This window comes from Oryctolagus cuniculus, chromosome 12 (genome assembly GCF_051225735.1).
Source record: "Oryctolagus cuniculus isolate XC-2025 breed Fujian yellow rabbit chromosome 12, ASM5122573v1, whole genome shotgun sequence".
NCBI lineage: Eukaryota > Metazoa > Chordata > Mammalia > Lagomorpha > Leporidae > Oryctolagus > Oryctolagus cuniculus.
Window position 1 is genome coordinate 117,159,848 of NC_142878.1, and position 71,265 is coordinate 117,231,112.

The 71,265-nt window shown below is 47.1% G+C and overlaps 1 protein-coding gene, 1 long non-coding RNA gene and 1 pseudogene across 2 annotated transcripts; 1 reads left to right on the plus strand and 2 right to left on the minus strand.

The window, feature by feature from the left end:
* Positions 1-698: 698 nt before the first annotated feature.
* LOC149123263 (uncharacterized) lies at positions 699-3,348 on the minus strand. The gene is made up of 3 exons (XR_016218605.1): positions 3,196-3,348; positions 2,836-2,881; positions 699-1,501 (listed from the first exon to the last, which is right to left on the minus strand). It is a non-coding gene; the product is annotated as an uncharacterized LOC149123263 (long non-coding RNA).
* A 153-nt stretch (positions 3,349-3,501) lies between these two features.
* Positions 3,502-16,086, plus strand: LOC127489700 (golgin subfamily A member 2-like). Its single transcript, XM_089311039.1, has 14 exons — positions 3,502-3,649; positions 4,968-5,090; positions 9,462-9,569; positions 9,846-9,889; positions 10,010-10,073; positions 10,642-10,698; positions 10,861-10,941; positions 11,790-11,828; positions 11,935-11,993; positions 12,301-12,559; positions 12,984-13,050; positions 13,404-13,732; positions 13,981-14,094; positions 14,599-16,086. The coding sequence occupies exons 1-14, from the start codon at positions 3,563-3,565 to the stop codon at positions 14,854-14,856; spliced, it is 1,689 nt and encodes a 562-aa protein (XP_089167165.1). The 5' UTR covers positions 3,502-3,562; the 3' UTR covers positions 14,857-16,086.
* Positions 16,087-38,132: 22,046 nt separating this feature from the next.
* LOC127485344 (UPF0561 protein C2orf68-like) lies at positions 38,133-38,924 on the minus strand (annotated as a pseudogene).
* Between the last annotated feature and the right edge of the window lie 32,341 nt (positions 38,925-71,265).

Here is a 71,265-nt window from a genome sequence, read left to right on the forward strand (position 1 = left end):
AAGAACTCCAACACACCATTGCATTTGAGAGTTTATGGTATGGTCACTTACATGCTCCATAGAGTACAATTGACAAATTTCTCAATTTCTATTCATGGAAAACTTGAAGCAAGTTTACTCATCAGTAAAATGTGTGAACCACTGAGAGTAGTTCTGAGTTAAAAAACTGGGGAGACATTTATCTTTGAGTCCTTTCCCCCTAAAGATAAGAATAGACCCTAGTATGTGTACAGTTTATGTGTGTGTGTGTGTCTTTTTGTGTTTTTACTATTTATAAGTATTTCCCATATTTCACACATTTGCAATATGGCAATATTTCTACAATATCAAGGGTTACATTTATTTTAAAAATATTTTGTCAGTCTACATTGTAAAAGAAAAGTGAACTCTAAATCAATTTTTTGACTTTCTCCTGTTGTTTTTCCCGATGAACTGTCCGGTAATTTTGAATTTACAAGAAAGTAATACATGCATAAGCACTTTGCTTAAGCAGAAATATCATAGAAAATAAGTGTGTGCTACATTTGAGTTTCCTTTTCAGAAAAATTTCTTCCTTAAAACAATCTCATGAAAAATCCCTTGCCAAAGTGTCACTATTTATATGGGCCCTGAAAAAAAATCACATATGACTCCTCTGCTTTCTTTTTCCATCCTTTATCTCTATTTTTATTTTTCAATAATATGATTGTGTAGGTAATGAAAAATTTATCTTCATGCCTAAGTATCTATGTAAAACTTACCTACACAAGTCTTGTGTTTGCCCATAACCTCTATCCATAAACTCCTACAATATAAAGCATATCCTAATGTGAATTCATATTCAAAATCCAATATTCTAACTTGCTGTGTTATACATGCTTGTTCTGGGGCTGGCACAGTAGTGTAGCAGGTAAAGCCACTGTCTGCAGTGCCAGCATTCCATATGGGCACCGGTTTGAGTCCCAGCTGCTCCACTTTTGATCCAGCTCTTTGTTATGGCTTGGTGTGGTGGAATGAGAGGGCCATGCCAAGGTGGCCACTGGCAAGGGAGCATCAGTTACTCAGGAATGGCTTTGAAACCCACCTGGCAACAGGCTGTGATTGAATGGCTTTGGAAACTGCCTGGCAACAGGCTGTGACTGGATGGCTTTGGAAGCTGCTGGCAGGCTGTGATTGGATGGCTTTGGAAACTGCCTGGCAGGCTGTGATTGGATGGGGCATAGACTGCCCCTTGACCATATTGGCTTGTCTTGGCTATATAAGAGGTAGTTTCAACTGAAATAAACAAGTCTGCCGGCTGCTCACCTCAAGCCTGCTTTCACTGGACTCCCGGGGTCTGTGTAGTGACTCCGCGCCTCTTGCCCCCACCACGCTGTTCCTCTCAGAAATGAATCCACTGCAACATTGTTGAGAAATCAACAGCAACAGGCACCCACATCTGCCAGTGGTTCGGATCCTGTCCAGAGAACCCCCAGGCTCAGCCACGGAGGCCCTGGGCAGCTGCACTGAGTCCCGAGGCTGCCTGGGAAGGGAGAGGAGAGAGCCAGCTGGCCCAAGGACAGAAACAGGAAAGAGGGAATCTGGAGCTGCAGTAGGGAGAGGGAGGGGCCTGGCCCTGAGATCCCAGGGGTGCCCTCCAGTGTGGGTCTGGTGCAGTGGGGCAGATGTGGTCCTGAGGCAGGCAGAGTGGCAGGTACCTACCTTGGCTGACGCTCCTCAGGGACCACTGAGAGGGATTCTGAAAGACAGCTCGGGAGCCTCCCGGAGTTTTGTCTGCCCAGGAAGACTGAGGAAGGCCCACCTGTGGGCTGTGGTTGGAGTGGGGGAGGGCTGGGGGTAGCTGTGACTGCCACTGTGTGGGGGGGCACATAGACATCCTCCCCACATTGGGTGGGCTCAGAAATCCTCACGGGATGGAGGGCGTTGGCACCCACACAGAATCGGGGGTGCTGGCACACTCACGGATTGGAGGCCGCTGGCAACTTCACGGGTCAGGGGGCACGGGCACCCTCACAGGTCGGGGGGCACGGACATTCTCACAGTGTTGGGGGCCCAGGCACACTCACAGGGTCGGGGTGCTGGCATCTTCTCTGGTCGGTGGGCGCTGGCACTCTCACGGGTCGAGGGGCCCAGGCAACCTCAAGAGGTCGGGGGTGCAGCCACCCTCATGGGGTTGGGAGGCGCTGGCACCCTCACGGGGTTGGGAGGCGCTGGCACCCTCACGGGTTGATGTCTACTGCAGCCCCCCGCACGGGGTCGGGGTCCGCAACCATGCTCACGGCTCGGTGGCCTGGACATCCTCACTGGTCGGGGGGCTCAGGCACACTCATGGGGTTGGGGGGCGCAGACTTCCTCACAGGTCGGGGGGCGCAGGCCCCCTCACGGTCCGGGAGGCACAGAAATCCTCACAGGGTCTGGGGGCTCCGGCACATGCACGGAGTCAGGGGGCGCAGGCACCCTCACTGGTTGGGGGCGCAGACATCCGCGCGGATCTGGGAACGCAGGCACACGCAAGAGACCTGGGGGCACAGACTTCCTCACGGATCGGGGGGGTGCAGCCACCATGACGGGGTCGGGAGGTGCTGGCATCCTCACGGGGTCTGGGTCCGTAGCCATGCTCACGGTTCGGGAGCGCAAACATCCTCACGGATAGGGGGGCGCAGGCACACTCATGGGGTTGGGCGGTGCAGGCACACACACGGGTCGGGGGGCACAGACAACCTCACGGGATGGGGTCTGCAACCATCCACACGGGTCGGGGGGCGCAGGCACACGGATGGGTCGGGGGCACAGACTTCCTCACGGGTCGGGGGGCGCAGGCACACGCACAGGGTCGGGGGGGCGCGGGCTACTCACCGTGACCGGAAGGCCCCGCGGCAGCTGCGGCCGGGTCTGCTCAGCCCTGGAGGGAAGCGTGGGAGAGGCTGAGGCCCCGGAGCTGCTCTGAGGGGAAAGGGAGCCCGTGGGGGCGCGGGAGGAGGAGCCGCCGGGAACTGGGCGCGCCCGACTGGATCCAGCTGGGCGGGGACAGACGCGCTTTCGGGATCAGTGTGGGGCCCCTCGAGGAAGGGCTGGGTGTGAGAGGGGCAGTGTATGGAGGACGTGAAAGGGACCCCCGAGGGGATTTCTGAAACGAGAACGTCTGGGGCACATCTGGGAGGAGTCAGAAAGGGCTCGTGAACTGATGCAGTGTCCCCTGCTCTGCGCTCCGCCCACCTCCTGAGCCCTGGGTTCCGAAGGCCCCGGTTCGGGGGCGCCTGTGGAGAAAGGGGGTCCAGGGCGCGGGCCGGAGAGCGGCCTCTGGGGTCCGCAGACTAACTAGAGAAAGCTGCGCGCGCACCCAAGGGAAATCGCCCCGCCCCCAGAGTGGGCGGTGACAGCTGCACGCGCAGCTCCCATTTTGACGCCTCGGACCACGCCCTTCTTTGTTTCATCTTTCTCACTGACCAATGGGCTTGAAGTGTGGCGACCACGCCCACCCAGCCCCGCCTAGTTCTGCCCTGAACGGGCGTCTCCTGGCTCAGTCACACATCTGCGCGGTAGCTGCTGGGAGCAATTCGCATTGGTTGCCGGGATCGTGGTGATGTGGCCCCCCCTCCCCCCGACCCCTCCCCGCCCCGCGGTGTCGGAGGAAACTCGACAGAGCAAACTGGCTGCGGCCAAGAAAAAGGTAAAACATCGGGTCGCGCCCCCCGGCCCAGCCCACTGCCCGTCTGATTGTCGGTCCGTGGCGGGGTCTGTGCGGCTCCTCAGACACTCGGGTCGAGCCCGAGCGCCCCTTGGCTTCCCCCACCCAAGTCCTCTCAGCCAGCACCACCCCCTCAGCACCCAGCCCCCGCCCTGGCTTGTCGCCCCTGGGTGACTTTGGGCCATTGGCTCCTGGGGCTCCTCGGCCCAGCCTCAGACCTCACCTCTGGCCTCCCGAAGCCGGACCTCCTTGGGGTCTGTGGGCTCAGTCTCCAAGGACTCGGGTCCCTACCCTGTGCCCCACCTCCCCCTGCGCAGAGCGTGGGTAGGGCAGAGTGGGATGTAGTGAGGTCAAATCCCCCTGGGGACTGGCATTACCTCCAGCTCGGGCTTTGATCTCCCGCCCCAGTCCCCTAAGTCCTCACCCCCTTTCGGCTTCCGCCTGCAAGGGGACTGGGGACTTGGGGACCCCCTTCCTCAGCTCGGACACTGACAGTGAGATGTGTCCCGTTCCCGGGGAGCTGGAAGTGTGGGCAGTGTTTCTGGGTGACCGCGGGAAAACTGGTTTGGTTTTCCCCCAGGTTTCTACTCTCCAGAGACTTTGGGGGGTGTGCGAGTTCTCAGGCTCCCATTCAATTTCCCTGACCCTGGGAGCAGAGTGCCCCACACTCAGGCTCTCTGGAGTGACAGCTGTGTGACCGTCTGTGAAACAGACCTTGGGAGACTAAACTTTATAGCCTGAACCCTCCCCAGGGGAGTTTTTGAAGCTGGGTGAGGGCACTGCCACAGAGGAGCGAGGGAGCAGCTTGGTGAGGCCATCCTGTGGCTTGGGACGGAACCTGTCAAGACATCATAATGGGCCCTTGGCTGGAATAATGCCTGGGTTCTACTCTTTCTCCTCGGTGTCCAGGGTTCCTCGGGGTGCCCCTCGAAGTTCTGTGAGGTTCTGATATGGAAGAAAGGACCCAATGTCTTGTTTCCAAACCACACAAAGTACAATTCCTGACCCCATAATGTTTAACCTTCTACCTCTACCTCTGGTTTTGCTCCCAGCAGCTGCTGATTCTTGGCAGAACCCCAGAAGTGAGAGTTGGAAGCTGATTTTAAATTCCATCATTCCCTTTTATTGAAGCCATGTTGTCAGTTCTTCAGACGTTAACTGATCATTCCAGCCCCTTGAAGGGTTGTCAGTGGCATGAAGTCAGTGGTGGACATGAGAGCTCTTGTGAACACTGTGAAGTAGGATGTGACCGCAGGGGCTTAGGGCATTCCAGAGAATCAACTGCTTTTCCTTTCCACAGTTAAGAGAGTATCAGCGGAAGAACAGGCCTGGTGGTCCTGCAGGAGGAAAAAAGAAGAAAAACCTTAAAAACGGCAGTAGCCCTGAGACAACCACTTCTCGGGGTTGTCACTCAACTGAGGATGTGAGTCTTGGCTGGACAGGCTGCTGGGGGCTCGGGGGCTAAGGGGCAATGGGGGGTGGGGGGTTGGGGATCCAGAGGACAGTGGAAGATGGTGGAAGGGAGTGTTAGCTACTGGTCAAGGATTCTGGGTTTGAATGCTCCCTTTCCCTCTGCTAGGGATATGATGTAAGGCAAACTGTTCAAGCTTTCTGGGCCTCTCTCTCCACATCTGTGAAACAGATAGGGCTGATGTTTTACTCACAAAGTTTGAGAGTTTTTGCTGTTCTCATATTAATCCAGAATACAGGGTCTTGTAACATTCATAGTCGCTGGTATTTGCGACTTCCTCATCCCTGGCCTCAGGAAAAGCCAGGTCAGCGAGAGCAGCCTGGCCATCAGGCTGTCCCCTTAGGAAGCCCCAGGCACTGGGATTCGGCCTTGGCTCTGGGTGACCTCAGAAAAGTCACAGCCTCCCCTGAGCTTCAGTTTCAGGCTGTCAGATATTATTGGATTGGAACAGTGTCTTCTAATTGTTGAGCTGTAGCCTCCCTTGTTCAAGAGAACCCTTCTGCAGAAGTCTGGTTTTAACATGGAGAGTGGGGGTCGTGTCTGGGGGAGGGTCTGAGAGCCGTGCTGGTCAGTGACTGCGCTTCATGTGACTCTGGGGCCTGGGGACTTTTCCCTCTGTCTGGTGAGGCAGCAATGGCCAGTCTGAGAGGATGGCCTGGGGGGCCACGGTGTGGATCTCTGCTCTTCCTCAGCCTCCGTTTCCTGACTCCACCTCTTCCTTCCCCGACATCCTCGCCTCTCTCTAAGCCACGTCTCTGTGTCTTCCCCTGCCCTTGTTTTCCCCTTTTCACCGCCTCTAGATGCAGGCCATACTGAAGGTGCTGGTGTCTGACCTTAACCGTTCCGATGGGGTAGCGCTGCCCCATAGGACAAGTGGAAGGGGAGGCAGTGCCGAGACCCCCTCTCTGGCTTGCTGCCTCGCAGGTGTGCATGTCCCTGAGGCTTGTCTCGTTTGGGGGAGCCTCTGCCCCTGGCTTGTTTTATGTTGCTGCCATTAACCCTCGGCCTGCTTATGTCTGCTTCCTCCCCTGCTTGGTTAATTGCATTTTTTCCCTTCCCTCGTGTCTTTTATCATCTTGGAGAGGGTAAGGCACACCTCAAAGATTCGGTAATTTGGGAATAACTTTCAGAGCAGGTCTGTGGGGTTTTGGGCTTTGAATGCCCGGTGCGGTCAGACCAGGAGATATTTGAAAAAATACAAACTCTGTTACATTTTGCCCTCTGGGCAAGTAGACCAGATGGAAGTGAGTGATTTTTCAACTTGATGAATTCCATTTTGGTTTGAGAGTGAGAAGGTAGAATTAAGAGAAAATGAATTGGCTTTATAATCGCAAGGATGGAGGTCAGCTTTTCAGAGGAACTAACCAGCAAGGATGTGAGGCTACCCAGACAGACCAGTGCTAGGACACTCTGCCTGCCCCTCATCTCTTTGACAAATCAGATGGGACGCTCAACCGTATTCACTGGGCCCGTGGACGGCAAAGGCATTGGCTGCACAGTGGTGGAAGTAGAAGAACAAGACAGGAGACACCGTGGGGGTGACAGAGTCCTCTGAGAGGGGCAGGGGAAAGGCGGCAATAGGCCAGCTGCGTGGCTAGGTGAGGGAGGTGGGTTCCGAATGGACTTGCAGCTTGAGGAGGTGGCATTTGAGGCCAGTGTGAAGATTAAAAGTGGGTAATATTCATCCACGTGGTGAGTGGGGGAGGCAGAGGGAGCAAAGAGGTCATAGGCAGCATTGTGAGGTCATAGAACACCTTTCAGGGCTGCAGGGAGCCTGGGTTGGGGGAGGGGCAGGGCACAGGCACATGGGGCTAGGTAGGCCATAACCTGCAGATGATGTTGGCACTTCCTGTCTAACTGCCCCAGGGCCTTCAGCCAAGCCAGTGTAGCAGGGCTGATCCAGAGATGGGCCTGGGGAAAGGGACAGGTGGCTGGTCAACCATCATGGCTGCTCCCACCCAGTTAGGTCTGGCCAGGGGCCGTGACTCACTCTATGGCCTCAGAGGAGACACCAAGTGGCATAGTCTGGGCAGGGCCCAGGCACGGAGAAGTCCTGACAGCTGTGTATATGACTTCTAGGAGCTCAGTGTACTTGAGCCATCACCGTGTCTCCCTAGGTTGGCATGAGCAGGAAGCTGGAGTTAGAGCTGGAGCTAGGCATCAGGCTCGGGCACTCTGAAGTGAGGTGTAGCCTTCTCATCTGGTATCCCGACACCTAGGCTAAGCTCCCACCTTAAGACTTAGAATTGTGAATTGGTTGTTCACAAAATAATCACGATACATAGATTCAATTTTTATTTACTTATTTATGTATTTGAAAAGCAGAGTTACAGAGGAGAGAGAGAGAGAGAGAGAGAGAGAGAGAGAGAGAGAGAGAGAAGTGTTCCATCTGCTGTCCACTCTCCAAAGGGCTGCGCCGGCCGGAGCTAGGCTGATCGGAAGCCAGGAGCCTGGAGCTTCATCCAGGTCTCCCACATGGGTTCAGGGGCCCAAGGACCTGGGCCGCCATCTGCTCCCTTCACAGTCTATAGCAGAGAGCTGGATCAGAAGAGGAGCAGCCGAGACTTGAACTGGTGCCCATATGGGATGCTGGCACTGCAGGCGGTGGCTTTACCTGCTAAACTACAGCACTGGCCACGGTACCTATATTTAAAATTGCTCAGAGGAGCTGGTGTTGTGGCACAGTGGGTTGAGCTACTTCCTATGATACTGGCATCCATATGAGTGCTTGAGTCCCAGCTGCTCCATTTCTGATCCACTTCCCCGCTAATGTGCCTGAGAAATCAGCACAAGGTAGCCCAAGTGCTTGGGCCCCTGCACCCATGTGGGAGATCTGATTGGTGTTTCTGACTCTTGGGCTTTGGCTTGGCCTGGCCCAGTCTGGCCCATGGTGCCCGTTTGAGGAGTGAACCAGTGGATGGAAGATTCTCTCTGAGTTCCCTTTCTCTCTGTCACTCTGCCTTTCCAATAAATAAAATAAACCTAACAAGTCAAGGAAACTGCTCAGAGAAGTGCTCTCCTCACTCCCCTGTTGTTTCTGTGTCTAAAATAGAGCTCAGTGGGAACTAAGATGCTAAGAGGGACCTGGGTCCATGGCTGGGAGTGCAGCCTCTCTAAAGTCTCATGCCTGGCCCGCTGCTCTTACCTGATAGATGCAGTCACAGACGTTGTCAAGGCAACAGTGGGTTCTGAGGACAACAATCGCTGTGGGCGGTGGGTTCCAGGCCATGGTCACGGTAAAACTGCAGACTCAGCACGCCTCATCCTCATCTGTAGGCTTTGCAGCCTGGACTCTAAGGAGGCAGCCGATTGGGGTTTTCAGAGGCCAGGGCTGAAGGGTCCAGAGAGCAGCCAGCAACTGCCTGCCTCCACTCAGCTCCTCTGGCTACTGTCACTTGTTCAGCCATCTTGGCTGTGTGAGGCCATCTGGCCTGCTGACATGAGGTGGTCTCTAGAGCCAGATGCTTGGACCGAGAGTTAGGCCTGAGCCTGGGAAGAAGCTGGATGGGGCTGGCCGAGGGAGGGGGTCCCGCTGCGGGAGAAGGAGGAGAGGCTTCTCCATGGCTCCAAGTGCTAGATCCCCACATTGTTCCCTAGTAGTTTTTCTGGCAATGAGGCGCCATGACCTCCATGTGCCAAGTCAAAGAGCAGATGTCTTACCTGTGATTTCCTGGCTTCTTTTGGTAGAGTAGGTGTTTCTGGAGCTGCGGGATTGGGCTGAGAGGTATGCCCATGAGGCGGCTGTGGTTGATTTTATCTCCAGAAAGCAGGGAGGGGCTTCTTGGGCAACATTTCTCCTTGGAAAGGCCTGAATCAGAGAAATGCAGCTGATGGTTGAGGCAGAGAGGAGGGCAGGGAGAAAGGGCGGAGAGCAGGAGAGGGCAGCGGCAGAGAGCTACCTGGAGGGAGCCCCGTCACCACCAGCAGCCTCGGCCCAGCAGGGGCCTAGAGTTAGGGTCACTGTGCGGCAGAGACTGGCTTTCTAGAAGAACACTGCCGTGTTCCCTGATGTTGGTGCCCGTTCCTTCTGCCTGCTGTGGCTGCCGGAGGTCAGAGCCCTTGCAGAGGTCCAGGGAGAACCAGGGCCTCGTGTCCATGGAGGTCGTAGCCCCCCCTTCCTTTGAGCTTTGGCCACCTGAAAAGATGCCACGTGTCCCCAAGCCTGGGCAAGCCATTCCCACAACCCCTGTGGTTCCCAGCATGTGTGACTGTCACTCTGACTGCTACAACATCTTCCTACCTGCCCTGCGCCCTTGTGTCCATGGCAGCGAGGCACCTCCTCTCCTGCATGGCCCCCTAACCCCCTGCTCTGTTCCCTGACAGGCGCCCAAAGACCGCGCTGCTCCTGCACCACCCTCTGCTGATGCCACCGTGTTACCTGGAGGTGTAGCGTCCCCTGGCGCTAGTCTAACTAGCATGGCACCAACTCAGGTTTGTGCCTCTGTCCTTGTGCCTGCTACCCCCGTATGCTTGCACCATCTCCCTTCCCAGAGGACTGCGCCTGCTGTGCCTTCTCTTCTCCTTTCTTCCCGCAGCTTGGTTCCCAATGCCAGGCACCCTTCCCGGCACTGGGGTGGGGGAGGCCAAGGCGGGGCTTTCTCTTGAGCTTGTGGCAGTGGCAGGTTGCTGGAAGGAGCTGGGCCCCTGCCACCCCTGGGTGGTTCTTACTGGAAATCAGGTGATCACTGTTTCTTTCTTCTCCCTCAGATCCATGATGCTGACTATGGCCCTGTCCTCATAGATGAGACCAAGTGAGTGTCTTCCTGTGCGGGCAGCAGTCCCTAAGCCATGGGAGTGAGGGCAGGCCACGGCCCAAGGACCTCTTTTGCATCAAGCCCCTGCACCCCTAACCTCTGTGTGTCTGTCCCTAGGACATTGTCCTCCACGGAGAGCCTGCGTCAACCTGCTCAGCAGCTCAATGGTCTTGTCTCCGAGGTACCCCAGACACTGGGACTCAGGAAGGGAGGAGAGAGAGGAAAGGACAGAAATGGAGGCTGGGATTCCTGAGAGATGGGGAGATCCTGGAATAGACTGACCTGCTGGGCCGTGTTGGGCAGGCTGGGTGATGGCTTCTTCTTGGAAGCCATACAGATGAAGGACATGGCCATGAGAACGGTGACAATGTATCTCAGCGCAGGAAGCATAGGGAGAGCATCACTAGGGAAGGGAGGGGGATGGTGATGAGACCCAGGAGAAGCTGGCATAGAGGGTGATGAGAGGAAGAGGCCCAGCTGGGCAGAGGAGTTGCCAGGTGTGGGGGGGGAGGTAGTCTGAGGGTAGGCATAGAAGGTGATGAGAGGAAGAGGCCAAGCTGGGCAGAGGAGTTGCCAGGTGGAGGTGGGGTGGAGAGGTAGTCTGAGGGTAGGCATAGAGGGTGATGAGAGGAAGAGGCCAAGCTGGGCAGAGGAGTTGCCAGGTGGAGGTGGGGTAGAGAAGTAGTCCAAGGGTAGGGACTTGGCGGTAGAGGACGTAGCGTCTCCATGGGAGCTCTTGTCTGTTCTAGTCAACGTCCTACATCGGTGGAGAGGGCCTCACATCTTCCTACATGAAGGATCTGGAGGTGAGTGGCTCTGCAGGGCCAGCCCCCCCCTTCTCCCACAGCGGGGGCTGAGTGCCCCACTGCCAGCTGAGATAGCCCATGCCCCCCCACCAGCCCTAATGACTGCTCTCTCTACCTCTCCCCCAACCCTCCTGCAACTCCTCCTCTCTGCATGCGCCTCAGAGCCGGTACCAAGAGCTGGCAGTAGCCCTGGACTCCAGCTATCTAACAAACAAACAGCTCAGTAACACCATAGAGGAATTGGTAAGAGCCCAGTGGGGTCCCCTGATTCCATGCTGCCCACCCTGGGCTTCCGCTTCCCCATGGGCTCTGAAGAAAGGGGCTGGGGGCCCCCTGGTGCCGAGGGAGAGTGGGGTGCTGGGTGGGCCAGGTCTCAGCTGGAGGGACCCCAGAGCATGGAGCATGCAGCATGGCTCTCGTCCTGTCACTGCCCTCTCCGCCTCCTCTCTTCTCCAGACACCCCTGCTTGCACCCTGGCCACACTGGCCCTGGGATTGTGGCCTCTCGTTCAGCGCTGGCCACGAGCCTCATGTCCCTGCCCTGACTCAGGCCCTGACTTGAGCTTTGAGTTTGGACAAGCGCCTCTCCACCCTGGGCTTGAGTTTCCCAAGGAGGTTGAAATGGCAGTTGTCAAAGGTCTCTTTTAGCTCTAAGAATCCAAGATTTCCAGGCTCCCTGGGACGTCAACCTTAGGGCGAGAAGGGATCTTACCTGTGCTTTTCATTCCTGTATCCCCGCTGTTAAGAGCAGCCCCAACCCCTATGTAACATGTGCTGAGCCGTCGAACGATGCGCACACCCCTGTAAATCCAAACCTAGTGGAAGGCCCGTCTTTTCTCACATTCCGTTTCTGGAGGCTCACCTTACTGTCCCCTAAGAAGAATCCCGATTCAGACGCGGTTCCACAGCTGTGAGCAAAAACCAGCAAAGACCCACATGCTCTTTCCTTGGGAGCCTCGGGACAGGTCCTGTGCCCATAGGGTCTGAGAACATGCCCATCCCGCCCTGGCCCCCTGCCCACCCCCTCTTGCTCTGGGAGTGGAGTAGAGGGGACATCCTTAGTCACCTTCCCTTCTTTGACTCTCCCCACAGAAACAACAGAACCAAGAAACTATGGAGCAAGCGGAAAAAGTAATGTGATTTCTGTGTCTGCTCATGGCACGGCTGCTGTGTCTGCACCCCACCCCCTCCCCCTCCAGGGTCCCTGAGATCTGACGTAGCTTTTCTGTGTTTGCAGCACACCAAGGAGTTGACCAAAGAGCGAGATGCTCTGAAACTGCTGTTATACAAGAACAAGTAAGAAGGGGAAGGTGGCGGGAGGAGTTTGGGGGACCTTAGTACAGGTGACGAGGGGAGGGGTGCCGGGGAGCATGAGGAGGAAGTGGCTGTACAGGCTGGGACGTGTGCAGAGCCAAGCTCTGGTCCCAGCTGTGCCACCAGCTCATGCGATGGCCTCAGGCAGCTCAGGTCCTCTCTCTGGCCTGCCACGGGAGTGACCTGATTGTTGGGGACCCCTCCAACACCAAGGTTCTTGGCAGGTGCAGCAAAAGGTGGGTTGGTCACCAAAGTGGTCCACTCTGTTTGCTCATTCCTCTCACTACAGCAAAAACAATGAGGACCTGAAGCAGCAGAACTCTGAGCTCCAAGAGAGGCTTCGAGTCCTCATGACCGAAAAGAAGACCCTGCAGCTGGGCACGGAGGAGCTGCAGAAGAAGCTGGAAATGTCTGAGCTGCTGCTGCAACAAGTAAGAGGCTGCAGCCCACGGAGCCCCAGCCCTAGCCCGCGGGGGCCACCATCCCCAGGGACTGTCAGGGAGGCCCCCAGCCAAGAGATGGAAATTCTGAATCCTTATTCTGGTCCTGCCCTAGAATCCTCCAGAAATTGCTAGAATTCTGCAGAGAGAGTCCCTGCCTGGACCTACACAATCAGAATCTCAGTGATACAGCTTTTCAAAAATGTGTATTTAAGCATCTCGGTTTCCGTTGGAAAGGCAGAGGCAGGCAGACAGAGATGGAGGGAGATCTTCCATCCACTAGTTCATTTTCCAAATGCCTTCAACAGCCAGGGCTGAAGCCAGGAGATTGAAACTCAATCCAGACCTCCTGTGTGGGTGTCGGGATCCCAGGAGGCCGTCCCCTGCTGCTTCCTAAGTTGCACAGTACAGCAAGTGCACCTGCTGAGGCCTGCAGCCAGAGGTGGCTGCGTGTTTGGGTTTTGGGGGCAGCGTCGGTGCAGAGGGAGGCAGTGGCCCCTGCTCATGGCTCTTTTCCCTGTGCTCTGGGCAGCTCTGCACGCTGAGGGAGGAGAAGCAGGAGCTGGAGACCACCGTGGTCGAGCTCAAGAGCCAGATGGGTAAGCAGGGGCAGAGGTGGCCTGGGAGCCGGATGGGTGTCAGGTGCCCCGGCGAGGGGTGTTGTGGCAGAGGGAAGCAGGTCTGTGCCGGTGGATGGCAAGTCTTGTTATCTCTTTGAGCATAGGTGACCTCATCTGTAAATAGGGGTGGTGTACCCACTGTCCACCATGCACGGTCAAGCACTCTGTGTCCTGGCTTGGAAGGGTAATGACCATCTGAATATGGAAAGTTGTTAGCCAAAAAGCCAGCACCGGGGTGGGGGCAAGAAGTTGGCCTGAGGAGCTAAGGACCAAGACAGGAGCTTTTTGAAAACCCAGAGGCCAGGGCCCCTGATGGCTGCTTCCTTTCTCAGCTGAGCCTCCCACCCCAGAGTCCCCAGCTTCCCCCATGGGGCCGTCGGAGGCAGAACAGCAGCTGCAGGCGCAGGCTGAGCAGCTGCAGAAGGAGCTGGAGAGCCTGGCGGGACAGCTGCAGGCCCAGGTGCAGGACAACGCAGGCCTGAGTCGCCTGAACCAGCAGCAGGAACAGCGGCTGCTGCAGCTGGAGCGGGAGGTGGAGCTGTGGGGCAGCCAGGCCGAGGAGCGCAAGCAGAGCGACCGCGTGACTATCAGCCGCGTGCTCCTGCAGAACTGGGAGCTCAAGGAGCAGCTGGCTGAGCTGCAGGATGGCTTCGTGAGACTGGTGCGTTCGGCCTCCCTGGGCAAGGCCTCTGGCACAAAACACTTCCCTCTGGGCCTTCACTCCCCCCCCACCAAAGGGGACGGTGATGACCTAGGCAGGTGCCCTGTGAGCCAGGACCCTGCTCAAATGTCTGTCGGAGGAGAGGGGCTGAGCTTCCAGCCCTCCAGGCACTATGGGAGGCGGACACCTGGTGCTGGGATCCGGATGCAGCCGCTTTGGGTGGCAACGGATTGCTTCTCTCTGTGCAGAGCAATGACAACATGCGGCTCACCCTCTCGCTGCAGGCAGAGCAGCACATCAAGAACGAGCTGGCCAGGGAACTCGGCCAGCTGCAGGAGAAGCTGGGGGAGCTGAAGGAAACGGTAATGCTCAGCCTGACTGTGAAGGACTGGGCCATGGGGACAAGTCTCTGGGGAGGGCAGTGCTAGGCCCAGGAGGGAGGCCGCTCCAGTCTGGAGTGACAGGTGACCTCCATATCGACTGTCCTGCCTCTCTTAGGGCTGGTAGCCCCGGGATCCTCCCAGGCCTGGACATCATTGTCCCACGAGAGGCGTTTCACCCACCTTAGCTACCCTTTGCTAAGCCTCAGATTCCTGACAAAGGAACTTAGCATTTTTTCCTTACACAGGTGTTGAGGATGAGCTGAGATTGTGCATGTAAAGTATTAGGCACAAGTGTTCCCCTAAAGATGATGCCTTCCCTCTCGTGTGTGGCCTCAAATTAAAGTGATGGGAAAGAAGGGGATGAGGTGTGAGGCTGGGTGCAGGAGACGCAGGGCTCTGCGCCACTCCCCTGCAACCAGTGGAATCAGTTAGCAAGCCACCACCTGCCCTCATGCTCCCCCCACCCGCCTTGGTCTTCCGCAGATGGAGCTGAAGAGCCAGAAGGCTCAGGGTCTGCACCAACAGCGCGACCAGTGCCTGTTCCACCTGCAGCAGCACGTTGCCGCCTACAAACAGCTGCACTCTGAGAAGAAGGCGCTGCACAAGCAGAACCCTATTGTGCAGCAGCTCAGGAAGCAGCCACAGGAGATGCAGAACCCCTGGGAGCGCCCAGGCTTGGGCACCAACCACTGCATCCCCTTCTTCTACCAGGCTGACGAGCATGACGAAATTATCGTCTAAACACCAGATGCCGTCAGCCCGGAGAGCCCCAACCCCATCCTTGCCACTCCACCCCTGCTAGCCACCCTATCCCCTGCCGTTCCTTCCCAGTTCCCTTCCCTCCTTAGCCAGAACCCCTGATGGGGAGAGAAAGGCCTCTTTAGGCTGCCTCTCTGGAGGACCCCGGGGGCTCCTGGGGCCCCCTCATTTCCAGCTCCATCTTTAGAGGCCATGACCAACACAGGCAGCATTTGTGTGGCCCCCAGAACAGCCAAGAACAGGGGATGCTCAACCACTTGGGCAAGTCAGCCAGGCAGTTTTCATCGCCCCTCTTGGGGCTAAGTGTCAGCCTGGCCGGCATAATCTGGCCAGGAACATCACATGGGGGCATCAGCAGGCATGGACATGAGGGCATCAGGCGAGGAGGGCATCTGATTGAGGGTCATTGCTGGGCGGGGGCACCCAGGCAAGGGCATCGCTGGGCAGGGGTCACTTCCGGGGCAGGGGCATCATCATGGGCAAGGGTCACTTCCAGGCCAGGGGCATCATGGGTAAGGGTCACTTCTGGGCCAGGGCATCATGGGTAAGGGTATATGGGCGAGGAGGGCACAATAGGATGAGGGTCCTCTCTGGGCTCCTGGTCCCAAATTGCAGGGTGGCCTGGGCAAGCTGAGGCTAATGGGAGGCCGGGTGCTTACCACAGGTGGCGCTCATGGTAGGCCAGGCGTGGTCCAGCTCTTTACTCCGTGCCTGTGCCCCCAGGCAGGCCAGCTGGGAGGCACGGTCAACAGCCCTCAAAGGGTAGGCTGGAGCAGGCGATGCAGGGGCGCCTGTCCCCTTACTAAGAGAGGCACACCAGCCAGGCAGGGCCGAGGCAGGCTAGGCAGGCATTCAGGGGACTCCCTTTTCTTTGGAGGCACTTTGGGGCAGGGCAGTAGGCAGCATTCTGTCAGGCCCTAGGACAGTTGGGGCTAACTCTAGGCCTGATGAGGGGAAGAGGCTGCCTCCAGTGGGCCTCCCCACCCCCACCCCCACGTACATATTGTACTTGTGTATATTTTGTATATGCTGGGGGTAGGGCCTCCCCTGTATCATAGCTGAGGCTGGAGCTCGCAAATGAGGAGGAGGTCATAATAATTATTTGGGGCTGGGAAACTTATTTATTGACAGTCTATGGCCCAGGAAAGAGGCGGAGATAGGGTTGTGGCACCATGGTGATGTGGCTCCTGTTATTATCTTGAAATAAAGAGATAGAGCCATACTGCTTGGCCCATGTGTAGCAGCTTTGTCACAGGGCCCAGGGTTTTCTTTGCTGCGGGTGGGCACTGCACAGGGCAGCAGGGCCTGCCAGCAGTGGGCAGCCTCTGTGCTGTGCTGAGCGTTCAGTGGGGTGAAGAGGCCTCTTCCAGGCTGGTCTCCTTACACTGCAACTCCAGGGGCACTGCCACGTGTGTGTGTGTGTGTGTGTGTGTGTGTATTTATGAGTATTTATATTTATAGAACAGGGCAGGAGTAGGACCGCAGAGGGGCACAAATTTTCACCAAGGTCATGCCTGGAGGTGTGAGCTCACCAGACAACAGAAAGTCACAGATGAGGGGGAGGCTTAGGGGCTGAGGGACCACTGTCAAGTCACAGAACAGCTCTCTGGACAGACTGGCAAAGGGAGGTCTCCGAGGAAGAGAAAGGATCTGGTTAGATGTCAAAGGGGGGCCTGGGGCTCTCAGGATGGGACGGCCTTGCCTGACCCAATCGGCTGGCAGTGGGAGAGAAAGCAGAGAGAACAGTAGAGAGAGAGGAGGGAGACAGGTGGTAAGGCAAGAGCAGCCAGGCCATGGCACTGGTGGGCAGGGCGGAGGTGGGAAGCAGCAGCAGGTGGGCATGTGGGTGAGCTTTCTGGAAAAGGCCATGGACAGGAAGGGGAAGAAAGATGGGAGGAGGAGCTGGAGTAGATGACCAGAATTTCCGGGGAGTCGAGGCTGGAGAGGGCCTCCCCTGCCACTCATGCCACCTCTCACTCACCTCCCAGGCAGCAGTGCCACAGTCCTGACACTGCCTGGCCCTCTCGGGCTTCCCTCCTCACTGATGGCCCTGCCTTTGGACCCACTGGCCAGGGCCAGCACTAGCCTGGGAGGCTCACGTGGCAGCCAGCAGGCCTGATGGAGAAAGACAGGAGGAAGAACCCTGCTTGAACCAGGAGCGTGCAGCTAAAACAGATGGCTGGAGGGGGTGCTGGAGGCCCCTCGGGTACTCAAAAACCCCAGGAGTCCTCTGAGGGGACCCTGAGGAGGCAGGGCGGGCAGGGGGCCACAGACTCATAAATCTAAGAGGGAGCCTCGGCTGGTCTGGGGGCTGCAGGTCGTGGAGGCGAGTTTGGGCCCTCCCTGCTGGGGAAAAGCAGAAGAGGGAGAGTCAGAGGCCAGCAAAGAGTGGTAGGTGGGGCCCTAGGCCAACTCTGCGGCCCGGCCAGGCGGAACTCAGAGTAGCTGACCTGCCCTGGCTACGGGGCTTCATCTGGGGCTGAGGACCCTGCCTTCAGCCAGTAGCAGGTGTGACAATGCCCAGATGGGAGGCAGGAGGCTGTGTGTCCCCGCCTCACCTGGGCTGATGGGTGCAGAGGATTCTCAGGCTTTGAGGTCATCAAGCAACCGAAGGCTTCACCCCCGGCCACTCTCAACTGCACACCCAAGGGACGAGGTGACCCCCAGCCTTTCACCCTGGCCTGTGCTGGGGCTCCCAGGCTGGGGGGCTTAGTACTCCCTGCCCCCTGCCCCCAGCAGCACAACTCAGATTGGGGCAGGTGTGGCACGCCCAGGAGGAAGTTCAAAGACCTCTGGCTGTTCCACAACAACACCCCCCAAGTTCCCAGCCCCTACACCATCAACCACAAGCTCCCTGGCCTCTCTGCCAGTGGTGTGGATCCTGTCCCGAGAACCCCCAGGCTCAGCCACGGAGGCCCTGGGCAGCAACACTGAGTCCCGAGGCTGCCTGGGAAGGGAGAGGAGAGAGCCAGCTGGCCCAAGGACAGAAACAGGAAAGAGGGAGTCTGGAGCTGCAGGGAGAGGGAGGGGCCTGGCCCTGAGGTCACAGGGGCGCCCCCCAGTGTGGGGCTGGTGCAGTGGGGCAGATGCGGTCCTGAGGCAGGTAGAGTGGCAGGTGCCTACCTTGGCTGACTCTCCTCAGGGGGCACTGAGAGGGATTCTGAAAGACAGCTCGGGAGCCTCCTGGAGTTCTGTCTGCCCAGGAAGACTGAGGAAGGCCCAACTGTGGGCTGTGGTTGGGGTGGGGGAGGGCTGGGGGTAGCTGTGACTGCCACTGTGTGGGGGGGCATGTAGACAACCTCTCCCCATTGGGTGGGCTCAGAAATCCTCATGGGGGATGGAGGACATTGGCACCACAGGGGTTGGCGGGCACTGGCAACCTCATGGGTCGGGGGACAGAGGCACCCTCACAGGTCAGGGGGCATGGGCACCATCACAGGGTCGGTGGCCACAGCCACCCTGACCAGGTCAGGTGGCAGCCATCCTCACAGGGTCAGGGGCAGCAGCCACCCTCATGGGGTTGGTAGTTCAGGCACACTCATGGGGCTGGGGATGCTGGCACCCTCATGGCTCGGGGGGCACTGGCACCACATGTCGGGGCCCCTGCACCCTTAAGGGATCGTGTGGTATAATGAGAAGGCCATGCCAAGATGGCTGCTGGCAAGAAAGCATCAGTTACTCAGGAATTGCTTCAGAAACTCCCTGGGAAACCACCTGGCAATGGAGCCTGCCTGGCAACAGGCTGTGATTGGTCAGGGCATAAACCGCCCCTTGACTGGATTGGCTGCTTCGACTATATAAGCTGTTGTACCAACTGAAATAGACAAGTCTGCAGGCTGCTCGCCTCTCACCCACTTTCACCCAACTCCTGGGATCTGTGTGGTGACTCCGTGCCTCTTGCCCCCACCACGCTCCTCCTCTCAGAATGAATCCACAGCAACATCTGGCACCAATGTGACTGAGAGAGAGACAGTGTGTCGGACTCGGTGAGGTCCTCCCTTGATTTTGGCAAGTAGGCCCCTCGGTGTTTTGTGTGCTGTTCGGTTCTGTGAGGGTGAGCACAAAACCCCCTCCTACGCCCCTTTCCTTGTCCTTGTTCTCGGTCTAAGTGATCCCAGGTTAAGCACACATCTCCCAGAAGTGTACGCCGCTTCTCAGCTCCTCTTACTTTCAGTTCACCTGGTGAATTCACATAAGGGACTGATCATCCCAGAATTTGGAACCAAGTCATCTACCCTCCCTTGAGAGAGTTGACGCTCCGGAGACACCGTGTGAGCATATGGCCTTGACCTAACGAATCAAGGAAGTCTCCCACTAAGCACAGGACAAACGTACGACCTGATACACCACTGTCTGTCTGTCTAACGTAGGGAACCCCTGCATAATGCCATCAACCACTGAGGTGCTAGGAATTTGTTTTGTTATGGCAGCAGTGCTGTGCGTGTCTTTCCTTTGGCTAGAGTTGGCGTGCCGTTCTGCTCTTAAGCACTCAAACATGGGAAAGATACCCCCTCTCAGAAACCCACACAGATGACCAAACATAATGAATCTGTGAGTGATGAGAGCCTGTCACTGCAGGTCCCTGTCTCACAGACATCAGTTGATGACTTAGGGAGAGAGCGCTCTGACAGTGAAAATGACGTGTCAGCAGACAACGCAGCAATGCCTAGTTAGACACCCCCCAGATACCCATGGGATGAACTTAGACGACCTTGAGGCAATAACCCATGTGAGGTCATCCCATCTGCACCCAGTGAGGGTCCCCATGTTTGTGGCAGTTCCCAGGTACCCCAGGCTCTCAGAGCAGCTGCTAGACCCCATCCCACCTGCATGTTTGCCCTAAATGTAGCAGCAGATGTGGAATTCAGGCCCTGGATTCCAACACCCATAGAAAGGCTTTTGCTGACCAAGGGCCAAGGATATGCTTGTGTCTATCCAGAGAATGTGGGATAGCCCATTTGGGTACCAGCCAGAAACATCAAGCCTGCAACTGATAGTCAACCAGAACTAGCTGAACAAGACAGAGTCCACCTTGTTAGTGGATGCACCTGCTACCAATTGTCAAGCTACTGCCCTATCATCCTACCCTGAGGAACTGCCCATAGCCATATTTGTTACTGTTTTATACCCCCACTAGCTCTGGTCAGCCACTCAAATGGCCCACAGCCTGCATGCGGTTACCATTGTTCCTCATTCCTACCCCCATCTGAGCAAGCACTCCTATGGTCTCCCGTTTTGAGTGCTGGTTAGTCAATGACGGGTAAGATCCCCTGGCGGACAACCTAAGACAGGCACAGCCATGAACGGAGACCACATGGAAACGGGGTCAACAATGGTATGGCCAAGAATCATGCCTCCTGTTGCTCGAAAATAAACAAAAAGGGGAAGATGGCGGAATAGTGAGGGCACGCACCGATAGTCTGGGAAAATTTAGTTTAATAAAAGGGGAGTTACGGTAGCCGCAGAAAAAAGAACCAGGAAAATACTGCAGGGGAAACTCTTCTGGATCCAGTGGCCGTGAATCGGAGGACCTACTGGGAGAACAAGGTCGCCCACCGCGCGGAAGCCAAGCTGCGGGACCCAGCCGCGGAAGCCCCAGGGTCTGCACGCCAGTGCTCGAAGGGGAGTGCATGCCACACAGACAACAGCGGGGAGACTTGGGACGCTCAGGGCTCTGAGTCCACACATCGGCGCTGGAAGGGGAGGTGAGCTCAATAACCCGAGACATTGGTGGGGAAACGGGGGTCAGAATCTAGAGGGGGGCCGGAAAGTGCAGCAAACTCACTACCGGAAAGAAGGAAAAAAAAGCTTCGGGGTTTCTCTTCCCCCTAACCTTGCAAAGGTTGCAAGGCTGCAAGGCTTGAAGAATTCCCAAGAGACAAAGAGCAGGCCCCCTCTCTGGATTTACATATCAATGGGGGAGAGCTAAGGAACTGAGTCACTACAATTCAGTAGCCTAGGCAACCCAGTGGGAGTCCAGAGGAGACTAAAGGGACTCTGGGACTCTGCGGGTAGAAGCCAAAGACTGAAAGCGAAATACCATCAATTCTGCACAGCCGTGCCGTGCGGTGTTACTTACCCCCTGAATAAATAAAATACATAAATAAATAAAAAGAGAGAGATTTACCACGCATAACCTGAGGGTGTCACCTTTGCACACCCTTAACCAGGAAGAACCAGGCAGAGCTCTCAGGCTGCACCCATCTCAAGCCTCCAAGGCTCCTCCAACAGCAGGCAGTCCACTTAACACAGACACAGTATAAAAAAAATAAAAATAAAAAAATAAAAAAAAAAACTCACAGTGACACAAGAAGAATTAACTATGCCGAGTAACAAACACAGAAATCGAGGGAACAAGATCAACGATGACACTATGATGCCTCCAAATAAACAAAACACCCCAAGCCAAGAGTATGAAGATGATGAGATAGAAGAAATGCAAGATACGGATTTCAAAAAATTTATGATAAGAACATTTAGAAGTTTTCAAAAGCAAATCCTTGAACTACAGAAATCCTTAATGGACAAGATAGAAAATCTCTCTCGTGAAAATGAAATTTTAAGGAAGAGTCAAAATGAAACTCAGAAACTAGTAGAACAGGAAAGTGTGATAGTGAAGAGAAATCAAAATGAAATGAAGAGCTCAATAGATCAAATGACAAACACATTAGAAAGCCTTAAAAACAGAATGGGTGAAGCAGAAGAGAGAATATCGGACTTAGAAGATAGAGCACAGGAAAACATACAGTCAAACCAAAGAAAAGAAGAGGAAATTAGAAATCTAAAAAATATTGTTGGGAATCTACAGGATACTATTAAAAAAACCAACATTCGAGTTCTAGGAGTTCCTGAAGGCATAGAACCCCCAATAAACATGACCAAAATAGATCCTCACCACGACACGTGGTAATTAAACTTACCACAGTGAAACATAAAGAAAAGATCCTAAAATGTGCAAGAGAGAAATGTCAGATTACTCTCAGAGGATCTCCAATCAGACTCACAGCAGACTTCTCATCAGAAACACTACAGGCTAGGAGGGAATGGTGAGACATAGCACAGGTGCTAAGAGAGAAAAATTGCCAGCCCAGAATATTATATCCTGCCAAGCTCTCATTTGTGAATGAAGGTGAAATAAAGACCTTTCATAGCAAACAGAAATTGAAAGACTTTGTGGCCACTCGTCCAGCCCTGCAAAAGATACTTAAAGATGTGCTACACTCAGAAACACAGAAACACGGCCATCAATATGAAAGAAGCTAAAGGAAGAACACCTACCAGTAAAAGAGCATGGGAAGCTCAAAGCATATACTAGAAAATATTTCCGGGAAAATGGCAGGGCAAAGTCACTATCTATCAATAGTCACATTGAACATTAATGGTCTGAATTCTCCAGTTAAAAGACACCGTTTGGCTGACTGGCTCAAAGAACACAACCCAACTATTTGTTGCCTACAAGAAACACATCTCTCTAACAAAGAGGCATGCAGACTGAAAGTGAAAGGTTGGAAAAAGATATTCCTTGCCAACAGAAACAAAAAAAGCAGGTGTAGCCATATTAATATCAGACAAAATAAACTTTAATACAAAAACTGTTAGAAGAGGGCCGGCGCCGTGGCTCAATAGGCTAATCCTCCGCCTTGCGGCGCCGGCACACCGGGTTCTAGTCCCGGTCGGGGCGCCGGATTCTGTCCCGGTTGCCCCTCTTCCAGGCCAGCTCTCTGCTATGGCCAGGGAGTGCAGTGGAGGATGGCCCAGGTGCTTGGGCCCTGCACCCCATGGGAGACCAGGAAAAGCACCTGGCTCCTGGCTCCTGCCATCGGATCAGCGCGGTGCGCCGGCTGCAGCGGCGGCCATTGGAGGGTGAACCAACGGCAAAAGGAAGACCTTTCTCTCTCTGTCTCTCTCTCTCACTGTCCACTCTGCCTGTCAAAAAAAAAAAAAACTGTTAGAAGAGACAAAGAGGGACACTATATAATGATTAAGGGTTCAATTCAACAGGAAGATGTAACTATTATAAATGCATATGCACCTAATTACAGGGCACCGGTCTATTTAAAAGATATGTTAAGGGACTTAAAGGGAGATTTAGATTCCAATACAATAGTACTGGGGGACTTCAATACTCCACTCTCAGAAATAGACAGATCATCCGGACAGAAGATCAACAAGGAAACAGCAGATTTAATTGACACTATTGCCCAAATGGATCTAACAGATATCTACAGAACTTTCAACCCTACATCTACAGACTTCACATTCTTCTCAGCAGTGCATGGAACCTTCTCAAGGATTGATCACATACTAGGCCATAAAGCAAGTCTCAGCAAATTCAAAAGAATTAGAATCATACCATGCAGCTTCTCAGACCACAGCGGAATGAAGTTGGAAATTAGCAACTCAGGAATCCCTAGAGAGTATGCAAACACATGGAGACTGAACAACATGCTCCTGAATGAACACTGGGTCATTCAAGAAATCAAAAGAGGAATCAAACTTTCTGGAAGTAAATGAAGACAATAACACAACATATCAAAACTTATGGGATACAGCAAAAGCAGTATTGAGAGGCAAATTTATAGCAATAGGTGCCTATATCAAGAAATTGGAAAGGTACCAAATAAATGAGCTTTCAGCGCACCTCAAGGACCTAGAAAAACTGCAGCAAACCAAACCCAAATCTAGTAGAAGAAGAGAAATAATTAAAACCAGAGAAGAAATTAACAGGATTGAATCCAAAAAAACACTACAAAAAATCAGCCAAGTGAGAAGCTGGTTTTTTGAAAAAATAAACAAAATTGACACCCCATTGGCCCAACTAACTAAACAAAGAAAAGACCCAAATCAATAAAATCAGAGATGAAAAAGGAAACGTAACAACAGACACCACAGAAATAAAAAGAATCATCAGAAATTACCACAAGGACCTGTATGCCAACAAACAGGAAAACCTATCAGAAATGGATAGATTCCTGGACACATGCAATCTACCAAAATTGAACCATGAAGACAGAGAAAACCTAAATAGACCCATAACTGAAACAGAAATTGAAACAGTAATAAAGGCCCTCCCAACAAAGAAAAGCCCAGGACCAGATGGATTCACTGCTGAATTCTACCAGACATTTAAAGAAGAACTAATCCCATTTCTTCTCAAACTATTCAGAACAATCGAAAAAGAGGGAATCCTCCCAAATTCTTTCTATGAAGCCAGCATCACCTTAATCCCTATGCCAGAGAAAGATGCAGCACTGAAAGAAAATTATAGACCAATATCCCTGATGAACATAGACGCAAAAATCCTCAATAAAATTCTGGCCAATAGAGTACAACAACACATCAGGAAAATCATCCACCCAGACCAAGTGGGATTCATCCCTGGTATGCAGGGATGGTTCAACATTCGCAAATCAATCAATGTGATTCACCACATTAACAGACTGCAAAAGAAAAACCATATGATTATCTCAATTGATGCAGAGAAAGCATTTGATAAAATTCAACACCCTTTCATGATGAAAACTCTAAGCAAATTGGGTATAGAAGGAACATTCCTCAATATAATCAAAGCAATTTATAAAAAACCCACGGCCAGCATCCTATTGAATGGGGAAAAGTTGGAAGCATTTCCACTGAAATCTGGCACCAGGCAGGGATGCCCACTCTCACCACTGCTATTTAACATAGTTCTGGAAGTTTTAGCCATAGCCATCAGACAAGAAAAAGAAATCAAAGGAATACAAATTAAGAAGGAAGAAGTCAAACTATCCCTCTTTGCAGACGATATGATTCTGTACTTAGAGGATCCAAAGAACTCTACTAAGAGATTATTGGAACTCATAGAGGAGTTTGGCAAAGTGGCAGGATATAAAATCAATGCACAAAAATCAACAGCCTTTGTATACACAAGCAATGCCATGACTGAGAAAGAACTTCTAAGATCAATCCCATTCACAATAGCTACAAAAACAATCAAATACCTTGGAATAAACTTAACCAAGGAGTTCAAGATCTCTACGATGAAAATTACAAAACCTTAAAGAAAGAAATAGAAGAGGATACCAAAAAATGGAAAAATCTTCCATGCTCATGGATTGGAAGAATCAACATCATCAAAATGTCCATTCTCCCAAAAGCAATTTATAGATTCAATGCAATACCAATCAAGATACCAAAGACCTTCTTCTCAGATCTGGAAAAAATGGTGCTGAAATTTATATGGAGGCACAAGAGACCTCGAATAGCTAAAGCAATCTTGTACAACAAAAACAAAGCCGGAGGCATCACAATACCAGATTTCAGGACATACTACAGGGCAGTTGTAATCAAAACAGCATGGTACTGGTACAGAAACAAATGGATAGACCAATGGAACAGAACTGAAACACCAGAAATCAATCCAAACATCTACAGCCAACTTATATTTGATCAAGGATCTAAAACTAATTCCTGGAGCAAGGACAGTCTATTCAATAAATGGTGCTGGGAAAACTGGATTTCCACGTGCAGAAGCATGAAGCAAGACCCCTACCTTACACCTTACACAAAAATCCACTCAACGTGGATTAAAGACCTAAATCTACGTCCTGACACCATTAAGTTATTAGAGAACATTGGAGAAACCCTTCAAGATATTGGCACAGGCAAAGAATTTCTGGAAAACACCCGGGAGGCACAGGCAGTCAAAGCCAAAATCAACTATTGGGATTGCATCAAATTGAGAAGTTTCTGTACTGCAAAAGAAACAGTCAGGAGAGTGAAGAGACAACCGACAGAATGGGAAAAAATATTTGCAAACTATGCAACAGATAAAGGGTTAATAACCAGAATCTACAAAGAGATCAAGAAAGTCCACAACAACAAAACCAACAACCCACTTAAGAGATGGGCCAAGGACTTCAATAGACATTTTTCAAAAGAGGAAATCCAAATGGCCAACAGGCACATGAAAAAATGTTCAAGGTCACTAGCAATCAGGGAAATGCAAATCAAAAGCACAATGAGGTTTCACCTCACCCCGGTTAGAATGGCTCACATACAGAAATCTACCAACAACAGATGCTGGCAAGGATGTGGGGAAAAAGGGACACTAACCCACTGTTGGTGGGAATGCAAACTGGTCAAGCCACTATGGAAATCAGTCTGGAGATTCCTCAGAAACCTGAAGATAACCCTACTGTACGACCCAGCCATCCCACTCCTTGGAATTTACCCAAAGGAGTTTAAAATGACAAACAAAAAAGCGGTCTGCACCCTAATGTTTATTGCAGCTCAATTCACAATAGTCAAGACCTGGAACCAACCTAAATGCCCAGCAACGGTAGACTGGATAAAGAAATTATGGGATATGTACTCTTTAGAATACTATACCGCAGTAAGAAACAACGAAATCCAGTCATTTGCAACAAAATGGAGGAATCTGGAACACATCATGCTGAGTGAAGTAAGCCAGTCCCAAAGGGACAAATACCATATATTCTTCCTGATCGGTGACAACTAACTGAACACCAAAAAGGAAACCTCCTGAAGTGAAATGGACACTATGAGAAATGGTGACTTGATCAGCATAACCCTGACTGTTAATGGACAACTTAATACATTATCACTCCTAGTATTTTTTTTGTCTGTTCTACTTAATATGACTGGTTTAATTCTGCAATTATCACACAGTTATTCTTAAGTGTTGAAAATTAACTGAAATATGATCCCTGTTAAACATAAGAGTGGGAATAAGAGAGGGAAGAGATGTGTAACTTGGGGCATGCTCGGGCTGACTTGCCCCAATTGGTAGAGTTGGAAACATACCAGGGGATTCCAGTTCAATCCCATCAAGGTGGCATGTGCCAATGCCATCTCACTATTCCAAGTGATCGATTTCAGTTCACAATTGATCATAATGATAGGACTAAGAGTCAAAGGGAGCACATAAACAAGTCTAGTACCTGCTAACACTAACCGATAGAATAAATAAAGGGGAGAGTGATCCAACATGGCAAGCGAGATACTCAGCAGACTCATAGAATGGCGGATGTCCTAAATAGCACTCTGGCCTCAGAATCAGCCCTAAAGGCACTCGGATCTGGCTGAAAAGCCCATGAGAGTATTTCAGGCATGGAAAGCCAAGACACTCTGGCAAAAAGATCTCTGTGAGTGAGATCCCAGTGGAAAGAACAGGTCTTCTAAGAGGGAGGTGCCTTTCTCTGAAGGGAGGAGAGAACCTCCACTTTGACTATGACCTTGTCTAAACAAGATAAGAGTCGGAGAACTCAAGGGGCTTCCATAGCCTTGGAAACTCATGACTGGAGCATAGGGAGATTACTGATGCCATAAACAGGAGTGTCAATTTGTAAAGTCAACAACAGGAGTCACTGTGCACTTAATCCTCATGTAGGATCTCTGTCCTTAATGTGCTGCACATTGAGGCTTAATGCTATAACGAGTACTCAAACAGTATATTTCACTTTGTGTTTCTATGGGGGTGCAAACGGTTGAAATCTTTACTTAATGTACACTAAACTGATCTTCTGTAAAAAAAAAATTATCAACTCCCAACTTGACTCTCACTGGGATTAAACATGACAATAGGTCTGATCTGATTTCATCATCATTTAAAAAAAATCATCTATTATTTTTCACTTTATGTCTCTGTGTGGGAGCAAACTGTTGAAATCCTTACTTAAGGTATACTAAGCTGATCTTCTGTATATTAAGATAATCGAAAATGAATCTTGATGTGAATGTAAGGGGAGGGGAGAGGGAGTGGGAAAGGGGAGGGTTGTGGGTGGGAGGGATGGTATGGGGGGGAGCCATTGTAATCCATGAGTCGTACTTTGGAAATTTATATTAATTAAATAAAAGATTAAAAAAAAAGAAACCATAGCAGGGCCTAGTAAGTCTTTGTGCTGCAGATTGCCCAGTGCATTGCAAGCCTGGCCTCCTAACCACTCCTTTCCAGGTGTAACAACCCAAAATACCTCTTGGCGTTGCCAGATATTCCCTGGCAAGGGGCAGAATTGTGCTAGTTAAGAACCAGTGCTTTGTACAGAAGCTATTATGTTGCCTTTACTCTTATTTTTTTATTTTCATCTACTTGTTAAGGCAGAGCTATAGAGCAAAACACAAACACATAGGGTGAGACCTTCCATCTTCTGGTTCATCCCCCAAAAATGTCCCCAACAGCCAGGGTTGGCCTAAGTGTGGCAGGAGCCCAAGCTCTTGAGCCACCATTTGCTACCTCACAGGAAGCTTTATTAGAAGCAGAGGAGCAGGGATCCCAATCAGTACTCCTATGTAGGGTGTGGGCATCACCAGAGGTGGCTTAACCCGCTGTGCCACGGCTGCCACCCTTATTCTGACTTCTGTTGTTTTTCTTAATTTGTTACTTTGTTAAATGTGCATGTTTAAAATGTACAGTTTCTAAGACCATACTTTTTGTGAGTGTACTTCTAACTCCACTACCTCTAAAATTGAAATGGCCCTGACCTCGCAAAGACCAGGTTGGTCACGCCTGGGCTTCTCGCTGTGGCAGTATTGACTGTCTCTCCACTAACATTCCCAGTGGAATCTCCTTCCCAAATGAAAGACTGGAGCATCCTTACCTTTCTCATGTGTTTCTGCCTTGTATGCAGATATTTCTTCCAAGAAAATCCAATGAGAAATTAACCTCTAGTACCCACTATTTACTCAGCAGAAGCCTATGTTTTATGACATATGACTTGCTTTGAATGCATTATCTATTTTAACTATCATGAAAGTCTAATGCTCACTAATATTATTTATATGTTTTGAAAGAGAAAAAAAAAAAGCAGAAGCTTAGAAAAGCTAAAAAGTTACCCAGAGCCACACTGCTGAAGTTGCAGTTCCATTAAAGCAAAATTTTAGAAACAGTTTACCCCCAAACTGAGAAATGTTTACATTAATTATAAAATGTAACTTGGACCCTTTAGGTAGCCTGTCAATAACTGTATTTATAATTATGAGGTAATACTGATAGAAATTCCATTGAAAATTATAAACTTGCCAATACCCTGTGATATTTACATACCTTGTATGAAGACCTGGAAGAAATATACCAAGAGATGAGTGTAAACTATATTGGAGTAGGATGCTTGGGACAGTTTTCTCTTTTTTTCTTTTTTAAACCTTTTCTGAATTTCTAAATGGATTATAATATATTTCTATTTATGTTAAAATGAAATGTGTACGAGAGGTATAGTTAACATTCAGGCCAAAGTTCCTTTTTCTCTAAAATAGCTAAGAAATGTGGACATATGTGTGGCCTCAACAGTCTGTCAGAGTTGCTTTGCTGGGCCTTTGGGCAGAGGGCCGGCACACCTGCTTCAAGGACACTTCCCTGGCTTGCCGGCCAGAATATTCACTGAAGAGAAGCGGGCAGTTGGTCTGCTCCTTTTGTTTGTTATTTTGTTTTAATTCCAATGCCCCTGGGATGAGACTAAGCCTTACTTACCAAGATAGAGACAGGTGATGAACTTGGTGTGTGCTCACTCTTGCCCACAGCAATTATTTATGTTGCTGTGGGGAGGAGAATTTGATAGTAGACAACGTCACCATCCCCTCCTTCCCTGGTTAAGTCGGTGAAGTGGACCAAACAGAGGAGACTATAAGGTGAGAATGTGGCCCCTTCTCTTACCTAGTGCCAAGGAGACACTCCTGTGCTGGCAGAAACAGAACATTTTAAAAATTGCCTGAGTATTATCTGAAGTGATGCGATTTTTAATTAAACATTCTTCCATCTTGGTTTTTCTAAAAAAAAAAAGAAAAACAAAAAGGGGGCAATGTGGTGGAACAAGAAGGCCATGCCAAGATGGCTGCTGGCAACAGAGCCTGCCTGGCAATAGCCTGTGATTGGATGGCTTTGGAAACCACATGGCAATGGAGCCTGCCTGGCAATGGGCTATGATTGGTTAGGGCATAAACCGCCCCTTGACTGGATTGGCTGCTTCGACTATATAAGCTGTTGTACCAACTGAAATAAATAAGTCTGCAGGCTGCTCGCCTCTCACCCGCTTTCACCCAACTCCTGGGATCTGTGTGGTGACTCCGTGCCTCTTGCCCCCACTGCGCTCCTCCTCTCAGAATGAATCCACAGTAACAATTAAGTTCAGGGGGGAAGCAGGGGCTGCCTCAGAATGTGGATTAAAACTCAAGATTTGCACTCTGGACCAGGGGTGCCTCTTTGAGGACAGGCAGGCCTGGATGTAGCTCCAGGAGCCCTGCAGGAACACACCTGCCAGAGCGAATCTGCAGGGTAGCTCCTGTTAGTTAGTTACCTGATAACCCACCCTTGATTAGCTTGAAGGGTCTTACCCTGCTACTTCATTCCCCCATCCAAATTTTTATCTTCTCTCCTTTATTCAGAGAGAAACTGCATTCTGCACCTGGATGTTGTTAACCAAGAATTCATACTCAGCTTCCAGTCCAAGCCAGGTCTCCAGGTGCCACTTGGGGGGTGCCTGACAAATGAACAGGTATCCACACCACATAGAAGAGATGTTCCAGTTACTGGTGTTACTTCTCTAACGATGAGGTGATTTGGGCCCCACGTGAATACTCATGAGCTTTGCACACACTGATACATAGACCAGCCCGGAGCTCCCCAAGGCCTGGATCCAGGAAGAGGATTCTCTCTAGTGCTTTGTACTTGGCTAGAGTTGAGGATGCCTGCACTCATTTCTGCCCACTCACACAGCCCCACACCCTGGGTGCCTAAGATCCATTCTCAGGCCTGCCTCACCACCACTGACCAGCATCAGGGTATTCTGAGACTCCCCACAAAACCTCTGGAGGCTCTGAGAGTACACAGGGAGGGCAGGATGACTGAGCCAGAAGGGACTTTTGCCTATGGGGGCCTGAGGCTGCAGGAAATTGTTTTTTTCTCCCCCAGGCTATGGATTAATTGAATCTAGGAGTAGAGATGCCCCTTGCAGCTCAGTGACTAGAGAACAACCTCTCTTTCATCCTTTCAAAAGGTCAGCACCTTCAACACCAGAATGAGCTCATCCTGGCCCCCACTTCACATATGATCTCAGTGACAACTCCAAGGCCAGCAGTCAGGCCTCTTGGAACCTGTCTGGGGCATGTAGGAAAAGAAGGGGCCTCTTGGGAGAGAACATGATGCCTTGGGCCACCTGGCCAGGTTTTCTGTGATATCCCCAGGACAATGGCAATCTCAAAAGCAAAAATAATCAGGTTTTGTAAAGAATGATATTCATTTGGGAATGGTAGAGCAACGCAATGGTTGAACATGTGTCATAATAGACTATGGTGCACTCAAAGGGTCTGAGGGAGGGGGAGTTCTTAAAGGAAAACATAAGGAATGCTATGCCAAATATTTTGAAACAACAATATTGGATCACAATGGATAATACCTAGGCTGAGTCCTTTACAATAGTTACTATTAGGCAACCAAAAGTTTAGCATCAGCTCCAGGTTGGACAAGTCAGGAGCTGAGGCGGCACTACGGGACTCATGGTGGCTAGTGACCATACAGGAAGTGTCCCTAGAACGGTGGTAAATGCCCAATTAGGATGAGCCCAAGAAAGAATGGCAGAAGCATGGACAAGAGTATACACACGAGTCCATGCTTCCTGCTGAAAAGAGAGTCAAGTGTTCACAAAGACATGTGATGCAGAGGTTTTGTCTCACAGATGAACATTGCATACGATGCTCAGACCATGCAAAGAGATTGATGCAAGACACTGGTAGAAAATCAACATACAAGGGACTTCGGAGTGCACTTACTTTAGAAATGAGAAATATCAATAAACAATTTCTCTTTGGTTTGTCTGTGCTTTGATGAGGGAAGATTGCCTTTCATCTGAGAGCCATTTTTCATTGTGTTGTATGCTGCAATCGCACCGAATTAAAATATTTTTCCTAATTGTTTTCTTTCTCTGAAAATGTTCATCTTAAGGATGTATTTACAATAAGATTGCATTTGGGGGCTGGTACTGTGGTGCAGTGGGTTAAACCACTGCTTGAGGTGCTAGCATCACATACAGGTGCCAGTTTGAGTCCTGGCCGCTCCACTTCCAATTCAGCTCCCTGCTAACATACCTGGGGTAGTAGCAGAAGTGCTTGGGCCCCTGCACCCACGTGGGAGACCTGGAAGAAGCTCCCAGCTCCTGGCTTTGGTCTGGCCCAGCCTTGGCCATTGCAGCCATCTGGGGAGTGAAGTAGATAGAAGATGCCCCCCTTTCTCTCTCTCTCTCTCTCCTCTTTCTCTCTCTCTCTCTCTTCCTCTAACTCTATCTTGCAAATAAAGTAAATAAATCATCTTAAAAGATATTGCATGTTATATACCTTATTACCATCAGATAGCTGAATAATTTTGGGGCTCCTAAGCTTACTGGGGATGCATTAAAGACCTGAATTTAAGGCCTATGACTAAATTTGCTAGGAGAAAATATAGGGGAAACACTTCAAGACATTGGTGTAGATGGTGACTTCTTGGTTAAGGTCTCCAAGGCATAGACAACAAAAGCAAAACTAGACAAATGGTATTATATCAAAACTCAGAAGCTTCTGCATGTCAAAGGAAAAGATAGAGTGAAGAGACGTCCAACAGAAAGTGCAAAAATACTTGTGAGCTACTTATCCGATAAGGGGTTAACATCCAAAATATATCAGCAACATAAAAAACTCAACAACAAACAACCAATCGAGTTAAGAAATGGGGAAAGGACGTCAGAAGACAGTTCTCTAAAGAAGAAATGCAAATGGCTAACAAATATAGTGAGGGAATTCTTAGGGGATAATAATTTAAACCAATCCAAGCATTTGGTATATGATTGTCCTTGAATGCAGAACCTGGCAATCAGGAGGTAATTAGTTCTGACCAAATGATACTCCATTATTGGTTTTGTAATAATTGTCAAATATCATCAGTTTCTCATAGTGGATTCCAAAACATTTGGAGAGGCTTATTATTTTTTGGACATTTGGGAAGGAAGGAGAGACTGTTCAGTGCTCAGAAAGGTCTTCTTTAGAACCACCACAAGAGAGCAGTAAGACGTAGGCTTTAGTATCTGCACCCCTGTTTCTCAGAGGCTTGGGAATATTTATTCCACCTTTCTTGTGTTAATGTCTCCTTTTCTTCATTTTAAAATTCTCAAACATCTTAATAGAGATAAATTTACTTTCTCTGGAACCTTCTGATTGTGCATCTGTGTCTGTATCTGTGTGCACATGTGCATGAGTATATGTTAGTGTTCACATGCATGCATTGTGATGTGTGTGCTTGTCTAACATATGTATACATCTCTGTTAGTGTTGTTATTGTATATCTTCATGTGTACCTTCATCTCTAACAGAGATGTATACATATGTTAGACAAGCACACAGCTTTGCAACATTGAATGATTCCCTACTTTATGTAGAAAAATTCATGATATCAGCTCTGATGACCAAAGAGCTTGCCATAAAACCCTCCAGACATGAGGCACTGAAAAACCCAGGAAGCTTGCTTATTGTGAGAGTTGAAGGATCAAATTCCACTGCATATTAACTGTAAATTTCAAGATTTAGAGGTGACCTTTTTCTTTTTTTAGTTTTCTTAAAGATTTTAAAATTTATATGAGAGTAACAGAGAAAGACAGAGAGGTCTTAGATCTACTGGCCCAGTCCCCAAAAGGCTACAATGGCCCAGACTGGTCCAGGCCAAAGTCAGGAGCCCAGAGATCTTTCCCAAGTCTCCTGCATGTGTACAGGGGACCAAGCACTTGAGTCGTCTGCCACTGTTTTTCCAGGCAAATTAGCCCAGAGCTGGACAGGAGATGAAACTGTCAGGTCCTGGACTTGTGCCCATACTGGATGCCAGCATCACAGACAGCAGCTTAACCTGCTATACCACAATGTCAGCCCAAAGTAGTTTTATTTTTAAACATTGCCTTGGTTAATGAATTAACAAATCTATTCATCCTTGATTTTTCCAGTCATTTCTTTATTCTCTGTGAATTTGCATTTGCTCTTTGGGATACCAACCCTTCTGCATTATTGACTGCAAACATTATATGAGGTTCCCTCTTGTCATTCATGAAGGGATGAAAGCATAAACTCATTTTAATGTGAACCTAAGGAGATCATTTTAACATTAAAGACAGATAATCTTGAGGTAGTTTCCTTTTTCCCTTCATTTGCTCGATTTTATTTACTTTCCCACCTCTCTGGTGTAAGCATGGTTTTTTTTTTTTTTTTTTTTTTTGACAGGCAGAGTGGACAGTGAGAGAGAGAGACAGAGAGAGAAAGGTCTTCCTTTGCCGTTGGTTCACCCTCCAATGGCCACCGCTGCAGCCGGCGCACCGTGCTGATCCGATGGCAGGAGCCAGGATCCAGGTGCTTTTCCTGGTCTCCCATGGGGTGCAGGGCCCAAGCACCTGGGCCATCCTCCACTGCACTCCCTGGCCATAGCAGAGAGCTGGCCTGGAAGAGGGGCAACCGGGACAGAATCCGGCGCCCCGACCGGGACTAGAACCCGGTGTGCCGGCGCCGCAAGGTGGAGGATTAGCCTATTGAGCCACGGCGCCGGCCCAAGCATGGTTTTAATATCACAAGTTCCCATTAGTTGTGTTTCCAGAGTGGCCATGAGAAGCCACTCAGATGTAGTCAGCTGACGCCTAGTAATAGTTCTGCAGTATAAAGCATAAGCACATCAGAGCACTGGGTTGGTTTCTGATTTTCAGACTGCTTTTTCCTTTGCTTTTTTTTTTTTTTTTTTTTTTTTGCTGTAAAAAGAGTAAGTTTATTGTTTAAAAAAATACTGTATTTTAAAAGAACCTTTTTTTCTTGGGCCAGTCACATAATTTGCACTTAATTTTATTAATCCACACAGCAGAAACACTGGAAATGAGGAAACAGAACATATGGCTTTTTATACATTTAACACAAGCAGTGCAGTCTCATCTGTTGCAGGCAGTGGAGTTGTCACTCAGGTTTTCGTTTTGAACATTGCTCCAACTCCTGGGGACGTTTGGGGTGGGTGCCTATGGCTCCTCCCAGCTGATTCCTCAACAGGGCAGGAATTCAATGAGGGGATTTAAGACGTTTCAAGTAGTTAACTGTCAACATGCCGTGGCAATTCTCCCAAAAGGCAGCTCAGAGGTAGGAAAGTGATGTCCTTACTGTTCTTTCTTCTTAGAAAGGTTCCCCTAAATTTGTGAGCTGGCTGGGGATCTACCAACCATTCACTGGTCCTGCCAAATGAATGGCAGACTGGATACATACTACCTCCAAACGCTTCCACATGGGCTCATCTCTAGCAGGCAGTGCCCCTCAGAGTGGACCGACCACATGAGCATCCTTTCCACAGGGAGATGCGCTTGTAATTGCCTACAAGGGCCCACTGGCTGGTTGGCCTCCAGAGGCTCTCTCAATGGGTACAAGGTTTTCTAGAGAAAGGTGGTTTGGCCCAGTGGTTAGGATGCCCATGTCCCACCAGGAATACCTGGTTTCAATTCCTGGCTCCAGCTCCCTAATACAGACTCTGGAAGGCAGCGGTGATGGCTCAAGTAACTGGATTCTTACCATCCACATGGGAGACCTTGACTGAAGCTTGGCTCTGGCCTAGCCCAGCTCAGGCCATGGTCATTGTGGACATTTGGGGGGTGAACCAATGGATGGGAGCTCTTTCAAATTAAAAAACAAAACAAAACAAAAACAAACCAAAAAGTTGTATAATTCCCTTCCTTTCTTGTGTTACATTCTTTAAGCACTATCTCTGCCAACTGGCTATGATTCAAGGTTTAGTGTTTACTCTTGCACAGCCCAAAGTCCCTGCAAGCCTAAGTTCCTTGTACCTATGACATCACCTGCTGGCTCAGGAAACACAAAGCGTTAAAATCCAGGCTTACCTTCAGTTAAGAATTAATACTGCATATTGAATGCTGAGAGATATGCCTATCAGACTTTTTTTAAGACAGCCAAGAATTTATCTAATCAAACGAACACTGATTATGAAGCAGCCAGTTGGAAAGTTCTATTTAGTCCAAAAGTGTTGCCACTGTCCCACACAACACAGGGCAGTCCTGAGACATCCTGGAGTCAGTGGGAGAACACAGTCCTGGATGGCAAAGCACCAATTTTTGTAACTGGTGGAAGGTGTCTGGAGGCAGGTCCGGTGATGAGATAGTACCATTTTGGGGCTTCCAGTAGGGGGTGGCAGTCAGCGGTAAGGCTGAGGCTGTCCGTCTGCAGAGAGGCAGCCTTGCCTCCGAGAGCCCAGTTCTGATGGACAGGCTCTCTTCCAGGTACAAGGCTTAGTGCTTTACAGGTCATGCTACACGGATTAGAGTGCTCTGTTGGGTAGAAAATGTTTTACAAACACTTGATAAGCAAAGTGCTGCAAGAAAAGCAAGTTTAGAGGCAAGGAGTTTCAATCCATCTACCTGAGGGGATCTCGGAGGATCCCATGACAAACACACGAAAGGACACGATGTGTAAACACTGACAACTTCCCTCCACACAAAACAGGAACAGAAGCTCAAATGTCAGGGGTCACGCCCCCAGACTTCAACCCTCTGGTGTTCTGAGATCTATAAAAATAGGACACAGGTGATCCAGTTGTGAGATGAATCCAGAAAGTATTTCCTTCTAAGCCGTCATGGAATTCCAGTGAAGTCCTATGTCCCAACCATAGGATCCATTGAGGAGCTGGAGGACTACAGTAACTGGTCCTCTAGGCTGTGTGAAGAACGGGGGTAGGGCTCGGCACAGCCTCCATGACCCAGGCTGTGGAGGGTAGTGAACAGAAGGCACTTTTAGCCAGCTGCCTAAGTAGAGGGCAAAGACTTTTCTCCTTTGAAAGTAGACCTGAGCCCAGGACTGGTAAGTTCAAGGCACTTAACCTGGTGCAGCTTTGCGGGTTTGCAGCACTCTGCTCACTGGCTTTCACAACCAGGCCCCTCGACCTTATCTGCCTCACTCACTGTCCCAGCGTTCCCTGGCGCTGCAGGCTGCAACTCAGCATTCCACGTTCTAATGGCGTAGCTGAAGGAGCCGCCTTGCCCCATTTGGAGGGAGATGATTTTCAGGAGTGCGGGGCACAAACCAACAGTTCTCCTGGGTGTCTTTTAGGAGAAGAACTGCTGCAATAGAACTGCCAGCCTGATCCTGAGACCCTGATGTGGAGAAACCAGGGGGCCAGGGGGCTTTGGTTTCAGGAAGTTCCAGGGCTCACTGGCTCACTTAAGCTGTAAACTTCAAGTCACTGAGGTCACGCCGATTTGCTCGCAGATAGACGTGCCTTGGAAACTTTGGTGCACACGATGTCTTGTGGACTTCAGACCTTAGCCTAACCCTGTGGTAGAAAAAAACGTTCCCTCGGGAAGAGCAGCGCTACCCTGGGACTCTTTCAGGACCTCAGTTATACGTACACCAGAGGGCTTCAAGAAGTTCACAGACAATTCAGACTGTCTTTCGATTCCACTTTCCATGAACTTTTTGAAGCTGCCTTATGCATATCCTTGAGATAGCGAGGGAGGAAGCATGGGACAGGACATTGGACAGGAAGAGGGAACAGATAAGGAGAGTTGTGTAGTCCCCCACCCCACCTTTTTTTTGCAACTAGGGCTCCAAACAGGCAATTATTGTTAATGTCGAGTTTCCCTTTGTACTTATGGTCTAGACTTTTAAGTCACGGTTGGAGAGTTAGTTTCAAGCTTGCTTTGATAATTCTCCATTGGTTGGCCTGAGCAGAGGAGTCTATTCGCAGCTATTTGCAGCTGGAATTCTGCAGCTCCAGGCAGGTTTTGCTGCAAGAAATCCTTGCAGTTTAGCACCAGGATCTTCTTCCTAGGTCTGCTGTCTGACAGTGGTGTGGCGCATGCAAGCAGCTCACGAAAGCATGGGAGGGGAGGGAGACGTGCTTGTGAGTGGGCCTCAGAAATAAAGGTTTCCCACTTTCTTCTGGCCTCAGAATTACTTGGAGAACTTGTTGGAAAGGCAGAGCCTCACAGTCCCCCCCTCCAAGGTCCTGAGCAGCTGCAGGTGCACAGTCCTGTTGAGGGGGTGGGGAGAGAACTGAGAGATTCGACCTGAGGCAGAGAGATGAAGAAAAGGAAAAACAAAGAATAAAGCTAAAAAAAAAAAAAGTCCAGGGAAACAAGGGTGGAAGTGAAGTGAGCACAACACGAAGGAAAGGAACTATGACATAACAGCGCTCACGGAGCTGGGTGGGACACGAAGCAGCCAGGCATGTGACCTCTGAGAACGCAGCATGATGGCGAAAGGCTGCATGGACCCTGGTTCGCCCTCAAGCCTGTGCTCCCAGAACACCAAGTCAGCCACACCGAATTCTCAGAGAATTCCAGAATATGAGGCTGGTCATCAGGCCAACCAGTAAACGGTTGTGGGGGACATGGGCCAGGTGGAGTCTTGGAATGACCCTGGGGATGCAGCAGCTCTGGCAGTGTCAAGATCAAACAGTGGTGCAGGTGCCCTCAGGCTACGGCTGAGCTCCATGGGCAGAATTCTTCCACGGGCAGTGAATCCAGCCTGCAAAGAATGCTTTCAAGTTGGTCAGTGACGGTTCTGGCGCTTTGCAATCTCCTCTTGGATACGCAACTTGAGAGCCTCTCGCATGGGCGGATCCAGAGGCGTGTGGGCAGACACCTCCTCGCTCACCCTTCCTGAGTCATCGTCCTGATACACGATACCTGATACACGATAACTGATGTGACCTCGCCACTGTCCGCCTCGTGTTCTAAGCAGAAGAGCTGATGGCCAGAAGGCTCTAGTTCAGAGCCACCACTACTGCTGCTTTCACTGGACTCCTCCAAGTCTGGGTTGCCTGGGTGGGTAGAGCCATCTTCTCCTTGGCCGCCTGCTTCACCTTCTTGTCGTAGTCGTCCCTGCGGGGAGCCGAGTGGGAGTCAGGGACAGCCGGCCGGGCCAGGCCAAGGGTGGCGGTGGCGCGGGGCGGGGAGGTACCGGGCGATCTGGTTCCGTCGGATGTGGTGCACGAAGCCGTGGCTCATGTCCAGCCGCCCGCCAGGCTTGCAGCAGAGCCTGGGCCTGGGATCCCGGGCCGCCTCCATCTGGAGCCCTGGGCACAGAGTCGCCGCCACCTCAACGGCCCCAACGGCCACCCTCCCGCCGGTGGAGGCCCGAGCCAGCCTGCGCTCAGCTTCCGGCCGGGTTTCCTTTGCTTTTTATAAACATCACAATTTGAATTAACATATCTCAGTCCATTGCTGTGGATAGAAGTTAAACCATGTGTTGTAAAAAATAAGGTGTGGAGGGAGAGTTTCTGGGTGATGTTCCATCTCTGTCTGGCTTCTTGGTGATTTGGACCTGGGTCAGTGATAAATTCATGCTTCTCTCTGGTCTGCTTTGCTTTCTAGGAGTCCAACTATTCTAGCTATTTGTTCCTCCAGGTTATTGCTTTGCAGGTTCCTTTGAATGCCTGTTATAATTCAGGCCTATTTTTGGTTAGGAACGGCAGCAGTGGAGATGAATGTATGTGTTACTGTTGTTTCACTAAGCAGCCTGGAGTAGAGCCGATGGGTTTACTTGACAGTGTGAACTTCCCTTCATGTTCCTGGAAGCAGCCTCGCCCACTGCATGCAGGCAACAAGGTAGCAGGACAGTGGCACAGCAAACAATGCCATGGAAATTTACTGTTGCGGGGAGCTAGGCCATGCTGCATTGGCTTCTGCATTGGCAGTGCTTAGCCTCGACAGCAGGGCCATCTGCTGGGGCTGCCTCCTTCATACGGTCAGCCCTTCTTTCTTAGTGACCATGGCTCCTGTGACAGCAAAGCTACAGGTTTGGATGGTGGAAACCATGGAGGAGTCAACAGTGCGGAGCAGCTTGAGTATATTTCTTTGGTGCTTGAATGATCCTGGCCCACCCGTACAGCTTCTGTGTCTAACATCACTGCCTTCTGCTGCATGGTGGCTCTGCTCTGTCGTGTGTCAGAGACCTTTGGGTGGCATTTTCATTTATAGAGCATGAGCCTAGAAATGTCACTTCCCCAGTGGTTTTAAGTATTAGTTCTTTGGCCTCAGTTTCTGGAAACTCTTCTGTCTTAATGTCATGGCCCAGCACAGAGATGGTGTTTTTCTGGCACTTGCTGTGTTGAGATGACTGTGTGGCCTTCCTGCTTTATTCCATAAGTGAATGAAATCCTGTTTCAAAGATCAGAAACATGATTTGTTCATTTCTGAGTCATGGACAGCAGGCTACCTCACTGGCAAGGCATGCATAAATGGTTATCCCGTGATACCTGGTAAAAGCCACTTGGTTCTTCTTCCTTTAGTTCTGAAAAACTAGAGCTTGTAGAGTGTTTTTGTACGCTACAAGCTGACCATTATTGAAGGTGCTGTGAGCATGTGGTAACCCTGTATTCCTAGTCTTGGTTAGCATGTGAATGGTTGTGTTTAATGTATGAAAAAATATATAGATATATATTTCTAAACCTCCAAGAAATAAATAAAGGAAACAAATTGCTTTCAAATGCTTGTGATTATTTAAATGTTTGGTAAGTAAAATAGTAGTATCATAGGCTTAATAATAGTAGCTCTGTCTCCTCATACATACATGTTATAAAAAGTTACTAGGAAATTACTGAAAACAATGGCTAGCTTTATTTAATATTATTTCTCTCTAGAGTAGAGTCTAGATCCTTTCTAAACCAGATAAAGTACTGAAACAGTAATTACTGAACATAAGTTTATGTATTCTATTTGACATCTTGCTTCTGTATGATAAGGAGAAGCAAAATATCTTGGAGTATCTTAATGAATATGAAAAAGATAAGCTGGCGCTGCGGCTCACTAGACTAATCCTCTGCCTTGTGGCGCTGGCACACCGGGTTCTAGTCCCGGTCGGGACACCGGATTCTGTCCCGGTTGCCCCTCTTCCAGGCCAGCTCTCTGCTGTGGCCAGGGAGTACAGTGGAGGATGGCCCAAGTGCTTGGGCCTTGCACCCCATGGGAGACCAGGATAAGTACCTGGCTCCTGCCATCGGATCAGCCAGGTGCGCCGGCCGCAGTGCGCCGGCCACAGCGTGCCAGCCGCAGCGGCTACGGCGGCCATTGGAGGGTGAACCAACGGCAAAAGGAAGACCTTTCTCTCTGTCTCTCTCTCTTACTGTCCACTCTTCCTGTCCAAAAAAAAAAAAAAAGATATCACATGAGGGTCCTTATTCCTCTAGAAATTACAGATTCACAAATGTATTAGTCTGCTATCAAATGCTGCTCCATGACTGCACTATAGAGTGAATGTTCATGGCTTCCTCAAATATATCTGTTGGTATATTTAGCCTGTTGTGATAGTCTTCAATACTGGGGTTCTTGGTAAATGATATGGTCACTCTTACAACAGAACCCTATGGTTTTTTTTTTTTTGGTTTTTGATGATTTCTTTTTTTTTTTTTTTTTGACAGGCAGAGTTAGACAGTGAGAGAGAGAGACAGAGAGACAGAGAGACAGAGAAAAAGGTCTTCCTTCCATTGGTTCACTCCCCAAATGGCCACTACACCTATCTGAAGCCAGGAGCCAGGTGCTTCGTCCTGGTCTCCCATGCGGGTGCAGGGCCCAAGCACTTGGGCCATCCTCCACTGCCTTCCTGGGCCACAGCAGAGAGCTGGCCTGGAAGAGGAGCAACTGGGACAGAATCCAATGGCCCCTCTGGTACTAGAACCCCGGGGTGCCGGCACTGCAGGCGGAGGATTAGCCAAACGAGCCGCAGTGCCAGCCTAGAACCCTATGTCTTAAACATTACTTGGCTGTTTCTTCTCTGAACAGCCCTCAGCAATTTTGACAAATTATTTCAACCATAATTGTTTCCATATTTGTCAGCATGTCCTAGGAAAATAATTTATTTGAAATCACAATTAAGAATTACAGAATCAAATTGTTGCAGGAGTTTGAGTCAGTTTTTTATTTCAGGTTGGATAATGAGTGTGAGAAAAAGGAGAAGTAAAGTTTCACTGAGGAGGGGATCCAAGGGAGTGTTCCAGTAAGGTTGTGGACAACACAGCTTATTTAGCAATTGCCTGTTGATTGATCAATCGCCTATGTTGGGGCCTGCTTTGTTGTTTTGTTTCATGTTTGCATATGTTTTCTTCAGGGGTCTGGTTTCTGGTGAATTGAGAAATGGCTTCCTTACATACATTTCAGGAAGTGGTCATTGTCTCCGACCAGGTTATCTCTCTATTGAGGTCTGATCTGGCTTCCAATACCTAGAACATTCTATACATCAAGAAAGTGGTCCTGGTCTCTGATGAGCTGAGAATGCCATCTTTCTGAGTAGAAAGAGTTGAAAGACGTTACCTCACTGATCACTATAGAAATGCCATAGTTGGAAACTGTTGCTGACAGGTTGAAAATGTGGTGGTCTGGCCGATGCCGTGGCTCACTAGGCTAATCCTCCACCTTGCGGCACCGGCACACCGGGTTCTAGTGCCAGTTGGGGCGCCGAATTCTGTCCCAGTTGCCCCTCTTCCAGGCCAGCTCTCCGCTGTGGCCCAGGAGTGCAGTGGAGGATGGCCCAAGTCCTTGGGCCCTGCACCCCATGGGAGACCAAGATAAGCACCTGGCTCCTGCCTTCGGATCAGCACAGCGTGCCGGCCGCAGTGGCCAGTGGAGGGTGAACCAACAGCAAAAGGAAGACCTTTCTCTCTGTCTCTCTCTCTCTCACTGTCCACTCTGTCAAAAGAAAGAAAGAAAGAAAGAAAGAAAGAAAGAAAGAAAGAAAGAAAGAAAGAAAGAAAGAAAGAAAGAAAGAAAGAAAGAAAGAAAGAAAATGTGGTGGTCTGCTCCGACACCAGAACCTGGTATCTTGTAGTTATTTAAGAAAAAAGGACACTTCTATATCCCAGAACCCGTAATTTTCCTATCTTTCTGCTGGTATTTCACTTACTGCATTCTCACAAGATAGTTACTCAAGGAGTACCCCGCTGCTACCTTTACAATGCTATAGTTGATCTGCTGACTGATGTGAGATGAGAAGGCCATAGATATCCAACTGCAGCACCAGCAACAATAAGCACAAAGAAACACATAGGAACATCTGACTACAGAATTGCCCACTTTTGGCAACTGAGGTTTATCTTCAGTTATTGAAACTGGAGTTAGAGAAGTATTTAACTTCATAATAGTAAATGAGAAATGGGCATATCTTTCCCATTCCTAAGATTCTTTTTTCAGTTGCTGACTGAGTGTGGTGGCTGCAGCTGACCAATTCTACAATAGCTTCTCTGTGCTGAGAACTACAGGTTGCACTGGGAGGCCAAGATGTAGCCCCTCTCCTACCAACACCTCTTTTTCTGTTCTATCCTCCATGGTAGGAAGGTTTGATTGCTTCTACAACACAAAACTCAGAGATCACAACCAGTTAAATTTGTGTTTTAACTCTGGTATACTACACATAAAACATGAATGCCATGGCATTGTTCTTAACCATCATTTTTGTACTATGTCTATGATGATTAATAATTATTCTGTAAAGAATTTCGATGGTGTTCATGTTTGCAGGGAATTTTTCCCTATATTCATTATCTGGTTTTTTGGAGTTCCTTCTCCATAGACTTCTCTTATAATTCTGTTTCTGTGAATTCGTTGGTAACAGTCTATGTTTCATTTCTGAGTTAAGATTCTGAGTCTCTCCTTTGTAATCTAAGTGTTTATAATATGTGTTCACTTGTCAAAGAATCAAGTTTGATTCTGGTGATTTTTAAAAAGATGTACTTATTTAAAGGCAAAGATGGATGGGGGGTAGGGAGGGAAAGAGAGAGATATCTTTGACTTTCTGATTTAATCATCAAATCAGCACAGTAGCCTGGGAATAATCAGGCCAAAGCCAAGAGTACAGAACTCAATCAGGGTCTTCAAAATGGTGGCAAAACCCCAGGTATTTGAACGAATATCTTCTGCTTCCTATTTGCACAGCAGTGAGCTGGATGGGGAGCAAAGCAATGTGATTGTTTACTTCCCACATACTCAATACAGTGAGGTCCAGGTTTGCCGAAAGCCAGAAGCTTGAAACTCTACAGCTATATCCCACATTGGTGGCCAGGACCCAGGTTCCTGTGCCATCACATGCTTCTCTCTGTGATCACATTAGCAGAACAGGTACCAGTAGCCATAACTGTGACTAGAAACCAAGTATATGCATATGGCACTTAGGCATCCTAACTGGTTGGTATCTTAACCAATAGGCCAAATGCCTCTTCCATACTGTATGTTCTTTTTATAAACATTTTATTTATTGTATTTGAGAGGCAGAGTTACAGACAGTGAGAAGGAGAATCAGGAAAGAAAGGTCTTCCCTCCATTGGTTCACTCCCCAAATGGCTGCAGTGGCCAGAGCTGTGCCAATCTGAAGCCAGGAGCCAGGAGCTTCCTCCAGGTCTCCCACATGGGTGCAGGGGCCCAAGGACTTGGGCCATCTTCCAGTGCTTTACCAGGCCTGAGAAAGGAGCTAGATTGGCGGTGGAGCAGCCAGGACCAGAACCGGCAACCAGATGGGATGCCAGTGCTGCAGGTGGAAAGATTAACCCACTACACCACAGCACTGGCCCCTCCGTGTTATATGTTCTTAACATAGTAATTTGTATCAATATGTAATGTCCTTTTTGTCTCCTGCAATGATTTTTGTCTCTCAGATAATTGTCTAATGGTAGTATAACCACACCAGTTGGATTTTTTACCTATGATACAATTCTACATTTCCTTTTCTGTCCATCACTTTGAACCTCCTTTCTATTGAATCTACAGTGATTTTATGTAGACGGTATACGGTTGGATTTAGTTTTAAAGCATTCTGATATCTGCTTTTTCATTAGAGTGTTGACACTATTTATATTGGAATAATTATGACATTACTTCTGAAATTTTACATTTGCTTTTTGTTCTCTCTTAGACTATTTTTATCTCATTTCAACCCACACAGCATTTTCTTCATTTCCTTGGATTTTGTAGTGAACACTTTTGATTCCCTTCTCATTTTCCTATTTGTACATGTTTAGGATACTTTTGTTCTTATTACCAATACTTACCTTGGCAAGATTAATATAGGAGACAAAGAAGAACATTATTGAGGAAAATTACTGGGTCAAGAAGACAATATGGGGTTTGAATTGGGCCTGTTAGTTAATGCACCAGTAAGGATGCATGCTCCAAATATGTAAAAAATCTCAAATGTATATTATGTATAACATTCTAAAATACATAGCCACTTAGCCTGAGTTGATGCCACCTGCAATAGCACACAAAGACAATGTTCCTATACGCCTCAGTCCAACCCTTTTTTTTTCTTGGTCAAAAATAACATTATTATAACTTCTGTGCACTAACATGCTTATTTCTAATTATGTTTATGTATTTCTCTTTTAATTGTAATAAGAAATAAAAGGAAAGTATGGACAACTATAAAACCATCCTCAATTCACCATCCTCTCAAATAGAGCAGGAGCTGAGGAGGGTCGTGGTGTAGTTGGTTTTCATGGTGGCATTAAACTTTGTTCCCTCTCTACATTCAGGAAACACCTTCAGAGCAACAGGTATTTCCCAGAGTTACCTTGATCTTTTGTTTTTGTTCTCAGTCATCTGGATTCTCCAACTTTCCTTCTAACAATAAACACATGGCCACTATGCATGAATGTGCACTGGTCCTGGGGTTCTTCACACATCACACTTTTTTAAAATGCTTTGGGGGGTAGCTAGAGTGCCAATTTCAGGGGTTCCCAATGGCCAGCCTGAATCCCTTCCTCATGCAGAGCAATGTGTCATTACAAGCTTCTTCTGAAACTTTTTTTCTGGAACAATGAACAGTCAAGGTTAATCCAGATCATGTACCTGTTTCATGCAACATTTGAGGGAACTACAGGTCAGGGTGGTGAAAGCCATGGCCACAAGTGACACAGCTGGCAGGCAGGCATGGTGTTCTCTAGATGTTCAGATCCTCACAACATTTTGTTTCTCATCTTATAAAATGTGAACCATTGTCTTCTTTCCTCCTTCACCAAAAGTTCATCACACCAGAGTCAGTTGGCATATACACTGGGAGGAAAAATGATCCCAAGAAAGGGTGTGTGTCACATTTGCACATGAGCTGCTGGATAGCCTGAACCACAAGGGCTCAGGCTTTAGGAAACTGCTCTCTTACTCTAGTTTTACACTTTCTGCTTGACCCTATGGGACTGTTTGTCTTTGGCTATTCACCTTTCCAGCCTCATCATTTTCCTGCTCCCTAGTAAAATCCTTCCCTCGGCTCCCTTGGGAACCTGTTCTCCCCTTCCTAACCCTTCTTCCTCCTCCTGCCTGTCTTTGCTTATCTAGGGTTATGGCTATGAATGCCAAAATCCTGCCTTAATCTTGGAGTTTTATTTTCTGTGTGCTCATAGTATGAACATTAATTTTATATAACTGGCCTGAACCACCAACCGCCCATACATTTGGCCCAGCCTCATTCTCGATGTGTCTATATGGGAATTTCTGGGTAGATTTAACATCTGAACAGCTAGAGTTTGTAAAGGAAATTGCTCTTCCTGGTGAACCTTGAATAGAGCAACAGGACTGAACAGTCTGATCAAGAGGGCACCCCCTCCCTTCATAGAACATGTGAGAGAACTTAGGGGCAGGGAAGTGAAAGACCTCACCCCAGTTGACACAGCTGACAGCCATTGAATTTTCCTGGTGATGGTTCCTCTCAACATTCTGGGTATGAATGTCACAAAATTTGAGCATAGGAACCATTATCTGCTTGCCTTCTTCAACAAAGATTCATTGTAACAGGGCTGGTTGGCATATAACTTAGGGATGACAAATGATTCCAAGAAGCACTGTTTTACATTTGCACATGAGCCATATGATGCCCTGAACCATGAATGCTACTGAAAGAGATACTAAGGATCTCTGGATATGTAGAAATGGGAAATGTCCCAGATGCTCCTGAGGAAGTAGGAGCATTGGATTCCCCCTTCTGGGTGTTTCCTTGGTGGAGAAGCCATTGCAGGTACATGTTTGACATTTTGTTTTTGTTTTGTTTCAGATGAATAATTCCAACTTGTATTTATCTGGAACCCAAGAGAGAAATGAGCAGAGCCAGTGTGTGCTATTGGAAGCAGGCATGAGGTGAGTTTTCCATCATCATCCACACAGCCCCTCACTCCATCCTCAGATCACCCCCAAGGTGCAGGCATCATTATCTTCACTCTGTGGGTGAGAAGCCTGAGGCTCACAGAGGTAAAGGAACTTGTTTTAGCAAAGAAGGACTCAAAACCAGGGACAAAAAATAGCCAACTTGGACTTGATATAGAAAATTTGTAGTGCTGCAAATCTGCACCATCCTTTTAGGTTTCTCAACCAGAGAATACCTTGATGAAAACACATGGAAGAGCTGGCTGGTAGCATTTATAAAGGTTTTACAGAGGTAGGAAAAAACTGGAGCAGAGAGCAATGGCATAGAAGGCTGTGACTGCAATCCAGACACTGGAGATGGAGCAAACAGAGTTTGGAACTAGCAAGCCTTGGTCCAGGACAGGCCTACTGGTTAACACAGTGGTTGGGATGCCCGTATTTCATATTGGAACATCTGGGTTCAAGTCCAGGCACAGCTTCAGATTCTAGCTTCCTGCTAATGTGCACCCTTGGAGGCAGCAGGTCATGGGTCAAGTAGTTAGGTTCCTGCTACCCACAGGCAAGACCTGGATGGAGTTCTTGGCTCTCAGTTTCAGCCTGGCCAAGACCTGGTAATTTCTGGCATTTGAGGAATTGGATTAGCAGACAGGAGCTTGTTTTCTCTGCCTCTCAAAAAATACATTAAAAAAAAACCCAAAACACCCACAAGACCTTGTTCTAGCCTTGTCCCTGCCATGCTTCCATTACTGCTGGGGAACCCTGAGCAAGTCACAGCCATTTCTCTGAAGCTTTGTAATTTGTCCCTAAGATGCTGATGAACTGATAATAGAAAACCCTGAGGTTCTTTCAAACTCTAAAATTGTGCCTGAGATTTATAAATTTTAATGCACTCTGATTACCATCTTGAATCCAGAAAAGAATATAGATGTAGTAATTCTTAACATAATCTTGTCAAAGTACAAAGGAATAGGCTTGATTTTAAGAATGCTTTTTTTTTTTTTTTTTTTTTTTGGACAGGCAGAGTGGACAGTGAGAGAGACAGAGAGAAAGGTCTTCCTTTGCTGTTGGTTCACCCTCCAATGGCCGCTGCGCTGATCCAAAGCCAGGAGCCAGGTGCTTCTCTGGGTCTCCCATGTGGGTGCAGGGCCCAAGGACTTGGGCCATCCTCCTCTGCACTCCTGGACCACAGTATAGAGCTGGCCTGGAAGAGGAGCAACCGGGACAGAATCCAGCACTCTGACCAGGATTAGAACCAGGTGTGCCAGCGCTGCAGGCGGAGGATTAGCCTATTGAGCCATGGCGCCGGCCAAGAATGCTTTTTAAAGCAGATTACATCACAACAAGCCCATCATTTCAGCATCTTTCTGGTTTCCTTGTTTATGAATATGATTTGGACACTGCTGCTATAACAGTGGTTGACATTAAAGTCAAATAAGAATATTATGTTTGAAACAGAGGAGAGAATTTAAGCTTATCTTTCTAAGAAATTTATGAAAATATACTTGGCAGACAGAAATTGCATTGTCATCAAATTAGTTTTCTAAGCTCAAATTTAATTAAAATGAGACACTTCTACAACTGGTTCAATCAACAGAGTGTAAAGAGATTTTGGAGGGGCCGGCACTGTGACGCAGTGGGCTAATGTCCTGGCCTGAAGCACCGGAATCCCTTAAGTGCACCAATTCAAGATCTGGCTGCTCCACTTCCAATCCAGCTCTCTGCTATGGCCTGAAAGCAGTAGAAGATGGCCCAAGTCCTTGGGCCCTTGCATCCATGTGGGAGACCAGGAAGAAGCTCCTGGCTCCTGGTTTTGGATCGGTGCAGTTCTAGCCATTGCGGCCAATTGGGGAGTGAACCAGTGGTTGGAAGACCTCTCTCTCTCTCTCTCTCTCTCTCTCTCTCTCTCCCCCCCCTCCTCTCTCTATGTAACTCTGAATTTCAAATAAATAAATAAATCTTTAAAAAAAGAGAAATTTTGAATAGAGCACACAGGAAATAAATATAGTACCACTCGAGCAAATAACCAACACAACAGTTGTGTGTCTGCTGTTGCTGGTGATGCTTCTCAAATATCTTTAACGACTTCTGGATGAATTGGCTTCTGCTGGTGTGAAGCAGGCTCGTCATGCCTGGCTCACACTTGCAAATTTAGTTCTGTAAGAACAAGAGTTCCCTCTTGGGGAAAAGAACTTAATTCATTTATTGAGGCTCCACTTCTATAACTGACACACTTCCTATTAGGTGCCATGTCCAAAAACTGTCCCATTGAATAATTAAAGTTCAAAACCATGAACTTTTTTTCTTTTTCCCAGAATGTAAGTCCACCATTTCAGCTGTTTTCATGACAGTGTAAGTTGTGTAAGTTGGCAACTCTTTTTTTTTTTTTTGACAGGCAGAGTGGACAGTGAGAGAGAGAGACAGAGAGAAAGGTCTTCCTTTTGCTGTTGGTTCACCCTCCAATGGCCACTGCAGCTGGCACAGCACGCTGATCTGAAACCAGGAGCCAGGTGCTTCCTCCTGGTCTCCCATGTGGGTGCAGGGCCCAAGGACCTGGGCCATCCTCCACTGCCTTCCTGGGCCACAGCAGAGAGCTGGACTGGAAGAGGGGCAACTGGGACAGAATCCGGTGCCCCGACTGGGACTAGAACCTGGTGTGCCGGTGCCGCAGGCGGAGGATTAGGCTATTAAGCCGCAGCGCCGGCCCAAACCATGAACTTTTAATGGACACTTTGAAACCACAGTGCTATTTAAACCCTATCAGGTTTTTGTTTTTTTGTTTGTTTGTTTGTTTTTTGGTAGAATAGTTTCCTGGGTGACTTTTGTGATACCTCTCAACCAAGGGATAGGAGACGTGTATACAATTAATACTTTCCCACACATTGATTGTACGCTGCAGATAATATAAAGGGCTGATGTCAGATGCTAAGCATTCAGTCACAAACACCAAGTGGATTCATGGGGTGATTAACTAGGGACTGTTGACGGAGGCCCATGAGAATGTCACTTAAGTAAGTTAGTTGACCCTCGCAGCCTGGTAGATGATGACGAACAGTTATCAATGCATCTGGTTACATGAAATGTGTGAGGTCTGGAAAACCTTGGGGATATCAAAGTCACATAAACAACACAACCTTGATCTGACTTGCATGATGCAGGCAGGGGCTAGTCATAGTTGTGAAAAGCACTAACATATCTCCCGGGATTTCTAGCTTCCCATCCTTATTAATCCTATGAGAAAGCATATTCTCACACTGGCGATTTTACCATACAGCTGTGTATGTTGGGGACCTCTTGACCAAAGAAATAAGATGCTTCTCTGAGAGTTCTTTACAACAAACCCAAATTAATAGGAGAGATACATGAGGGAGCAACATTGTTTTCAGTTTGGTTTGTATTGACTGCATAGTCAGATACTCATGATTCATTTAAGGTGCACTCCCGTCCATGTTTGGCTTTGTCTACATTGTGTAGCTTATGCTAACAGTTTTGGCAAGAAGGCTCTGCATTGCTTTGCTTGGAAGGTCAGGCGGACATGCAAGAAGGGCTCGCAATCCCTTTTCACTGTATTTCTTCTGAGCAGAAGCCAGGTGAATTGGGTTGAAGTGATAGGTCTTTTCCCTTAGCAGAAATTCCCACCTGGGTCTGCTCTTCTGGGAAGGGCTCAAAGCCAATTTCATGACACCAAGCACCTCCCTGTAGCTGAGGGCATTGGGTTCTAGTCACAGCTATGGCTACAGATTGCTTTTCATGCTGATGTAGCTCACAGACAGCAGCATGTGATGGCTGAAGAACCTGGGTCCCTGCCACAAAGGTGGGAGATGTCCACCTGGTTCCAAACTATGGCCTGGCCAGGACCTGACTCTCTTGAATATTTGAGATGTGAACACTCCGTTTGCTCTACTCTCAATTCAGCTCACTGCTGTGCAACCAGGATGCAGCATTTGATGGTTCAAATACTTGGTATTTGCTACAATTTGTAGTCACAGAAGAAGTTTTGAGCTCCTGGCTTTAGCCTGATTCTGAAATAAAACTTGATTTATGTTTTAAAGTAAGACTGCTAGGTTACAAGCACCTGAAAGCTTTTAGGCAAACAAGATAAGCAGGATTATAGTGGCAAGAACAGGTGAAGAGAATGTAGGACAGCTTGTAACCCCAGTGTTTCAGCCTGTGAGGAAGCAGGGGAGGGATCTCCATGCTAGGAAATCAATAGTCGGCTCTAACCGCCCCAGGTATGCTGACCTACCAAGCTGGAAATCTTGCAAGATTGTTAACCAAGTTTCGATGTTGGTGCATGCACTTCCTGAACCCATCACTTGACTGGATGAGTGAGGTTATTCATCACACAAATGAGTCTATGAAGCATCAGTCAACAAATGCAGGGCCATCCACGGTGAGTATGTGTCCCTAGAGAGACACACACACACACATGTGTTGGCCTTCATTACTTGGCTGTGGTTTACTATACTAAACAATTCCAAAGACGCCCAGAAATGAGGACAGGCAGGAGCCCCCATTTCACTGCTGTGGGTCCTGAGGAGCTGCCTTTGGATGAACCTTTTATGCAAGTGAGAGAGTTGTTTGGAGATGGCTGCCCATGTCTACTCTGATATCTTCTTCCTGTATTTTGGGAAATGGGCCCTGGTTGGCCCAGTGATATTTTTGGTCGTCATGGGGTGAGGGAGGAGGGATTGAGGTAAGCTTGGGGGCTCAGGCTTCAGATACAGCTCTCACCCTAGAGTTTTACTCCTTCTGCTCACCCCTCAGGAACTCTTTTCTCTTTTGTCATTTGCCTTTTCAGTCTCATCATTTTCCTGACCCCTAGTATACCCCTTCTCTTGGCTCCATTTTTACCTCTTCTCCCTTTCCAGCCCCCTTCTTCATGCCTGACTACGCATATCAAGGATTATGGCTATGGATGCAGAAACCCTGCCTTAATCTTGATTTTATTTTTTATTTTCTGTGTGGTCATAGTATGATAGTTAATTTTACATAATGACTGGATTGGGCCACCGAGTGCCCATACCTTTGGCCTAACCTCATTCTTTCTGTGTCTACGTGGGTATTTCTGGCTTGGTTTAACATCTGAACAGCTACAGCGTACAAAGGAAATGGCCCTTCCTGGGGAGGCTTGAATAGAGCAAAAGGACAGAGCAGTCTGTAATCAAGAGGTCCCACTCCTTCCTTCACTGTCTTAGATAATTGACGTCAGAATATTCTGGATAGTGTTCTAGATTTTGATGAATGACTCTCCTGGGTATCCAGATTGGGAAATGGGCACACACGAAGGTTTCTGCAGCAATGTTCCATCTTTCCTTCATAGGACCTCTGCCTACACCTCTATTTGAATATGCTCTAGTCCTGGGTGTCTTCCACATACCACACTTGTTTCAATGCCTTTGGGAGGTGGCTCAGGTGCCAGTTTCAGGGGCTTTCAATGTCAGCCTCTGTCCCTCCCACATGCACACCCGCTGTGACATTGCAGATTTTTTCTGAAACTTTTGTCTGGAAAAATGATGAACAGTCTAGATGCATGCAGATTATGTACTTTCTTCATAGAACATTTGAGGGAACTAAGGGCAAGGGATAAAGTTCATTAATTTCAGAGCATCTTTCTAGTATAAACCTCAAAGAAAAGCACAAAAGTGTCCATTCCTTTCCTTGACACTCACAACCTAGCAGAGATATTTTTCCAGACCAATCTTTCTAGTCTAGCACCATGTACCGGAATATTTGTTTTTGAAGGATCCCATATCTTGGAAAATTTAAAAAACATTTTTATAATGATTGGCTGGCAGCAGGAATCCCATCCTGCTTCGCCAGTTTCACTACAGTCTCACAAAGTGTCTCAGTATGGATTTTAACTTGCATATGAAGTGTAGATGCTGGCGAAATCTTTCCATTCTTTCCGTATTCTTCATATCCTTTATTTCCAAACATATTTATAAAGTCGTTCACAATGGTCAGAAGCATGTCTTGATTAGGATCAGTGCAGTTTGAGATCTTGTCAAAGTTAAGATATTGAGGAAGCAGTTCCTGCTGATTAACTGGAAGTGATCAAAATTCTCTTTCTTTTTTTTTAAACTTTTATTTAATGAATATAAATTTCCAAAGTACGATTTATGGATTACAATGGCTTCCCCCCCATGCTGTCCCTCCCACCCACAACCCTCCCCTTTCCCACTCCCTCTCCCCTTTCATTCACATCAAGATTCATTTTCAATTATCTTAATATACAGAAGATCAGCTTAGTATACATTAAGTAAGGATTTCAACAGTTGGCTCCCACACAGAAACATAAAGTGAAAAATAATAGATGATTTTTTTAAATGATGATGAAATCAGATCAGACCTATTGTCATGTTTAATCCCAGTGAGAGTCAAGTTGGGAGTTGATAATTTCTTTTTTTTTTTTTTTACAGAGGATCAGTTTAGTATGCATTAAGTAAAGATTTCAACAGTTTGCACCCCCATAGAAACACAAAGTGAAATATATTGTTTGAGTACTCATTATAGCATTAAATCTCAATGCACAGCACATTAAGGACAGAGATCCTACATGAGGAGTAAGTGCACAATGAATCCTGTTGTTGACTACCAATTGACACTCCTGTCTATGGCATCAGTAATCTCCCTATGCTCCAGTCATGAGTTTCCAAGGCTATGGAAGCCCTCTGAGTTCTCCGATTCTTATCTTGTTTAGACAAGGTCATAGTCAATGTGGAGGTTCTCTCCTCCCTTCAGAGAAAGGTACCTCCTTCTTTGAAGGCCTGTTCTTTCCACTGGGATCTCACTCACAGAGATCTTTTGCCAGAGTGTCTTGGCTTTCCATGCCTGAAATACTCTCATGGGCTTTTCAGCCAGATCCGAATGCCTTGAGGGCTGATTCTGAGGCCAGAGTGCTATTTAGGACATCTGCCATTCTATGAGTCTGCTGAGTATCTCACTTCCCATGTTGGATCACTCTCCCCTTTATTTATTCTATCGGTTAGTGTTAGCAGGTACTAGACTTGTTTATGTGCTCCCTTTGACTCTTAGTCCTTTCATTATGATCAACTGTGAACTGAAATTGATCACTTGGAATAGTGAGATGGCATTGGTACATGCCACCTTGATGGGATTGAATTGGAATCCCCTGGTATGTTTTTAACTCTACCATTTGGGGCAAGTCAGCTTGAGCATGTCCCAAATTATACATCTCTTCCCTCTCTTATTCCCACTCTTATGTTTAACAGGGATCACATTTCAGTTAATTTTCAACACTTAAGAATAACTGTGTATTAATTACAGAATTAAACCAGTCATATTAAGTAGAACAGACAAAAAAACTACTAAGAGGGATAATGTATTAAGTTGTTCATTAACAGTCAGGGCAATGCTGATCAAGTCACCATTTCCCATAGTGTCCATTTCACTTCAACAGGTTTCCTTTTTGGTGTTCAGTCAGTTGTCACCGATCAGGGAGAACATATGATATTTGTCCCTTTGGGACTGGCTTACTTCACTCAGCATGATGTGTTCCAGATTCCTCCATTTTGTTGCAAATGACTGGATTTCGTTGTTTCTTACTGCGGTATAGTATTCTAAAGAGTACATATCCCATAATTTCTTTATCCAGTCTACCATTGATGGGCATTTAGGTTGGTTCCACATCTTGGCTATTGTGAATTGAGCTGCAACAAACATTAGGGTGCAGACTGCTTTTTTGTTTGCCGATTTAAATTCCTTTGGGTAAATTCCCAGGCGTGGGATGGCTGGGTCGAACGGTAGGGTTATCTTCAGGTTTCTGAGGAATCTCCAGACTGACTTCCATAGTGGCTTGACCAGTTTGCATTCCCACCAACAGTGGGTTAGTGTCCCTTTTTCCCCACATCCTCACCAGCATCTGTTGTTGGTAGATTTCTGCATGTGAGCCATTCTAACCTGGGTGAGGTGAAACCTCATTGTGGTTTTGATTTGCATTTCCCTGATTGCTAATGACCTTGAACATTTTTCCTGTGCCTGTTGGCCATTTGGATTTCCTCTTTTGAAAAATGTCTATTGAGGTCCTTGGCCCATCTCTTAAGTGGGTTGTTGGTTTTGTTGTTGTGGAGTTTCTTGATCTCTTTGTAGATTCTGGTTATTAACCCTTTATCTGTTGCATAGTTTGCAAATATTTTTTCCCATTCTGTCGGTTGTCTCTTCACTCTCCTGACTGTTTCTTTTGCAGTACAGAAACTTCTCAATTTGATGCAATCCCAATAGTTGATTTTGGCTTTGACTGCCTGTGCCTCCCAGGTCTTTTCCAGAAATTCTTTGCCTGTGCCAATATCTTGAAGGGTTTCTCCAATGTTCTCTAGTAACTTGATGGTGTCAGGTCGTAGATTTAGGTCTTTAATCCATGTTGAGTGGATTTTTGTGTAAGGTGTAAGGTAGGGGTCTTGCTTCATGCTTCTGCATGTGGAAATCCAATTTTCCCAGCACCATTTATTGAATAGACTGTCCTTGCTCCAGGAATTAGTTTTAGATCCTTGATCAAATATAAGTTGGCTGTAGATGTTTGGGTTGATTTCTGGTGTTTCAATTCTGTTCCATTGGTCTATCCATCTGTTTCTTTGCCAGTACCATGCTGTTTTGATTACAACTGCCCTGTAGTATGTCCTGAAATCTGGTATTGTGATGCCTCCGGCTTTGTTTTTGTTGTACAAGATTGCTTTAGCTATTCGAGGTCTCTTGTACCTCCATATAAATTTCAGCACCATTTTTTCCAGATCTGAGAAGAAGGTCTTCGGTATCTTGATTGTTATTGCATTGAATCTATAAATTGCTTTTGGGAGAATGGACATTTTGATGATGTTGATTCTTCCAATCCATGAGCATGGAAGATTTTTCCATTTCTTGGTATCCTCTTCTATTTCTTTCTTTAAGGTTTTGTAATTTTCATCGTAGAGATCTTTAACATCCTTGGTTAAGTTTATTCCAAGGTATTTGATTGTTTTTGTAGCTATTGTGAATGGGATTGATCTTAGAAGTTCTTCCTCAGCCATGGCATTGTCTGTGTATACAAAGGCTGTTGATTTTTGTGCATTGATTTTATACCCTGCTACTTTGCCAAACTCTTCTATGAGTTCCAATAGTCTCTTAGTAGAGTTCTTTGGGTCCCCTAAATAAAGAATCATATCATCTGCAAAAAGGGATAGTTTGAGTTCTTCCTTCCCAATTTGTATCCCTTTAGTTTCTTTTTCTTGCCTAGTAGCTCTGGCTAGAACCTCCAGAACTATATTGAATACCAGTGGTGAGAGTGGACATCCCTGTCTGGTACCAGATCTCAGTGGAAATGCTTCCAACTTTTCCCCATTCAATAGGATGTTGGCTATGGGTTTTTCATAGATTGCTTTGATTGTATTGAGGAATGTTCCTTCCATACCCAGTTTGCTTAGAGTTTTCATCATGAATGGGTGTTGTATTTTATCAAATGCTTTCTCGGCATCTATTGAGATAATCATATGGTTGTTCTTCTGCAGTCTGTTAATGTGGTGTATCACATTGATTGTCTTGTGCACATTAAACCATCCCTGCATACCAGGGATAAATCCCACTTGGTCTGGGTGGATGATCTTTCTGATGTGTTGTTGCATTCTATTGGCGAGAATTTTATTGAGGATTTTTGCATCTATGTTCATCAGGGATATTGGTCTGTAATTCTCTTTCAGTGCTGCATCTTTTTCCGGCTTAGGAATTAAGGTGATGCTGGCTTCATAGAAAGAATTTGGGAGGATTCCCTCTTCTTCGATTGTTCTGAATAGTTTGAGAAGAATTGGATTCAGTTCTTCTTTAAATGTCTGGTAGCAAAATTCTCTTTCTATTCAATGTGCCAACTCTTACATTCTGGGGCCATAGTGGCTGAGAGCATTCATGATCTTCCAGAAGTGCTAGTGCTCCAGCCTCTCCTTTTCCTCCTCCGTGCTGCTCAAGGCAGCAGAGGACATCGCCATGGCCGAGCCCCAGTGCAGGGTGGAGAACAGTGTTCCACCGCACCACTTCCAGCACAGCTGCCACTGCTGTCTGGCCAGCAGCCTTTGGCAGCTGAGTGGCGGGAAGCTGTGCTAAACTCCTCTGCTGCATCCCTGCCATCATCCTTGGCTTGGTGGCAGCTGCTCCGTCCTCGTCTTGATGGTGCAACATGAACCTGCTGCAAACTCAGTGCACATTTCACTCCCTGCTTCCCTCAGTGCTGCCTCCGTGCTGGAATCCCTGAGGTGCTGAGGGATCCTTGGCATTCCCCACAGGGTTAAAGGGCTATGCAAGGCCTTAGTAAGAGTTGGCCCAAGGCACAGTGACAGGATTTGTTCACGTACTACCAAGAAATATTTCCAAGGTCCTGTACTCTGATGTGTCATGGGCACAATTCCTGGGGCCCATGGCAATGGAGATCTTCCCACGGCTGCAGGGGCTCTTGGATGCCACTCCAAGGCTCCCCAAGTTATGGCTCGGACACCCGGCGTAAGCCTGGTGGGTCATCTCTGGGCATCAAGCTCAGCAAAGCAGAGCTGCTTCCATTCATACTCTCCCATTGCTCCCTGGACCAAAGCAGATGGGTCTAAGGAAGATGGGGCAGGGCTGGGCCCAGGCACCTGAAGCCATCCTTCCTAGTCTTTGTGATCTGACTGGAGCTTAGCTGTCTGACCCTGCCCACCCCCTTCACTTTTGCTTTCTTGTCTGCCAGTTTCAAACTCTATTCCTGCCCTTACAGGAAAGAGAAGCTGTGCTCTAGCTTCTTCTGCAAGTAGATGCAGGACCTTGCAGTGGGCCTCAGTGAGATGCATGTGCCTAACCTCCTGTGAGCACACTTGTCTTTAGACAAACATCCTGTCATCCAGTGTTCCCAAACATGAGTATTTCCTTCTCCCTGCTTGCCTTCTTCTGGCTTTGATTCATTACCTTCCTGCCCTTGAGTTCTCATTTTTGTTCTCCTAAAACAATGCCCTGGTCCCCTTTACCTCATTCCACCTCTGACTATGTAGACATGTCTCAGCACTCCAGACTTAATGGATTAGAATTCACTTGCTCTATCAAGCGTTTAACACAATCATAACTAGGGTGCTGTGTTGTGGAGCAGCAGTCTGAGCAGCTGCTTGCAAAGTCAGCACCCATAAGGTCATGAATGTTAGTACCTGTAACCCCACTTCCTATCTAGCTCCCTTGGATAATGCCTGGCAAGAAAGCAGAAAATTGTCCCATTCCTTGGGTGCATGCCTCCCATGTAGGAGACCCAGATGGAGCTCCATGTCCTGGCTGTGGCTCGGCCCAACCACTGCTGTGGTGGCCATTTGGACAATGAACCAGAGGATAAAAGATATCTGTCTGTCTCTCAAGCTCTCTCCCTGTCTTCTTTCCCTGTTACTTTGCTTTTCAAATGCTAACAAAAAATGTACATCTCTAAAGTTATTCACCACTAGTCTAAGCTCATGCAAAAGAGGAACCCTGTTTTATTAACCACAGCATCTGTAGTGCCAGGGACATCTCTGTCCTTTCAAAAACATGTACAAATGAGAGACTTTTTTAAATATTTATTTACTTGAAAGAGTTACACAGAGAGAAGAGAGGTAGAGAGAGAGAGCGAGCTCTTACATCTGCTGGTCCACTCTCTAGTTGGCTGCAATGGCTGGAGCTGGGCCAATCTGGAGCCAGGAGTCAGGAGCTTCTTCCAGGTCTCCCATGTGGGTGCAGGGGCCCAAGGACTTGGGCCATCTTCCACTGCTTTCAGGCCATAGCAGAGAGCTGGATCAGAAGAGGAGCAGCTAGGGCTCAAACCAGTGCCCCTATGGGATACTGGCACTGCAGGGTTTGCCTTTACTTACTATGCCACAGCATTGGCCCCAAGACACATTGTTTGTAAACTTGGGCCATTGTCTGTCCCAGACTGCAGAAAATGTAGCAATAAGGACTGTGTCATACACATACCTGATGGGATGCATTCAGCCTCCCAGCCTGCATTTGTGGTCTGCCTTGTTATGCTGTCCTTAGTATGCACCATCTGATAATCCCGTCAGATTCTCAAGTCCGTGTATTGAGTTTACAGAGTCTAGATTGTGCCTACTATTTCTGAGCCTCTTTCTGAAAGGGGGGGTATGAACTGGAGTATGCACGAGGAAATAAAATTATAGCTTGTTCTTACACCTTCGTACTCTGAGGCCTATATTTTGTTTTTTACTATCTTCCCTCTTCAGTCTCTGGAGAAGCTCAATGCAGGGGACAGAGAAGTGCTTCCTGACTCTGAATAGGAGGCAGATTTGAACTTGAGCATGGCCTAATCAAGTGAGCAATGTGAAACCTTCTCAAACTGAAAAGGAAAACAAGGCATCTGCTACAGGCATCCTCACAAAATGTATAAAAACTACACTTGTCACTTTTGCATGTTGATTCATGTATATGTGTTCATTTAAATGGTGTAGCAGGTAGCCCACATTCTCAGATTTCCCTCCAGTCTCTCCTCACCTGAGGAAGAGGCCAACGGTGGGGATCATGAGAGCAGTTGTGTCCAGCAAGCCATTATCACTGACCCAATATTGCACCCCACTTCTCATGTGCAGGGAAATTGGGAAACTTGTCTTTCTTATTCCCTGGAGGTCTGTCCAGCTTGAAGTCACCTCCTTGTAAAATCTCAAAATGAGCTGTGGAGGGCATGCCAAGGCAGCATCACAGATCTGTCTCCCAGAGAGTCTACTTATGGTGGATGGGCCTGAGAAGCTTCTGTTTGCATGGTTTGGGATAGTACCAAGGAGATCTGTGGATGGAGACATTTTAGCAGGGGCCTCATGCTGTCTCTGGTTGACTTGAGCAGAGGGAAGTAAAGGTTGGGGATAGAAGCAGAAGGTGTAGAATATTGCATGACATGTTTAAGCCATTCTGAATTGTGGAGAGCCATCCTCCAAGATTCCGGGCCCCCAGGCACCTCATCTCTCTCTTGCTTCAGTCTCCTCATGGCTCTGGGATGGACAGGAGAAAAACAACTCACTTTGCTCTTAGCAGATTACCCTCTTCATGAACTAGCTATGTACTGCAAAAGGAGAGGGGGATGAAGAAAATGGATTAAAATATTTTGACACAAAAGGATCCATAGTATCACATCATGATACCAAGAACAACATCCCACATTGTCTGCTTCCACTGATTATTTTTTAAAGATTTATTAATTTAAAAGGGACCATGACAGAGACAAAGGAACACACACACACACACCGGGGGGGGGTGGGTATAAAGGGAGGGACAGGGAGGCGGGGAGGGGGAGAGAGAGTAAGGGAGGAAATGAGGGAAGTCTTCAACCCACAGGTTCAACCAGCGCTGGACAGGTAGAATCCAGAAATCAGGAATTCCATGGGGATCTCCCAGGTGGGAGCCAGGGACTCAAGTCCTTGAACCATGGTCTGCTGCCTCCCAGGGATGTTAACATGGAGTTGGCTTGGAAAGAGCATCTGGGACTTGGTCTGCCATTCTGATGTCCGGTGAGCAGCAGAAGCCTAACTTGCTATGCCACAACACCCACTCTGATTTTTCTTTGTAAAGCTTTATTTGAAAGAGATTAATTGATTGATTCAGAGACAAAGAGAAGATCTTCCATCTGTTGGTGCCCTCCCCAAATGACTGCAGTGATTGGGGCTAGGCCTATCTGATGACAGGATATTCTTTTTTTAATTTTAATTTTTATTATTTTTTTGACAGGCAGAGTGGACAGTGAGAGACAGAGAGAAAGGCCTTCCTTTTTGCCATTGGTTCACCCTCCAATGGCCGCCGTGGCCAGTGCGCTGCGGCTGGCACATCGCGCTGATTTGAAGCCAGGAGCCAGGTGCTTCTCTTGGTCTCCCATGTGGGTGCAGGGCCCAAGCACTTGGGCCATCCTGACAGGAGATTCTTGTGTGTCTCCCACAAGGGTGCAAGGACCTAAATACTTGAGCATTCTCTGACTTGCCCAGGTGCATTGTGGAGCTGGATTGGAAGTGGAGCAGCTGGAACTTGAAATGCCAAGTGGCAACATTATGCTACAGCACCAATCCCATCAATGATTTCTTTTTTTCCCAAAGACTTTCATTTAGGGAATACAAACTTCATGCATTTCATAAGTACGGCTTTAGGAATATAGTGATTGTTCCCACCATACCCACCCTCCCACCCACTCTCTCATCCCACCTCCTGCTCCCTGACCCATTCCCAGTCCCATTTTCCACTAAGGTCCATTTTCAATTAACTTTATACACAGAAGACCAGCTCTTTACTAAGTTAAGAGTTCCACAGTTTGCACCAAAAAACTGTTCCTCAACAGTTGAGACAAGGACTGTTCAAAGTCCTTTCATCTTGAAGTTAATTTCACTTCATTTTTTTAGAAACTTGATTAACTTTAAAGAAGCACTGAAGAATGATACATCTTTTTGTGAGCACCTAGACATAATTATAATACAAATCTTAGAGGTACTGCATGAGAAGTTAGTGCACAGCGACTCCTTTGTTAATTTAACAGTTGTAACTCTTATGTGTAATGTCAATGACCACCCGAGGCTCTTGACATGAGCTCCCTAGGCTATGGAAGCTTTTTGAATCCACAAACTCCATCAGTATTTAGACAAGGCCATAAGTAAAATGGAAGTCCTCTCTTGCCTTCAGAGAAAAGTACCTCCTTCTTTGATGACTACTTCTTTCCACTGAGGTCTTGCCCACCAAGGTCCTTCTTGTCAGACATTTTTTGCACAGTGTCTGGCTTTCCATGCCTGAAATGCTCTCATGGACTTTTCAGACAGACCAGGAAGACTTAAAGGGCTGATTTTTGAGGTCAGAGTGCTACTTAAAGGGATTGTCTATCATAATCTACTCAGATTCTGAGTCTGCTGTGTGAACTATTAATCATGTTGGAACATCCATTCCTTTTTAATTCTATTACCAGACCCTTAATCCTATCCATATGATCAACTTAACACTGAAGATGATATATTTACCACCAGTTTAATGGTATTTGAGGTCCCATGGCAAGTATTTAAACTGTAAGTAAGTCCATAGGAAAGTATGCAGAACTATACAGCTTTAGAGTTAGAAACTCCACATGCTTCATAATTACAACTTTAGAAACATAGTGATTCTTCCCACTGTGCCCGCTCTCATGCCCATACTCCCACCCCTCTTCCTCCTCCTCTTATTCCTACTCTTTTTACTGAGATCTATTTTCAATTGACTATATACACATATGTTAACTCTGTTAAGAGTTTGACAAATAGTATTTAAAAAAAAAAAAAAAACTCCGTTCCTCAACAATCAAGACAAAGACTGTTAGTCATTGCCTCTCTTCCACAGATTTCTTTTTAGGTGTTCTATTAGTTATCACAGATCAGGGAGAACATATGGAGTTATCCCTTTGGAACTGGCTTATTTCAGTAAGTATGATGTTTTCCACATTTTGTTGCAAATGATCAGATTTCATTTTTATAACCACTGTGTAGTATTCCATGGTGTACATATCCCATAATTTCTTTATGCAGTCTTCAGTTGATGGGCATTTGAGTTGCTTCCATGACTTAGCTAGTGTAAACTGAGCTGCAATAAATATGGGGGGGGTGCAGATAACTCTTTCATGTGCTGTTTTCATTTCCCTTGGGTAAATCCCCAGGAACGGATGGCTGGGACATATGGTACATCTATATTCAGATTTCTGAGCTATCTCCATACTGTCCTCTACAGTGGTTTTATCAGTTTACATTCTCACCAACAGTGGGTTAGGTTACCTTTATCCTCACATCCTTCCCAGCATTTGTTGATTTCTGTATGGAAGCCATTCTTACTGGGGTGAGGTGAAACCTCATTGTGGTTTTGATTTGCTTTTCTCTGGTGGCTAGTAATCCTGAGCCTTTTTTTCTGTGTATGTTGGCCATTTGGATTTCCTCTTTTGAAAAATGTCTAAGTCCTTTGCCCATTTCTTCATTAGGTTGTTTGCTTTGTTGTGGAGCTTCTTGATCTTTCTATATATTCTAGTTATTAAACCTTTATAGATTGTATAGTTTGCAAATAATTTCTCTCATGCAGTCATTTGCCTCTTCAAATAGCTGAATGTTTCTTTTGCACTGCACAACTTCTCAATTTGATATAATCCAATTTGTTAATTTAGCTATGATTGCTTGTGCCTCTGGGGTCTTTTCCAAGAATTGTTTGCCTGTTCCAAAGTGTTATAGGGTTTCCCCAATGTTCTCTAATAATTTGATGGTATCGGGTCACAGATTTAAGTCCTTAACCTATGGTGAGTGCATGGTTAAGATGTAAGGTAAGGGTCCTGCTTCATACTTCTGAATATGGAAATCCAATTTTCCTAACACCATTTGTTGGAGAGATTGTCTTTGCTCCAGGGATTGGTTTTAGATCCTGGGTCAAATATAAGTTGGTTGTAGATGCTTGAAATGAATTCTGGCAATTCTACTCTGTTCCATTGGTCTATCCATCTGTTTTTGTACCAGAACCAGGCTATTTTGCTTACAACTGCCTTGTAGTATGTCTTGGTCTGGTATTGTGATGACGTCAGCTTTCTTTGTATAATATTGCTTTAGCTATTTGAGGTCTCCAGTGTTTCCATATGAAGTTCAGCATCATTTTTTATCCTTGGTATTTGATAGGAATTGCACTGAATCTGTAAATTGCCTTTGGAAGAATGGACATTTTGATGATTCTTCTAATCCATGAACATTGCAGATTTTTCCATTTTTGGTATCTTCTATTTCTTTAATAATTTGTAATTCTCATAGAGATCCTTAACATCCTTGGTTAAATTTATTCCAAGGTATGATTTTTTGCAGCTATTATGAATGGAATTGATCTTAAAAGTTCTTTCTCAGCCATGGCTTTGTGTATTCAAAGGCTGTTGATTTTTCTGAATTGGCTTTATATCCTGCTACTTTACCAAACTTTTCTATGAGGTCCAATAGTCTTTTAGTGGAGTCTTTTGGATTCTCTATATAGAATAATGTCATGTGCAAATAGGAATAATTTGACTTCATCCTTCCCATTTTGTATCCCTTTGACTTATTTTTCTTGCATAATGGCTCTGGCTAAAACTTCCATGAATGTTTTAAATAGAAATGTTGAGAGTGGGCATCCTTGTCTGGTTCCATATCTCAGTGGGAATGGTTCCAACTTTTCCTCATTCAATAGGATGCTGGCTGTGGGTTTGCATAAATTGCCTTGATTGTATTGAGGGATGTTGATTCTTTACCCCATTTTCTTAGAGTATTCATCATGAAAGGGAGTTGTATTTTATCCAATGGCTTCTCTGCAGCTATTGAGATAATCACATGGTTTTTGTTATTCAGGTTGATAATGTGATGTTTGACATTGTTTCTTTGTGAATGTTGACCTATTCCTGCATACCAGGGATAAATCCCACTTGGTCCAGCTGAGTGATCTTTCTGATGTGTTGTTGGATTCAATTGTCTAGAACTTTTTTGAGGATTTTTGTGTCTATGTTCATCAGGGAAATTGGTCTGTAGTTCTTTTTCTGTTGCATCTTTTTCAGGTTTATGAATTAAGGTGATGCTTGCTTCACAGAATGAATTTGGGAGGATTCTCTCCCTTTAAATTGTTTTTGAATAGCTTGAGAAGGATTGGACCTTCTTCAAATTCCTGTTAGAATTCAGCAGTAAAGCCATCCAGTCGTGGGCTATTCTTTGTTGGAAGGGTCTTTATTACTGATTCAGTTTCTGTCTTGGTAATGATTTCTTAATGTTGTTTTACTGTGTGGCACTTTATGTGTTTCTACGTTTGTTTTTTTCTGCTAGTTTTTGTTGGATTTAGGTTCTTTTTTGCTTGTTCTTAACTATGTACATTGAATTGAGTTCAGATATTTGTTTTTATTGTAGTTGCTTATAGGTATAAATTTTCTTCTAGGCCCTGATTTCACAGGTGATTGTATTTTGTTCTCAATGCAATTGAAATTCTAAGTGTTTTGCAATCTCTTTTTGACATCTTTGTTAACCTACTGTGTGTATGTGTGTGTGCACTTCCATACCTGTGGCAAGCAAGATGTATTTAAGTCAGGATGCTCTTTCCACAGAGATCAGAAGGGGCCTTCAAGAGAGGAAAAAAATCTGGAAATGACAGACGGGGTCCTTTAAGTACAATTGAGTTGAGGTACAGGATTTCAGGTAACAGATGGTAAGGGCCCAACTCAACAGAATCCTGGAAATGCAGTCCCCTATAGACTGCTCATGATAAAATACAAAAGCCGTCAGAAGTGTACAATAGTAAACTTATTTATATTCTCATGATAAAGCTAGAGACCCAGAAGCATGGAATTGGCACTTTTGTCTTGCTAACGGCAGCTTCTCTGCAGAATAATGCATCTTGTCCATGCTTAAAGGGACATCCTCTTTCCCCATTTCAGTGGGGAACTGACCTAACTGCCTGTTCTTTCAAATACCTCCTCACATTACCACCCCCCTCCAGAAGAATGGACCCTAACTGCTGTTAGGGATATGGGGACTGCTACCATACTGATGGCTTCATGCTAAAATGGGACATCCTTAAGGGACAGAAGGAAATCCTTCAAAGTGTTGATCTAAGGTCCCCACTAGAAGGCAGATTGCCTCAGGGGTTTCATCTGGAGCACTTCCTACTGTTTGATTCTGGTTGTTTAGTCCTGGATAAAACAAAGCATGTAAGGGAATTACTATCTCTCCCCTACTTCATGTTGACATTCTGAATTGCTCCCAATTGAGAATGTTAACATTTGTGAATTCCAGGAATATACCTAGAAGCATCAAGGTCAAAAACTAAGTGTTAGAGCTGAAGACATACTCTGATGTGGGATGGGGGTGTGCTCATTGGCATCTTATGGAGATGGGCAGATATGTTTCCCAAATCTTTTTTTTTTTTTTACAATTTGAATATAAAATATCTCAATTTGGATGTCTTTGAGGTTTATTCTGCCATGGATTTCTTGTGCATCTTGGAGGTATAGGCTCAAGCTTTTCCTCAGATAGTGTTTATGTCATGTCATTATTGTTTCTGCTTTTTTTTTTTTTGACAGGCAGAGTTAGAGACAGAGAGAAAGGTCTTCCTTCCATTGGTTCACCCCTCAAATGGCTGCTATGGCCAGCGCACTGCGCCGATTCGAAGCCAGGAGCCAGGTGCTTCCTCCTGGTCTCTCATGCAGGTGCAGGGCCCAAGCACTTGGGCCATCTTCCACTGCCTTCCCAGGCCACAGCAGAGAGCTGGACTGGAAGAGGAGCAACCAGGACAGAATCTAGTGCCCCAACTGGGACTAGAACCGGGGTTCTGGCGCCGCAGGTGGAAGATTAGTCTAGTGAGCTGTGGCACCGGCCTGTTTCTGCTTCTTTTTTTTTTTTTTAACTTTTATTTAATGAATATAAATTTCCAAAGTACGACTTATGGATTACAATGGCTTCCCCCCCATACCGTCCCTCCCACCCACAACTCTCCCCTTTCCCACTCCCTCTCCCCTTCCATTCACATCAAGATTCATTTTCGATTATCTTAATATACAGAAGATCAGCTTAGTATACATCAAGTATGGATTTTAACAGTTTGCTCCCACACAGAAACATAAAGTGAAAAATAATAGATGATTTTTTTTAAATGATGATGAAATCAGAGCAGACCTATTGTCATGTTTAATCCCAGTGAGAGTCAAGTTGGGAATTGATAATTTCTTTTTTTTTTTTTTTTACAGAGGATCAGTTTAGTATGCATTAAGTAAGGATTTCAACAGTTTGCACCCCCATAGAAACACAAAGTGAAATATATTGTTTGAGTACTCGTTATAGCATTAAATCTCAATGTACAGCACATTAAGGATAGAGATCCTACATGAGGAGTAAGTGCACAGTGACTCCTGTTGTTGACTTTACCAATTGACACTCCTGTCTATGGCATCAGTAATCTCCCTATGCTCCAGTCATGAGTTTCCAAGGCTATGGAAGCCCTCTGAGTTCTCCGACTCTTATCTTGTTTAGACAAGGTCATAGTCAAAGTGGAGGTTCTCTCCTCCCTTCAGAGAAAGGTACCTCCTTCTTCGATGACCTGTTCTTTCCACTGGGATCTCACTCACAGAGATCTTTTGCCAGAGTGTCTTGGCTTTCCATGCCTGAAATACTCTCATGAGCTTTTCAGCCAGCTCCGAATGCCTTTAGGGCTGATTCTGAGGCCAGAGTGCTATTTAGGACATCTGCCATTCTATGAGTCTGCTGAGTATCTCACTTCCCATGTTGGATCACTCTCCCCTTTATTTACTCCATCAGTTAGCGTTAGCAGGTACTAGACTTGTCTATGTGCTCCCTTTGACTCCCAGTCCATCCACCATGACCAACTGTGAACTGAAACTGATCACCTGGAACAGTGAGATGGCATTGGTACATGCCACCTCGATGGGATTGAATTGGAATCCCCTGGTATGCTTCCAACTCCACCACTTGGGGCAAGTCAGCCTGAGCATGTCCCAAATTATACGTCTCTTCCCTCTCCCATTCCCGCCACCATGTTCAACAGGGATAACATTTCAGTTAATTTTCAACACTTAAGAATAACTGTGCATCAATTACAGATCTAAACCAGTCATATTAAGTAGAACAGAAAAAAAAAAAAAAACTACCAAGAGGGAAAATGTATTAAGTTGTTCATTAACAGTCAGGGCTATGCTGATCAAGCCACCATTTCCCATAGTGTCCACCTCACTCCAACAGGTTTCCCTCTTGGTGTTCAGTCAGTCGTCACCGATCAGGGAGAACATATGGTATTTGTCCCTTTGGGACTGGCTTATTTCACTCAGCATGATGTGTTCCAGATTCCTCCATTTTGTTGCAAATGACTGGATTTCGTTGTTTCTTACTGCAGTATAGTATTCTAAAGAGTACATATCCCATAATTTCTTTATCCAGTCTATCGTTGATGGGCATTTAGGTTGGTTCCAGGTCTTAGCTATTGTGAATTGAGCTGCAATAAACATTAGGGTGCAGACTGCTTTTTTGTTTGCCAATTTAAATTCCTTTGGGTAAATTCCAAGGAGTGGGATGGCTGGGTCGAACGGTAGGGTTATCTTCAGGTTTCTGAGGAATCTCCAGACTGACTTCCATAGTGGCTTGACCAGTTTGCATTCCCACCAACAGTGGGTTAGTGTCCCTTTTTCCCCACATCCTCGCCAGCATCTGTTGTTGGTAGATTTCTGCATGTGAGCCATTCTAACCTGGGTGAGGTGAAACCTCATTGTGGTTTTGATTTGCATTTCCCTGATTGCTAATGACCTTGAACATTTTTTCATGTGCCTGTTGGCCATTTGGATTTCCTCTTTTGAAAAATGTCTATTGAGGTCCTTGGCCCATCTCTTAAGTGGGTTGTTTGTTTTGTTGTTGTGGACTTTCTTGATCTCTTTGTAGATTCTGGTTATTAAGTCTTTATCTGTTGCATAGTTTGCAAATATTTTTTCCCATTCTGTCGGTTGTCTCTTCACTCTCCTGACTGTTTCTTTTGCAGTACAGAAACTTCTCAATTTGATGCAATCCCAATAGTTGATTTTGGCTTTGACTGCCTGTGCCTCCCGGGTGTTTTCCAGAAATTCTTTGCCTGTGCCAATATCTTGAAGGGTTTCTCCAATGTTCTCTAGTAACTTGATGGTGTCAGATCGTAGATTTAGGTCTTTAATCCATGTTGAGTGGATTTTTGTGTAAGGCGTAAGGTAGGGGTCTTGCTTCATGATTCTGCACGTGGAAATCCAATTTTCCCAGCACCATTTATTGAATAGACTGTCCTTGCTCCAGGAATTAGTTTTAGATCCTTGATCAAATATAAGTTGGCTATAGATGTTTGGGTTGATTTCTGGTGTTTCAATTCTGTTCCATTGGTCTATCCATCTGTTTCTGTACCAGTACCATGCTGTTTTGATTACAACTGCCCTGTAGTATGTCCTGAAATCTGGTATTGTGATGCCTCCGGCTTTGTTTTTGTTGTACAAGATTGCTTTAGCTATTCGAGGTCTCTTGTGCCTCCATATAAATTTCAGCACCATTTTTTCCAGATCTGAGAAGAAGGTCTTCGGTATCTTGATTGGTATTGCATTGAATGTGTAAATTGCTTTTGGGAGAATGGACATTTTGATGATATTGATTCTTCCAATCCATGAGCATGGAAGAATTTTTCATTTCTTGGTATCCTCTTCTATTTCTTTCTTTAAGGTTTTGTAGTTTTCATCGTAGAGACCTTTAACGTCCTTGGTTAAGTTTATTCCAAGGTATTTGATTGTTTTTGTAGCTATTGTGAATGGGATTGATCTTAGAAGTTCTTCCTCAGCCATGGCATTGTCTGTGTATACAAAGGCTGTTGATTTTTGTGCATTGATTTTATACCCTGCTACTTTGCCAAACTCTTCTATGAGTTCCAATAGTCTCTTAGAGTTCTTTGGGTTCCCTAAATAAAGAATCATATCATCTGCAAAGAGGGATAGTTTGAGTTCTTCCTTCCCAATTTGTATCCCTTTAATTTCTTTTTCTTGCCTAATAGCTCTGGCTAGAACCTCCAGAACTATGTTGAATAGCAGTGGTGAGAGTGGGCATCCCTGCCTGGTGCCAGATCTCAGTGGAAATGCTTCCAACTTTTCCCCATTCAATAGGATGTTGGCTGTGGGTTTTTCATAGATTGCTTTGATTGTATTGAGGAATGTTCCTTCCAAACCCAGTTTGCTTAGAGTTTTCATCATGAACGGGTGTTGTATTTTATCAAATGATTTCTCGGCATCTATTGAGAGAATCATATGGTTTTTCTTCTGCAGTCTGTTAATGTGGTGTATCACATTGATTGTCTTGCGCACATTAAACCATCCCTGCATACCAGGGATAAATCCCACTTGGTCTGGGTGGATGATCTTTCTGATGTGTTGTTGCATTCTATTGGCGAGAATTTTATTGAGGATTTTTGCATCTATGTTCATCAGGGATTGTGGGGAGCAGCCCGGACTGGACTGAGTTACTGGAATAAGACTTATTCTATGCATCTGCTCTCCCACAATATGGCGCTGGGAGAGAAGTAAACAGCTTCTGCACAGCTGCCTCCAGTTCAACCAATAAACTGTAGGACTTGCTCCTGATTGGAGGAGAGCAGCGTACTCGGCGTGTGGGCAGCCGAGTTGGGATTGGCAGAGGAGGACTATAAAGGAGGAGAGAGACGGCATGCACCAGGAACATCTGTGGGGAACATCTAAGGGGAACATCTAGCTGAAGGAACACCTGTGCAGCCCCCGAGACGAGCCGGCCAGCGGTGTGCCGCTCCCCTGCGGAAGTGGGGAATGTGGCCAGGGGGAACCGCCCTTCCACGGAGGTGGAAGGGATAGTAGCCAACCCGGGAAGAACCAGCAGCAAACCCGGGGAGGGCCGAGCAGACGAAAGAACAGTGCAGGGTCCTGTGTCGTTCCTCCACGAAGAGGGGGAGCGACATAATGGTGCCGTGACTCGGATAGGAAGCCTAGGCAGGATCCTGTGTCGTTCCTCCACGAAGAGGGGGAGCGACAAGGGATATTGGTCTGTAATTCTCTTTCAGTGCTGCATCTTTCTCTGGCTTAGGAATTAAGGTGATGCTGGCTTCATAGAAAGAATTTGGGAGGACTCCCTCCTCTTCGATTGTTCTGAATAGTTTGAGAAGAATTGGAGTTAGTTCTTCTTTAAACGTCTGGTAGAATTCAGCAGTGAATCCATCTGGTCCTGGGCTTTTCTTTGTTGGGAGGGCCTTTATTGCTGTTTCAATTTCTGTCTCAGTTATGGGTCTGTTTAGCTTTTTGATGTCTTCCTGGTTCAATTTAGGCAGGTTGCATGTGTCCAGGAATCTATCCATTTCTGATAGGTTTCCCTGTTTGCTGGCATACAGGTCCTTGTAGTAATTTCTGATGATTCTTTTTATTTCTGTGGTGTCTGTTGTTACATTTCTTTTTCATCTCTGATTTTATTGATTTGGGTCTTTTCTCTTCTTTTTTTAGTTAGTTGGGCCAATGGGGTGTCCATTTTGTTTATTTTTTCAAAAAACCAGCTCCTCGTTTGGCTGATTTTTTGTACTGTTTTTCTTGATTCAATCCTGTTGATTTCTTCTCTGATTTTAATTATTTCTCTTCTCCTACTAGATTTGGGTCTGGTTTGCTGTAGGTTTTCTAGATCCTTGAGGTGAATTGAAAGCTCATCTAGTTGGTGTCTTTCCAATTTCTTGATGTAGGCACTTATTGATATAAACTTTCCTCTTAACACTGCTTTTGCTGCGTCCCATAAGTTTTGGTATGTTGTGCTGTTATCCTCATTTA

Excerpts from the sequence above, each read along its gene's own strand:
- LOC127489700 (XM_089311039.1), top strand. The coding sequence starts at position 3,563 with ATGTGGCCCCCCCTCCCCCCGACCCCTCCCCGCCCCGCGGTGTCGGAG. Across the intron at positions 9,890-10,009 it reads GTCCTCATAGATGAGACCAA|GACATTGTCCTCCACGGAGA; the intron begins GTGAGTGTCTTC and ends GTCTGTCCCTAG. Across the intron at positions 10,074-10,641 it reads TCAATGGTCTTGTCTCCGAG|TCAACGTCCTACATCGGTGG; the intron begins GTACCCCAGACA and ends TGTCTGTTCTAG.